Source organism: Bos indicus x Bos taurus, chromosome 8 (assembly GCF_003369695.1).
Source record: "Bos indicus x Bos taurus breed Angus x Brahman F1 hybrid chromosome 8, Bos_hybrid_MaternalHap_v2.0, whole genome shotgun sequence".
NCBI classification, from domain to species: Eukaryota; Metazoa; Chordata; class Mammalia; order Artiodactyla; family Bovidae; genus Bos; species Bos indicus x Bos taurus.
Window position 1 is genome coordinate 69,203,683 of NC_040083.1, and position 51,814 is coordinate 69,255,496.

General features: G+C 53.3%; 2 protein-coding genes across 4 annotated transcripts; both read left to right on the plus strand.

Moving 5' to 3' along the window:
- Window positions 1–324: 324 nt before the first annotated feature.
- On the plus strand, window positions 325–3,330 carry SFTPC (surfactant protein C). Of its 2 annotated transcripts, XM_027549845.1 has the most exons (6): window positions 325–482; window positions 1,212–1,370; window positions 1,960–2,082; window positions 2,321–2,431; window positions 2,779–2,926; window positions 3,126–3,330. In XM_027549845.1, exons 1-5 carry the CDS (start codon window positions 378–380, stop codon window positions 2,914–2,916), a joined length of 636 nt encoding a protein of 211 aa, XP_027405646.1. In that variant the 5' UTR covers window positions 325–377; the 3' UTR covers window positions 2,917–2,926; window positions 3,126–3,330. The 2 variants fall into 2 exon arrangements, with proteins under 2 accessions (XP_027405646.1, XP_027405647.1); XM_027549846.1 differs by lacking the exon at window positions 1,960–2,082 and having other exon boundaries at window positions 363–482.
- Window positions 3,331–4,175: 845 nt separating this feature from the next.
- BMP1 (bone morphogenetic protein 1) lies at window positions 4,176–51,480 on the plus strand. Of its 2 annotated transcripts, XM_027549841.1 has the most exons (20): window positions 4,189–4,342; window positions 12,519–12,632; window positions 15,655–15,825; window positions 16,012–16,129; window positions 16,432–16,610; window positions 17,339–17,444; window positions 19,100–19,224; window positions 19,770–19,885; window positions 30,770–30,872; window positions 32,599–32,715; window positions 32,963–33,108; window positions 33,219–33,414; window positions 35,078–35,203; window positions 36,037–36,197; window positions 36,825–37,005; window positions 40,943–41,068; window positions 45,608–45,735; window positions 46,079–46,292; window positions 48,304–48,554; window positions 50,733–51,480. In XM_027549841.1, exons 1-20 carry the CDS (start codon window positions 4,189–4,191, stop codon window positions 50,865–50,867), a joined length of 2,967 nt encoding a protein of 988 aa, XP_027405642.1. In that variant the 3' UTR covers window positions 50,868–51,480. The 2 variants fall into 2 exon arrangements, with proteins under 2 accessions (XP_027405644.1, XP_027405642.1); XM_027549843.1 differs by lacking the exons at window positions 40,943–41,068; window positions 45,608–45,735; window positions 46,079–46,292; window positions 48,304–48,554; window positions 50,733–51,480 and adding an exon at window positions 40,263–40,623 and having other exon boundaries at window positions 4,176–4,342.
- The last annotated feature ends 334 nt before the right edge of the window (window positions 51,481–51,814 follow it).

Genomic DNA, 51,814 nt, shown 5'->3' on the forward strand with positions numbered 1-51,814 from the left:
AAGTCTGGGGGCAAATCTGTTGGGAAGTGTGCTGGACCCATTGAGTCTGGCCCTTGGTTGCTGAAGAGGTTCAGCCTGGCAGAAGAACAGGAAAAGCCATAAGATGGCAGGGGCAGGTGCCAGCAAGAATGGTAGGCACGCCAGGAAGACACCCACGGTGAGAGGTGTAGATTTCTCAAGGGCAAGGTTGCTCAGCTCACCCAGCTTTGCTTTCCCTGGGGCCAACAGGACTCACGCGCCAGGGCCAAGGGCCCTTAGGCGCTCTTGCAGCTGGCTTATCCGGCCCTTGGCTCTGAAGGGCCAGGAACAAACAGGCTTCAAAGCTGAGGGCTTGGTTGGCAGACAGGGACTGGGTCTTTTACCTCTGTCCTGTGTCCATGCTGGCACATATAAGACCCTCGTCGTACTCAGAGATGAGGAGGGAAGGTGTCTACAGCAAGATGGATGTGGGCAGCAAAGAGGTCTTGATGGAGAGCCCGCCGGTGAGTCTGATCGTGTGTACATGTATGTGTGTGTGTGTACATGTGCAAGAGTGTATCTGTGTACGATGGGCTCTACCTCCTCCAACCTCTCTGGGCCTGTTTCCTCACCCAAATTCATTCACTCAACTAACCTAGGACTGTGCTAAATTAAGACAGGGACACCAACCACTATGACAGAGACTCGGAGTGGCAGACTCAGCAGCCACTAATTCCCATACAAGGGGCTGCGAGCCATCAAAGGGGTCCGTGGAAAAGACTGTAGAGAGCACGGGAAAGGAGCCACTATGCAGGAAGTCACAGGAAGCTTTGCAGAAAAACTAACATTTGAGCTGGCTCCAGAGGAACAAGCTGGAGCTCACCAGGTGGAGAAGGAGGAAGGCATTGCTGGAAGAAGGGATCATACGCCTAAAAGCATGGATTTGGAGGGGAACTGGAGGGTATGGGTGTGGCTGGGATGTCAGAGGTGTGCAGGAAACAGCAGGAAGTGAGACTGGTGAAACAGGCTCTCTTGGATCTGTTCAAGCTAGACCTCACTTCTAAGCATCTATGAGTTTGTTGGAATCCAGGCCCCCTCCTCCAGGAAGCCTCTAACCGGCTCAGCCCTCTTCTACACGTCCATGGCATTGGTTGTTCAGTCCTGGGAGAGAGTGGGAGGGTGTCTCAGTTGTGCAGGGAGAAGGGGCATCTTCATGACCTCATACCTGTCTCCCCGCCTGCCCCACATGTCAGGACTACACAGCAGTCCCTGGGGGCCGGCTCCTCATCCCTTGCTGTCCCGTGAACATCAAACGCCTTCTCATCGTGGTCGTGGTTGTGGTCCTTGTTGTCGTGGTGATCGTAGGGGCCCTGCTCATGGGCCTTCACATGAGCCAGAAACATACAGAGATGGTGAGTAGGCTTGGGATGGGGTGGGCAGTGGATACAGGGCAGGTCAGATAGAGGCCCTGGGATGGGGTGGGCAGAGAGCAAATTGCCCACGGGGAATGAGGCGAGGAGGCAAGTGACACCTCAGGGAAGGACAGAGGGAAACAGGGTGGCAAACTTAGCCTGGGCTTTTTCACCAGCCCCCACCCCACAGTTGAACAATCTGTTTCCTCCAGTGCCTGGTTTCCCTGGGCCTCTCTGAGCTCCCAGGAAAGAAAGAATTGCATTTGAGTAAAGAACACTGGGGCTTCCCAGGTGTGCTAGTGGTAAAGAACCCGCCTGCCAATGCAGGAGACATAAGAGATGCAGGTTCCATCTCTTACGGGTCGGGAAGATCCCCTGGAGGAGGGCATGGCAACCCACTCCAGTAATCTTGCCTGGAGAATCCCATAGACAGAGGAGCCTGGAGGGTTACAGTCCATAGGGTCTCAAAGAGTTGGACATGACTGAAGTGACTGAGCATAGCACAGCACAAAGGGAACTGAGGGTGGGTATGAGCTGCTGGGATGAGTGGGGAAAGAGGAATGCCAGGCAGCACGATGCCCTCCTCTAGGTTCTAGAGATGAGCATCACAGGCCCAGAAGCACAGCAACGCCTGGCCCTGAGTGAGCGTGTGGGAACCACTGCCACTTTCTCCATTGGCTCCACTGGCACTGTGGTTTATGACTACCAGCGGGTGGGTATGCTCGGACCTCTTGACCCCAAGGCTAGGGAACCAGTGATAATTCTGTGCTAGACCTCTTCAGGTTTGGCCTTCCTACAGGTTCATCTCTCCCCACCCCCAGCGCTTTTGCTAAGCCCCAGATTCCAGTATGACTCCTTCCAGTGCCCAACCTAGAGGGGGATGGCCTAGAGTTGGGAGTGAGCTAGGCAGCACCTTACTAACTGACCCTCTTGTATGTCCCCATGCCCAGCTCCTGATTGCCTACAAGCCAGCCCCCGGAACCTGCTGCTACATCATGAAGATGGCTCCGCAGAACATCCCAAGTCTCGAGGCTCTCACCAGAAAATTGCAGAACTTCCAGGTGGGTGTATGGGTAAGAGGGAGTGGGTTGGCTTTTCCCAGGGCTGCTGGCAGGAGCATTTTAGATGATGATTTTGTCACCTGTAAAACGCTGCTCCTCGTGGACTGCCAGGTGAATGTCCTCCCTGGATTCCCCTGCACTGAACCTTTCCTAGCCAAGTTCCCCATCCCCACCCTGCAGCCAAGCTGCTGGCTTAGCTGAGCCCACATACCCCCTGGGGGCTCTGATTCTAGCACAACACCTTCTTTACACAGAGAGACTGCCTGGCACACCTGAGGTCCCACGATAAGGACCACAGGTGAGACAGAAACTCAGTTCCCAGGCTCCAAACCAGATGCTCTTTCCAGGCCAAGCCCCAAGTGCCTTCCTCGAAGCTGGGCCAGGAGCAGGGCCATGACGCCGGCTCAGCATTCTCTGGGGACCTGGCCTTCCTGGGCAGGACCGTGAGCACCCTGTGTGGCGAGGTGCCCCTGTACTACACCTAGGACTGGTCAGGTGAGCAGGTGTGACCTCCAGGGCACGGGAACAGACGCAGCCCGGGACGGTTTGGGCCACCTCTTCATGTCAGCTGACCAGGCACTGGGGGACCCAACAAGATGGGGTCACCTACAGAGCTCCAGGGAGGGAGGGTTTCACAAACATCCCCTCCAGTCCTTCTCCCTCACATAATAAACAGTGTTTCTTCGCTTCCCAGGGCCTCAGGAAGCCCCAGAGGGACAGCGGAGATCCAGGAGCAAAGGGTCTTGTGCAGACTGGCAGGAAGCAGATCCTGTCGACACCACTGGGACTGGCCCTGCAGAAATGGGACTGTGGGAGGAGGTGGGCAGAGGAGAAGCAGCTCCTAGGGCCCAAGGGGGCTCCTACCACCAAAGATTAAAGCATCCTGATTGCAAAACGAAGGGTGTACCTCGTCTGTCCTCTCACAGCCCGGCTCTTGGTGGGGGCCGGCCAGGGGAAGGCTAGAGCCTTGGGGGCGCCAAGCCGGCTTTCCCGTTCTCCCCCGATCCCAGGGTGAGGAGACTGGGGAGCAATCCGCGGGCTCCAGGCGCCCTCCAGTGGCGTCTCCCGAGGGAGGGAGCGAGACGGAGACGGCGAGAGACCGAAGGACCGAACTAGAGGGACAGGGACCGAGATGGGCGAGAGCGAGGGTCCGAGAACCGGAGACAGCGAGAGCCGCAGGCGGGGAAACGCAATCCGAGACAAGGGGGGCTAGAGCGGGGCGGAGGCTGCACGATCGACCCGACGGCGTGTCCGGAGGCCCAGGAGGGGGCTCGGGCCGGACACCCCGGGGACCGGCGCCCCCTCCCCGGCCCCGCCGCCTCGCGCCCCGCGCCGCCCGAGCCCCCTCCAGGCTGGCCGGCTCCGTGCCCTCCCCGCCTCCGGCTGGCGTGCGTCCCGGCCCGGCCGATCGCCGTCCCGGCCCCGAGGGGGGCCGAGCTCCGGGCGAAAACCCGCCCTCCAGCGAGCTCATTTCCCTAAAGAGGGGGAGAGGGAGGGAGGGAGAGAAGGAAAGAGACGGAAAGAAGGGAAGGGAGAGCGGAGAAGCCGGGCCGGAGAGGGGGCGGGAGACAGGAAGGAGGGAGGGCGAGCAGAGGGAAGGGGAAGAGGTAGGGAGAGCTCGGGGGGAGAGCGGGCGGCCGGGAGCGCCCTCCCCTCGCCGCCAGTCCTCCGCTTCCCCTCTCGCCCGCTCCCGCGTCCGGGTGCGACCCGCCGCCGCCGCTGCCGCCGCCGCCGCCGCCGCCGCCGCGCCCGCCAGCATGCCCGGCGTGGCCCGCCCGCCGCTGCCGCTGCTGCTCTGGCTGCTGCTGCTCGCGCGCCCCGGCCGGCCGCTCGACTTGGCCGATTACACCTATGACCTGGGGGAGGAGGACGACGCAGAGCCCCTCAACTACAAAGATCCCTGCAAGGCGGGTAGGTGCCCCCGACTCCGCCGGCCGGTCCCCGGGGCGCCAGGGCCGGGCGCGGGCGGCCCGGGGCCCGGAGGGAGGCGCCGGCTGCTTGAGGGTTCGGGGGAGGACAGTCCGGTGTGGGAAGCTGGGAGCTGCCTGGTTGGCAATGCAGTGGGGAACAAAAGAAAGAGGGAGAGAGTGGAGGGGGGAAGTTTGGGGGAATTGTAGGGACTGAAGTTTTGCTGCGATTGGTGTGAGCTGCCCAGTGGCTACCTCTGGTGTGACCCCAGGAGGGTTCCTCCCGGGATACCGGGAGGAAACCTGTGGCCAAGGAGGCTTTTCCTTCTACTGGAAACTTTTCCGGCCAAACTCCTGTGTGTGTGTATGTGTGTGTGTGTGTGTGTGTGTGTGTGCACGCAGTTTTCCCTTCTGCCAGATCCGGGGCTCCAGCACACTGGTGTTTTCCATCCTGTCTGTCTGGGCTGCCCTAGGGGCTACACATCTGTCCGGCTGGGTTCAGGGAGGCCTCAGTCTCCAAGCAGGTCTCCTGAGACCTACCCCCACCCCCCACCCACCCAGTCCAAGTGGAAGAAAGTTTTTTTCAAGGGATCCTCTGAGATCATGCCCCCTGGGGATCCCATTTCCCCACCAGCAGCAGCAGTTTACTGAGACCTCAGAGACAGCTGTCAAAAGTCAGAGAAGCCAGCTCAGGACTGGGACTGACTTCTGTCCCCCTGTGCCAGAGGCCCCTGCCAAGGCCAAGTGGTGGTGGAAAGGGGGAAAAACGGAACTTAGGTACTGTATATCAGCTCTCTCCATCCTGCAGACACTGGAGGTTAATTAGCCCAGGTCAGGGCCCCAGAGGGTGTGTGTGTGTGTGTGTTCTTTGTCCATGAAGACCTGGTGTAACCCCTTCACTCCTGCTGGGCCCAGAGGGATTCCCCCCCTCCCCCCTACCAGAGTGACCAGATGGTCTTGCACTCCAGCCATTTGCCTGATCGGATGACCCTGAACAGGCTGCCATGGACAAGAGAACACACAGGGCATAAGATATCAGAAACTTTCCTCGACTTCCAGCCTCTGATTTCAGACTGTCTCCAAATAGCCAGGGCCAGGGGAATGACTCGGGGTGCTTGGAATTCTAGACATACCTGTGGGTGGCACGGGGGACAGGGGGTCAGGTTGCTCTGGTTCTGACCCAGGGGACCCCTCTTCGGGTGATGGAGCAGAGCAAACTACAGGCATAAGGGACCTTCCAGTGGGAGCAGGAGAAGCCGAAGCCGAAATCCTTCCTCCTCCACCCGTGCTGGGCTGTGAGCAAACCAGACGTTAGCCTCCATCTTTCTCACTGGGCTTGGGGTGGACATAAGGCTAAGTGGCCAGAGTGTGGGCTTTGCAGGCAGGCAGACATAGCTCTCAATCCTGGACCCACAACTCATTAGCTGTAGCATCTTGGGAACAGTAATTATCATCTCTGGACTTTGCTTTTCTCACCTGTAAAATGGAACTGATAATACATTTCTCGGTAGAGTTGGTGGTGAAGATTAAATGTGAGAACACATATAAAATGTGTATTAGAGCTTAACACTCAGGAAGCACTAAATAAACATTGGTGGCTTACCCCATGTTTTCTGTGCCTCACACACTTACTTTTTTTTTTTTTTTTTCCTGAGAAAATGGGCTTGGTTTTCAGGAAAAGAGAATAGCTTCCTAACCCCGTCCTGTGTCATTTTCATTCAACTGGCCTGCATTTGGGCTTCCCTGGTGTCTCAGACAATAAAGAATCCACCTGCAATGCAGGAGACCTGAGTTCAGTCCCTGGGTGGGGAAGATCCCCTGGAGACAGGAATGGCTACCCCTCCAGTACTCTTGCCTGGAGAATTCCATTACAGAAAGGTCCCAGGCCATGGTCTTGATGTTGTGAGAGAAAGAATTATAAGCCAGGCTCCCTGCCCTCAAAGAGCTTACAGTCCAAAGGGGGCACAAGACATCTGTGGATGAACCAACTGCACAAACCAAGATATCTTATGTGCCACCTTGGAGGGAAGCCCTTAAATGCTCAAGGAACCTCTTGCCCCATGGTAGTGGTGCTGGCAGAGAAACAGTGATCACAGCATGCCGGGAAGGCTTGGGAAATCTTCATGGAGAAAGAGAGCTGGACAAGGCCTTAAAGAATAGGAAGGAAGCCAGGCTGATGTATTTCACTACCAGTTGGAAATTGGAGCGATTTTTTGGAGCAGGGAAGGTTCAGGGCTCCATCCCAGTCTCAGATTTCATGCTGGCTGGGTGGGGCTAGCTGAGTTGGAACTTCAAACGAAGGCTTTGGAGCAAGTTCTCCACTAGGGTGAAGTGAGGCTTGTGGGGAGCTGGGCCAGACCTAGGGGTGGCCAGGAGAGCCTGACAAGGCCAAGACTTGGGGTTGGAGCGGGCTTCCCTCCTTAGTGTGACTGGTACAGCCCTTCCTCCCTCCTGCCTGACTCCTAAGACCCCATATCAGCACCCTCGGGCCTCAGGTCCCCAGATTCTTCCCTCTGTTTGTGTTAACTTCTCCTGCCTGCCGTCACCTCTTGCCCCAGCTGAGCCCTGACCTCCAGATGCTGGTGGCAGATGGTGTCTGACTTGACTTCCTTTGAATGCACCTGGCTGTACCTGCTTGATGCTCTCCAGCTCCCTTCTCTTCCTTCTCCTTCTTCTGACTGTCAGAGTTGGGGTTACTGTTGGCAGTAAGGACAGAATTAAGACCCTTGAGACCCTGGAGAGGTTCTGGCAAGACCAGAGCAAAGGGCAGGAAGCCAAAATAGCCTGTGTGTGCTCAGAGCCGTTTCCACCAAGCCCTCTTTTTCTCTCCCAGGGAGATTGCGACTCAGCCCTCATTTTTTGTATGTTGGGATGCCAAACCATCAAGGAAATCGTTTCCCAAGATTCCCAGTTCCTTCTGCTCCAGATGACTCAGGGCTCTGGGAGAGACCATAGAGGCAAGAATTGGGACGCAGCTGCTCCATTCAGCAGAGAAGCCCACAGGATGCTCCTGAGCCAGCAAGGACCTTAATTCTGCCTCAGTTGGCAGCTCAGAGATATGCTATGGGGAGGCCAGGTGGTCTAGTAGCTCACCATCCTTATCCCAGGGGCTTTGTAACCCAGATTTGGACTTCACAGGGCCTCAGAGGAGTAGATTATAGGCTCTGGAGGTTGAGAAGCAATTCCTTCTCCTGCCAGACCACTTCCCCCCTCCAGACACGCTGCATGAGTCACCCACCCACCTATACCCCTGCTCCATGAGTCACCTTCTCTTTTCGGTGCCCCAAGGAAGGAGGAAAAGTCTTATAATCTTCCTGGACTCGGGATGAATGGGGAAACATTGGGACTCCCCTGGAAGAAGAAGCTCCAGAAATTCTAGTTTCTCCAGGGATTTTGGGAAAAGATATTGGGGGAGGAGGGGATGCAGTAGAGTGCATCACTCCTCAGGCCACTAAAGACCTCCTAAGGATAGCCAAGGGATTCAGCTACTCTCCCTTTCTCCTCTCCTCTCTCCATTTCTAAAGGTGCCCCTCTCCTTCAGTGAGGGGGTGTAGCCTGTGAAATGGGGTGTGCACATACAGTTCTTTGTGTATTTGAAAACACTGGGACTTGCACAGGGAAGCAGTTAGTGTGTTTTTACACGTCTGTGGGTGTGTCCCTGCTCTATGGGCAAGTCTATTCAACTGTGCGTGTGGGTACTCCTGAGTACATGTGTATGTGCTCATATGCCCCTGTGTGTAAATGTATGGCTGTGATTAAGTACATGCAAACACTTGCAGGGGGGCTTCCGAGTGACACTAGTGGTAAAGAATCTGTCTGCAATGCAGGAGACCCTGGGTTTGATCCCTGGGTGGGGAAGATCCCCTGGAGGAGGAAATAGCAACCCACTCCAGTATTCTTGCCTGGGAAAATTCCAAGGACGGAGGAGCCTGGTGGGCTACTATCCATGGCACCACAAAAAGTCAGACATGACTGAGTGACTAAACACACACACAGACAGTTGCAGGAGCTTAAGCATGTCCTCCCCCAGCTAGAAGCTTGCTAGAAGCCTGCATTTGTGTGATGGGTGGGACCTGTGTAGGACGCCTGGTACACATGGTTCTGTATCACACCAGCCAGGCTCCTCTCCGTCCTTCCAAAAGGGGAGGCGACTGTGGAGTCCCAAGGCCAACCGAAGGATGTGCTCAAGGGATGCAGCTTGATGTCTTTCATATCCTGCTTGAGGTCAGGGGACTGGCTATGGAGCATTCATAAATGCCCCTGGCTGATTTATAGCCTGAAAACAAAACAAAACGTTTGATTCCATGTTGAAAACAACTACTACTCTGACCTTGACCCTTCCTTCTGGGTGAGGAGGGGCTTCCTGGACTCTCCAGAATCCAGTTTCCCTAACTGCCCTGGAGGGCACTGCGCATGGTCAGGGCCTTCAGCTCCCGGCCATAAGGGTCTCCTGCCCACCCCATCAACCCTCCCGCCTTGGTTCCTTCGCATTCTTCAGTCATGACATTCACACCACTGGCCGCTGCTGACAGTGAGTGCTCCACTTCTAGACTAGCCCAGGGCCTCTAGCCTAGCCCAGGACTGGTCCTGCCTTCTGCTCAGCTAGCCCTCCATACTGCCTTGCTCCCACAGGCCAGCACAGTTCTGTGGCCTCTGTACTTGGAATGAAATGTTCTGCTTCTCAGGGGTTTCAATGAGCCCAGAGGCCTGTGTGGGTGAAAACTGTATGGCCTTGAAAGTAGAGAGCTGACCTTGAGACCATGGGGCTCTTATTGGGGTGATATTAACAGTGGCCATTTAGTGGGTGCTTACTATGCTCCAGGCTTTGTGCTGGATGCTCTCTTTACATGCTTTATTTTGTGCAGTTATCCTGGGAGACAGATTCTTTTATTAGCTCCTTTTTTATGTAGGGGAAAATTGAGATTTAGAAGAGTTTTTGTGACTTGTCAGTGAGAGGGTAGTCACGCAGATTCAAAGCAGATCTGTCTGACTCCAAAGACCTTGTTCTTCGCTGCTGTGTCCGAAGATGAGTTTAAATATCCAGTCACATTGTATCCTTGTGATGCCTATGGTTGTGGCTGTGTGAGCTTGAGGGTACAGTGTCCGTGTAGAGGTGCAAAGAGAGCAGAGGTGTAGGGGCATTCATGTGGCACTGGGTGCCTGTGTAGACTTTAGCACATAGGACCCGCCACCACCTCCGTGGGGTGTGTCTCCCATCCCATGTCCTTGCTCAGACCACAGCTGAGAAGCACCTTGTATTGCTGTCCCATCAGTTGCTGAGCCAAGGCCACCAAGATGTTTTCAGTAAGAAAATCTTTCCCATGTGGAGGAAGAAGTTCTGGGCCACTTACCAGTTGGTGACCTTGGCCAAGTCGTTTCCCGTCTCACATTCAAGTGTTCTGATCTCTCAAGTCAGGGCTGGCGTGAGCGCACGTGCTAAGTCACTTCAGTCATGTGCGACTCTTTGCAACCCCATGGACTGTAGCCGGCCAGCCTCCTCTATCCATGGGAATTTCCAGGCAAGAATACTGAAGTGGGTTGCCATGCCCTCCTTCATGGGATCTTCCCAAGCCAGGAGTCAAACCTGGCTCTTGCATTGCAGGCAGATTCTTTACCACTCAGCCACCGTTTACCAGCCCACTCAAGTCAGGGAGGAGGGCTCAAATCTAACCACTAGGTTATTTCTCCAAGAGTTTGTAATGGGATGCTCCTTGGCAAGTGTATGGCTGGAGTTTGGCTTATTGGGAATATCCCTGGCGGGCCAGGATTAATGAATTCATTAATGTGAGAGCACTTTGTCAACAGGAAAGCACAGGCAAATTTCAACAGATATTTACATAAGGTGTCATTATTGCTACTATTACTGGCTTAAAGGGTTTGGAACTTGCTGTTGGTTTGTGTGTGTTGGAGCTTCTGCATGTGTTTTAGGACTGTCTGTGATGTGTATATTTTTTGGTGGATGTGTGTTTCTGAATGAGTATTTTTGTGTATATGTATTTAGAATATGGGCCTTCCCTGGTGGCTCATTAGAAAAGAATCTGCTTGCCAATGCAGGAGGTGGGAGTTTGATCCCTGGGTTGGGAAGATCCCCTGGAGAAGGAAATGGCAACCCATGTCAGTATTCTTGCCTGGGAAATCCCATGGACAGAGGAGCCTGGCGGGCTGCGGTCCATGGGGTCGCAAATGAGTCAGACATGACTTAGCAACTAAACAAACAATTTAGAATGTGGGTTCTACAAGCTGACGAACTCGAGTGCAGTGAGCACTGGACTGGGAATTGGGAGGCCTGAGGTATAAATCCAGCCTTGGTAGTGACTAGCAGCATGATCTCCATTAAATCATTGCCCTTCTGGGCCTCAGTTTCTGCATCTATAAAATGGGACACTGGCCTAGACAACTGATAAAGTCATTCCACATTCTGCCCATCCAGTTCCAGGTCACACCTGTCGAAGAGTGAGTGTCTGTTGGCACATGTTTGCAAGCCCGAAGTATGTCAGCATGACACTTGACTTGAACAAATGTATATCGAGTGCCTGCCACTACCAGAAGGGGTGGTGTGGGTGCTGCTCGTGTGTGCAGGAATGTCTGTGTGACTTTTGGAGCTCTGTTTTGGATGGCACAGGTGTGGATGTTACCATGAGTCTGGCGGAACACTGACCCCTGTGTATGATGCTGTGGTGATGACTAGAGGGGTGTGTATGTGTGTGTCCACCCAGTGGGCCAGCTGGTGAGGAAAAACCTGTGTGCAAGGCCTCAAGGTTAGAACAGTTTGTGTAATGCTGCTCTCCAGGCCTCTGTAGCACTGGGGATGAGAAGCAGATGTCGCTGTGGGTGGGTCTGCGGGAGGCTGCTCTCTGCTCCACCTCCAGTGCCGCCTCCTGCCTCCCATACCGCAGCCCAGCGTGGAAGCTTGCATCTGAGCACCTTCCAAAGGGTTCAGCTCCCCCTGTATTTTTCAGAAAGCAGACTGTTCAGTCCATCCCTCTAGAAACCTCATGAAAAGATGTTCAACATCACTCATTATTAGAGAAACACAAATCAAAACCACAATAAGGTGTCATCTCACTCCAGTCAGCATGGCCATCGTCAAAAAGTCTACAAACAATAAATGCTGGAGAGGGTGTGAAGAAAAGGGAACCCTTCTACACTGTTGGTGGGAATGCATACTGGTACTGCCACTACGGAGAACAGTGTGGAGATTCCTTAAAATAAGTTGGGAATAGAACTGCCATATGACAAAGCAATCCCACTGCTGGCTGGGCATACACCCCTCAGGAAACCTCTCCCACAGCACCAGAAATCAAAACGCTGTGGGGTGGGGGACTCTTTTCCCCCAGATCTTTCTCCCTCCCGAGAGGGGACTTGAGACTCAGACTGGAATCACTGTTAAACCTTTTCCTCTGAGCCCATCAGGTGTCCTGACTTCCCTACCACACTTTCCTGCTCCCATTTTTATTCATAGGGTCCCCCTCAGTGTAATTGAAATGGCAATTGTTAAGCGAATTCCATATGCCCAACACAATGCCAAGGTTATGGACCCCCAAAGTAGACACTCTGTCCTCTTAACGCCTTTGATTTTGTTGGGAATACCCATCCCCTCCTGGAATTCTCCAGCTCTGTTTTTGTTTACTTGTATATCTTTAAGGTCAGTTTCCTACAAGCGAGTGGGGACCACTTCTGTCTTGCTCAACAGTAGAGTAGCACCTGGCCCACAGTAGGTGCTTACTGTGTGCTCAGACTCTTTGTGACCCCACGGACTATAGCCCACCAGGCTCCTTTGCCTGTGGATTCTCCAGGCAAGAATATTGGAGTGGGTTGCCATTTCCTCCTCCAGGGGATTTTCCTGACCCAGGGATCCAACCCCCATCTACATCTTCTGCTTTGCCGGTGAATTCTTTACTGTTGAGACATTACTAGGCATTTGCTAAAGAATGATGGAATACATGAAATGACCCTGTCTTTGAGGAGTCTGGTGAGGCTGAGCATCAGCTTTGATGAGATTTCAACTGAAAAATGAGCTTGAGTTTCCCAAAAGATCCGCAAAGCTGGCCCCCCACTACTCTTCTTCCTTAGAAGGCATTTGAGGATTACAGTTGCAGTGAGGGCTGGGGCAGTGGCCACGGGTCAGGCAGTCAGTGCTGCACAGGGCGACTGACTGTCCTTGCCTCTTCTCTCTCCAGCTGCCTTCCTTGGGGACATCGCCCTGGACGAGGAGGACTTGAGGGCCTTCCAAGTGCAGCAGGCTGCGGACCTCAGACAGCGTGCAACCCGCAGGTCTTCCATCAAAGCTGCAGGTACACTGGGTACAGGCCAGCCCTCCTCTGTCCCAGAAACGGGTTCCAGAATTGGAGAAACAGGGAATGCCTCTGTTCTCAGCCAGGCCCTCCCAGGACAGAGGTGGTGAACTTGAATCCAGCATAAGGGCTTGTCTTCTCCTAGTGTATCTTTATCCCTTCCCCAGTACCGTGGCAAGTGTAGACATACCCAAAGCTAAGCACCCATGTTGTTTTTGCTTACAGTTTATGAAGTACTTTCAAAAAGTACTTTTTTCTAACTTGACTGTCCCCAACCACCTTCAAAGGTAGGTCAGGACAACTCCCACTTTACAGACACAGATCTTCCTCACCTTATGGTTGGGCTGAAAGTGTGAAAAAGTCAAAGTGTGTTAGTTGCTCAGTCATGTCCAACTCTTTGTGATCCCATGGACTGCAGCCCCGCCAGGCTCTTCTGTCCATGGAATTCTCCAGGCAAGAATACTGGAGTGGGTAGACATTCCCTCCTCTGGGGGATCTTCCCAACCCAGGGATCAGACCTGAGTCTCCTGCATTGCTGGCAGATTCTTTACTATCTGAGCCAAGATGGGGTACATCCTGATAAACCCATCATAAATTGAAAATAGGTGAAGTTGAAAATGCTTTTAATACACCAAATCTACTGAACATCATAGCTCAGCCTAGCCTATCTTAAAGGTGCTCAGGACACTTACATACACCTATTATTGGGCAAAATCATCTTAACACAAAGCCTATTTTATAATAAAATGATGTATCCCTCATGTAATTATTGAATACTGTCCTGAAAGTAAAAATAGAATGATGGTCTGCGTACAGAATGGTTGCAAATGTGTGGGTTGTTTCCCAGCACGATGGTGTGGCTGGTGGGGAGCTGCAGCTTGCTGCCACTGCCCAGCATCTCAGGAGAGGATACTGCCTATCACTAGCTCAGGAAACTTAAAAAACAAACTTTGAAGTGTAGTTTCTCCTGAGTGTGGATCACATTCGTCCCATCATAAAGTCAAAACACTGTAAGTCAAACCATCGTAAATCAGAGACTGTCTGTACAGAAACCAAGAGTCACAGAGGTGAGGTGGCTTACTCAAGATCCCAGAGCTAGTCAGTGGCGGAACTGGGACAGGAACCCAAGCCTTCACACTCTAAATCCCAAGTTCTTTGCTCAACCCCACAATCCCTCCTGGCCTCTCCTCCTGCTCCCATTTTGCAAGCCTCTACGCATCCTTCATGGCCTATCTCAAGAGCTTCTCTGATCTTCCTGATCAGAGAATCTTCCCTGATCGTCTCCCAGGCATGACCAGGCCACCAGTTGCTGTGCTCTCTCTGCTCTGGGCTTACACTATTAGCATCTCACAAGTCAAATCACACTGCAATGACTTGTTTATACTTCTCTCTCCCCAGCTGGACTTGAAGCTCTTCAAGGTCAGCGGTGGGTCCAAGCACCTCCCAGCCAGCCTGGCACTTGTGAATGGGGGAGGGGAGGGTGGGGTCGAGGCCCTGGGCTCTTTTAGTTCTGTCCAGCCTTCTCACTGCTCTGCACCGTGGTCCTGCTCACAGATAACCCTCCCCTTGCCAAAGTGGGGGATTCTCAGTGGGGCCTGTTCTGGGCATACTCTGGTGGTGCTGGGTAGTTGTCCAGTCTGCATGAGGGAGGATCTTCGCTGGGCAGTCCATGGAGTAAAGGTCAAACTATGCCAGTGAGCAGCTGGCACTGGAGGGTGACCTGGTAGCCTGATAACTGGCAAGGCTTATTTGACCTTAGTGGGGGGACTAGGAGACATGGGATAAGGGGAAAGACAAGGGGAAAGCTGAATGGAAATTTGGGTCACCTGGACCTGCCACTTACCATCCGACTTTGGACAAGTCCTAGGCTTTAGTTTCCTTATCTGTCAAATGTAGGTAGTGACACTTGCCCAGTCCAGCATGAGAGCTACTGTGTCAAATGAGGACCTGTACTTGGGAATTCTTAAAGAAGACATTAAGTTCTGTATGCTCCACAATTATGAAAGTTCCCTGGTAGCTCAGGCAGTAAAGAATCTGCCTGCAATGCATGAGACTCTGGTTTGATCCCTGGGTCGGGAAGATCCCCTGGAGGAGGGCACAGCAACCCACTCCAGTATTCTTGCCTGGAGAATTCCATGGATAGAGGAGCCTAGTGGGCTATAGTCTACGGGGTCATATAGAGTCAGACATGATTGAGCGACTAACACTTTCATTAGCTGAGCAGGAATGTTTCCTAGTCTCAGGTTCCCTGTAGGTCCAGGGAAATGAGTACACCTCTGTTCTCTTATTTACTTGTAGTCTATTCTTATTGTTCATGGCAGTTACAGTTTATAGTTATAAGGTTATAACTATAACCTTATAGTTAGTTTCCCTAAAGTCACTGCAAACACTGAATTAGTGAATTCTGAGCCATTACTCCTAGGAGAAATACAAGGTTAAGTTCCTACAAGCTTCTGGTCACATTTTCATCAACTTGTTAACACATAACCAAGTCATATATGTGTTTCTATTTAAAGACATCTTATTTGCTATGTCATTGATTTATTAACACTGAACTCATGGTCAACAGCACTGTAAGTCAAGCCTGAATGAAGATTATCTAACACAGGTATTTTCCCTATATACATCCCAGCCCTCTTGCACTTGGGAGTTAGGGAGAGGGTCATTTTAGACAGTGAAATCACCAAGAAAAGGCATAAAAATGCAAAAAAAAAAAAAAAAACACAAAAAAAGTGGCGCTAACTAAATTATGAAGAAGATACTTACCTACAGAATGAGCTGAAATAGGGAGGCAGCCTGTCCTCTTGTTCAGGCTCAGCCCAGGTCATATACATTGGGTGACTCAAATTTCTCACTGCTCTGCATCACAGCCAGTGACCATGAAAGAGCTGATGGTCTTGGTTTGGGGGGTTTACAAATTTTAGGGAGTGGGCAGGTACAGAACCCCTAGACAATGAGGATCGGTTGTCATTTGCTTCCTCCTGCCCTTCATGCCCTTGCTACCAATGGCTTCCTTTTTTAGTTTCAGGAAACTCCTCTACCCTCAACAGCCAGAACACTAGTATGAAGCCTCAGAGGAGAAGCCGTGGGAGATGGAAAAGCCGGTCCCGGAGCCGGCGGGCAGCAACGTCCAGACCAGAGCGGGTGTGGCCTGATGGAGTCATCCCCTTTGTCATTGGGGGCAACTTCACTGGTGAGCATGATGTTGGGGGCTGTGGGGGCGGTTGGGGGTAGAGGCCCCCCCCCCCGCCCCAGCAGCCTCACACGCGGTGGTGTGAGTGGTGCCTTCTGCCTGTCTGATGAATGGCTGACTCTTTAGCGGAGGGTGGAGGTGAGCCCCCTGGACATTGTGACAGCCTGGCCTCCTTTGTCCCCGCAGGCAGCCAGAGGGCAGTCTTCCGGCAGGCCATGAGGCACTGGGAGAAGCACACCTGTGTCACCTTCTTAGAGCGCACGGACGAGGACAGCTATATAGTGTTCACCTACCGACCCTGCGGGTGAGCAGGGGCCCCTGGGCGCTGTACCCTCGGCCATCGCCCCAGCCCGTGTTCGGTCCTGGGTACTGCAGCCGTCCCCCCGGGCACGGCCCTGGGTCATGTGTCCCCTCCTGCCATGGGAGCATCTCCCCAGGAGCTGCCCCAGATGTGGCTCAGACCCCAGCACACAACCCGGGCATCCCGCGCTCGGGCCCCTCCTCCACCCCTCTGCTCCTTGACCCCCCTGGCAGCCACGCCCGGCCCCTGAGTGGATGCACTCCCCCAGCTCGGGACCGCCCCCCTGAGCTGGCCCCGCCCTCCAGGTGCTGCTCCTACGTGGGCCGCCGTGGCGGGGGCCCCCAGGCCATCTCCATTGGCAAGAACTGTGACAAGTTTGGCATCGTGGTCCACGAGCTGGGTCACGTCATCGGCTTCTGGCACGAGCACACACGACCCGACCGAGACCGCCACGTCTCCATCGTGCGCGAGAACATCCAGCCAGGTACAGACCTCTCTGCCTGCCCTTCCAGGGTCTCTGGTCAGGGTGGGAGCTGCTCCCTTAAGCCATCACCTTTGCTCAACGTGGTATTACAGTCCCAGCCCTGCCTGGGGTCCAAACGCTTCCCCTGAAGCATCTTTTCTGGGTCAGTGGCAGCTCAGGGACCTCAAATCCATTGTCAGATGGAGGCCCGGACAGGTCTAGGTCCTGCACACAGGGCTGCCTGGAGCAGCCAGAACCCACCTGGCCTTCAGGGTGGGGGTTGGGGAGGGGTCGGCCCTGTCTCCATGCTGCCTCAGCCTTTCTCTTCACTTTTACCCAGTCTTCAGCTCTCTGCCTATTCTGTCCTCTAAAGGGTTTTTTCTCTCTCCTTTCTCCCTACTATGCTCTCTCTTCCCTCCCTTCCTGCTTCCTCCCTCTCCTCCCCTCTTCACTGCTCTCATCTCCCCAGTGGTTCTAGAAATGGGCGCCTCCTTCCTATCGTCCCTTGAGTCATTTCTCCAGCACATCCTCACCCCACCTACACCCTGCTGGACAGACTCTTCTAGAGACCCGCCTCTCCCCCTGGCTTCCCTGGGCCACTGCTGGACCCCCAGGTAGGGGGTCACCTCTCAAGAGCAGGGAGGACCCCATCCCCAACCCTAAAGAGGTAGCGCTGCAACCCCCACAGACCTGCCCCCGCCCGCCCCCGCCCCCTCCCCTCCCACACTCCCTTCTCCTGGTCTTCACAGGGCAGGAGTATAACTTCCTGAAGATGGAGGTCCAGGAGGTGGAGTCCCTGGGGGAGACCTATGATTTTGACAGTATCATGCACTATGCCCGGAACACATTCTCCAGGTGAGAGATGGGGGCCCCCCTCTTCTGGGGCAGCCCAACCCTGCCCTCTGTAGACCTCCCACTTTGCACTAGCCTGCCCCACTGGGGTCATCAGTGAGGACAAGAGTGGGCCCCTGGGTGGCTGAGGCCCTGGAGCAGAGGACCCATGGGTGCTGCCTGCCCTGCTGCTCTCTTCCACGGTGGGTCGGTGGCAGGACTGGGACTCCCAGGGCCTAGGTTCCTCACCTAGTACTGGGCACAGTGGCCGCAGGAGGGTGAAACCCAGCTGCTGCCCAGGCACGTGGGATGCCAAGGCCCCGGAGCTGTATCAGCCCAAGGGAGCTGAGTTTTTCCCTCAACCATCCGCCAAAGGGGGCACATTTTTCTGGTGGGTCTGCCTTTTTGTAATTGATCTGTACAAAGGCTGGCTTCTGTCCTGGATCAGCCCCGCTCCCTAGTTCATGAGCACATATACACCTACTCTTTATCCTGAGCCCAGGCTTCCTGGTGGCTCAGACAGTAAAGAATCCGCCTGCAGTGGGAAAGACCTGGGTTTGATCCCTGGGTTGGGAAGATCCCCTGGAGAAGGGAATGGTAACCAACTCCAGTATTCTTGCCTGGAGAATCCCATGGACAGAGGAGCCTGATGGTATACAGTTCAGGGGATGTTGCAAAGGGTCAGACAGGACTGAATGACTAAGCATAGGTTCCCAGAAACCACAGGCAGAACCCCCAGCAGTCTTGGCCCAGCCTCCCCATCCCAGCTTCTCCTTAGCAGAGTATGGGACTCTGCCCCTCCCCCTCCTCAGGCTTTCCCTCACCCGCCACGCCTGGCCTTTCCCATGCCTGGCTCTGCCCTCTTCCTCCATCTCTGTTCTCCCAGACACTGGCCCTTCCCCTCTCCTCAGTCGCTCCTTCTAGACCCTCTCTTCCTGCCTCCAGACCTGAGGGAATAGACCAAGGAAGGGTGGTGAGGTCACCCCAGCCCCCACCCACAGACCACCCATTTCCCACCAATCCTACCCCATCTCCTGCTGAGGTCCAGCCAGCTGGGTGTGAGTCAGGGGCCCTGGGGAGGTGGAGGGCTGCCTGCTCTGCCTGCATTCTGATCTTCCCAGATGGAAACACCCGGGACCCAGCAGGCAGGAACTGGGGGGACAGGAGACACGATGGGTCAGGAGCTGGAGGGGCTGTTTTGGGGTCTGGTCTGGCCACAGTGGAACCTGCCCTTTGGCCTTGTGCCAGGTGCCATCAGGAAGAAAGAAGGGCTGGCCCTGGGTAGTCCTGGGAGGGGTGTCGGCAGGGCTGATACAGCACAAGGGGCCTCAGAAGCAGGGCTGAGACACGGCTGACTAGGGGGTCTGAGGTCTCCCAGGGTTGGGAGGTGGGCCAGACAGAGCCAGGGCACGGGTGGGTCCCCAGGGCCTCCTAGGTCTGTGTTCTCAACCTCCCAAGTGTTCCTGGGGCTCCCCCAGGCCCTGTGGCGTGGCTGCCACGGAGCAGGGTGGCAGCTGGTCAGTGGGCAGTGTAATGACAGGGTGAGATGTCTCCACCCGTCCCTGACCCTGCTGAGGAATGTCTGGGCTCTGGCAGGGTCATGACCTTGGGTGCATGCAGGCGAGCCACCCTCCTTCCGTTTGATTCTCACCCGGGCCTGGGCTTCTCCTCCTCCCCAGGGGCATCTTCCTGGACACCATCGTTCCCAAGTATGAGGTGAATGGGGTGAAGCCCCCCATTGGCCAGAGGACACGACTCAGCAAGGGGGACATTGCCCAGGCACGCAAGCTCTACAAGTGCCCAGGTCAGGGCAGGGGTGGGGACGGGACAGAGTTGGGTGGAGGGCAGGCCCTGGGGCCAAGAAGGTTGAAGCTGTGAGACTTAGAAAAGTTAGAGGCAGCCTGGTTTCTGAGGAGGGGGCACCCAGGTAGGAGCAGTGTTCAAGTTACAGAGCCAAACTGGGGCTCGGTTCTAATGGGGAGATGCTGAGCCACCCACCTTCTGAGGGTCTCTGAGAGTGAGGGGCAGTGGGAGTAGAAAAAGCCAAGGGTTGGGGGGCGGGGGCGTGCAAAGCAATTCCCAGGAAGTGAGACAGAATGAGGCCCTCCCAAGGAGCTTGACCTTAACTCTGGAAGCCTTGTTGCCTTGACAACAGGGCATCCCTGGCACTAGATAGAAAAAGAGGAGAAGGAGGTGGATCTTAAAGGGACAGAACCATCCCAGACTCTTTGCTCTGCTCAACCAGTCTGCTGTCCCCCAAAGGGCACCAGGGCCCAGGATGAGAAGCCAGAAGGTTGGGGGGACTGGGCAGCTGCAGCAAGCAATCTGATCATTTCCTTTCCTTGACAGCCTGTGGAGAGACCCTGCAGGACAGTACAGGCAACTTCTCCTCCCCCGAGTACCCCAATGGCTACTCTGCCCACATGCACTGTGTATGGCGCATCTCGGTCACACCTGGGGAGAAGGTAACTGAGCATCACTTCCTCTGCCAGGACCCCCGAGTAGGAGAGCTGAGTCCTTGTGGCTGTGAATGACCTGCCTGGGAAATGTACTCATTCACCCCACAGGAGGATGGGAAAGTGTGAAAGTCGCTCAGTCGTGTCCAATTCTTTGTGATCCCATGGGCTGTAGCCCGCCAGGCTTCTCTGTCCATGGAATTCTCCAGGCCAGAATAATGGAGTGGGTGGCCATTCCCTGCTCCAGGGGATCTTTCCAACCTAGGGACTGAGCCCATGTCTCCCGCATTGCTGCTGCTGCTGCTAAGTCACTTCAGTCGTGTCCAACTCTGTGCGACCCCATAGACAGCAGCCCACCAGGCTCCCCTATCCCTAGGATTCTCCAGGCAAGAACACTGGAGTGGGTTGCCATTTCCTTCTCCAATGCATGAAAGTGAAAAGTGAAAGTGAAGTTGCTCAGTCATGTCTGACCCTCAGCAATCCCATGGACTTCAGCCTTCCAGGCTCCTCTGTCCATGGGATTTTCCAGGCAAGAGTACTGGAGTGGGGTGCCATTGCCTTCTCCGTATTGCAGGTGGATTCTTTATCATCTGAGCCACTAGGGAAGCCCAGGAGGATGGGAGGCTTCTACTGATAGTTGTATACAAACGCTAACTCATGAAGAGCATTTATTATGTGCTACGCATTTTTCTACTTGCTTCTCAGATCCATTCACAGGCTTTTCACGTGGAGTCTGGATCTCTCACCCACCCTTGGGTCTTCCATGTCCTTCATATTTTTATTGCACCCACAGCTTTTCAGGGTTTATATCCCTTGATTGGAACTTGGTACTTAATGTTCTAGTGCAACCTTGAGCTGGGTTAGATTTTATTATCAGTCACATTGCTTATTCCAACAGGTTTCAAGATCATTTTGAATCAGAATTCTACCATCTACCAGGTAGCCATTCTCACTCTGTCATGAGCTCATTGGATATGCATGTCTTCTGGGTCTTCTAAACTCAACCTTTGATCAAAATGTTGAACAGGATATGAATCAAAGCAGATCCCAAGATCTCCCTCTGAATTGACATTGCCCCAGTAATCTGCAGGCTTCAGGCAGAGCTATTCCACTAACGATGACTACTTTAAGAGTCATTACCAGTCAGCCACAGGTCACCACTGGGTTGACCAACCACAGTAGGAGCCATTTCTGAGACCAGGCCTGTGTCATCTTTATGTCTTTGGCATAGGAAGTGATTAATAAATACCAAGTAAGTGGGTGGATTGCCTTAGCAAACATAAGTACTATTTCACCGGTTGGTAAAGCCCCTTTTTAAAAGGAAGTAAGATTTGTCTAATGTGTCTTATTTCCAGTGAACCCAAACTGGCTCCTAGCAATCAAGTGTTTCTTTTCTAAATGGTCACAGGCTATCTATTTTAAATGGTCACAGACCATCTGTTGAATTGGGGATTAACATTGAACTCCATGGTTTGCAATTCCCAGAATTAAACTCCAAACTCTCCTCCCCAAACACTCATGCGTACGTTCTCGCACACACCCCTTTTGAAAACTGGAAAGATTCTGTTCTGACTTCTCAAGATTACAGACACTGATCACATCTGCAAGTTATTTGAATGTCCTCTGATGTCATTTTTGAGTCTAGAGACAAAAGCCAATTTAAATAGGCGCTTGCTGACTCTCCTCCTATATTATTGAGCTTCTCTTTCCTTTTCAAATGATGTTTATTTTTTGTAATTTGAAGATCATCCTTTTTTACAACAAACTTTCATTGAGAGTTGAGTAATTCCCTATCTCTCTCGCTTAGCTTTCTACGTCGTCCCTCAACAGTGAACCTACCCCTTCCTTGTTCTTCTCCTTGTTCTGAATCTAACTTAAAAATTGTGGTCCTTTTTGCTGTCTTGTACTGACCTTGCCCTGGATTCTTTCATTCCTCTACTGAGGAATTTGGAAATTTCACCACAGATAATAACAACATGTAATGACTACTGAGCACTAATGATTGGCCAGGCACGTGTTAAATTCTTTGTGTTATGTCTTTTAGTTAGCCCCACAACGTTAAAGGCTGGGTGCTAATGTTAGCCTTATTATTATTATTATTTTTTTGGCTGCACTATGCAGCCTGTGGGATCTTAGTTCCCTGACCAGGGATCGAACTGACCCCTTGGAGTAAAAGCACAGAGACCTAACCACCTGACTGCCAGGGAATTCCTGTTGGCTTCATTTTGTATATGAGAAAGCAAACTTAGAAAAACTAACTTGCCCAGGATCTCGTAGAACCTAGATTATGATATCCGAGTCTGCGATTGTAGTACTGTGTGTATTCCAAAGCCTATTCCGTTCTTTCAACAACTACTTAAGTGCCCTTCTGCAACAGTGTTGTCTGGCCACTTTGTGCCTGGCGCTGGGCCTGGCACCAGGGATGGACAGGTGCCCGAGATAGTCCCTGGCCCTGAGGAGCACTGAGGAGGGTAGAGCTTCCTTTCTTTCCTGTTTAGGAGGTTTGCTTTGTCAGAAGGCATAGGACAACTTTGTCAGGACCCACTTCTTCCCTTCTTGCTCTGCACTGACATGGGCTGGCCCTAGTCTCTAGAGCAGTGGTTCCCAACCTTTTTGGCACCAGGGACTGGTTTCATGGAAGACAGTGTTTCCACGGACTGGGGTGGGAGGGATGGTTTCAGGATGATTCAAGTGCACTGCGTTTATTGTGCTAATGATAGTATTTGCAGCCACTCCCTGGCGCTAGCATCACTGTCTCAGATCATCAGGCATTAGATTCTCATAAGAAGCGTGCAACCTCTATCCCTCGCGTGCGTAGTTCACAATAGGGTTCATTCTTCTGTGAGAATTTAATGCCATGGCTGAACTGACAGGAGATAAAGCTCAAGGAGTAATGTGAGCAATGTGGAGTAGCTATAAATACAGATGAAACTTCACTCACTTGCCTGCTGTTCACCTCCTACAATATAGCCCAGTTGCTAACAGGCCATGGACTGGCAATTAGGGTGGGGACCCCTGCTCTAGCGGACATATGGCCTTGCCTTAGAAAAACCTTGTATGCCTTCAGCCTGCTCCCTCCATATCTCCCACAAGACTCACCATCCTTTTTCAGCAGTGTGCCCAGAGCTCCTGGGAGTAGGCTAGAGATTAAAAAAAAAATTCAGATTAACCAAGGCACGATTGGAGAATTCCATGAACAGAGGAGCCTGGCAGGCTACAGTCCATGGGGTCACAAAAAGTCAGACACAACTGAGTTACTAACACACACACACACAAAACATACCCATGGTCCTGGTTGAAGCCATAGAATTATAACTGAATGAAAGATGGAACTGTAGGGGACAGAAACATTTAAAAGCTGGGGAGAATAGAAGAAGATGGCATCATAAAATTGTCACAGCCACTCCCTGTGGCCAATTATGTGCAAAGTATTGGCATTCTATATGCATGATCTCGTTATTCCTCACAGCAGTGTCATGATGTAGGTACTGCTATCCCTGCTGGAGAGAGGAGGGTCTCGAGGCTCAAAGGGCAGTAGACCTGGCCAAGTTTGCTCCGGTAGCAGTGGTGGAACCAGCACTCAATTCTAGGACTATCTAACTCCAAAGTCTACTCTTTCAACAGTAAACCTTAAATAAATCTAACGGCATTAGCGAATGGACTTTGACATCTGTTTGGCTCCTGAGAGGTTGTTTTTCACTTGCCTCCCAGTTCTCAGCTTATTGCCAGCAATGCACGTGATATGTGAATCTTATCTTGTACAATCACGCAAGTCTCGGTGATGTCAGATGAAAGAGTCACTTTGGAGGACTTCTCTGAGGATCCCTAAGCCTTGACGCTGCAAGTGATTAGCAGCTGCCCTGAAGAGTATTTACAGTGTTTCCCAGGCAACAAAGGGAACTCCTTTATGAGCAGGAGAGTGGTTTCAGGACACCACAGTCAATTGTTGTAGAGCAGCCAAGAAGATAAGAGTATACAATGTTTTTTGGATTTGGCGTATCCACCCTCCTTCCCATCCCTACTTTCCGACATCCTGACTCTTCCTCAAGGTCCAGCCCAAATTCTGCCTCCTCTGTAAGGCCTTCCCTGACCCCTACTTCCCATTCCCCAACTGGGCAGAGATGACCCATCTCCTCCCTGCTCTGCAAGGCCTGGGCTGAGTCCACTCCTAAGTCTCTCTTCTTGGGCACTGAAGGGCATGGGGCTCTGAGGATGGAGGGAAAGTTGATGCTCTTTCTTTGTACAGCTGTTGGGCAGAATTGATTGGTAGGCCTGGGGAGGCCACAGGGACTAGAGGTTAATGGCATAAGTTTAAGAGCCAGAGTTGAAGCCTAGGTTTGACTCTCAGCTGTGTTCTTTTTTTAATATATATATCCGTTGTTGTTCAGTCGCTAAGTCATGCCCAGCTCTTTGCGACCCCATGAACCGCAGCATGCCAGGCTTCCCTGTCCTTCACTATCTCCTGGAGTTTTCTCAAACTGATGTCCATTGAGCCAGTGATGCCATCCTGCCATCTCATCCTCTGTCGCCCCTTCTCTTCCTGCCCTCGGTCTTTCCCAGCATCAGGGTCTTTTCCAGTGAGTTGGCTCTTCACATCAGGGGGCCAAAGTATTGGAGCTTCTGCTTCATCAGTCCTTCCGATGAATGTTCAAGGTTGATTTCCTTTAGGATGACTGGTTTGATCTTTCTGTCCAAGGGACTCTCAAGCAGCTTCTTTAGCACTGCAATTCTAAAATTAATATATATGTTAATTTTTATTTATTTGGCTGTGCCTGGTCTTAGTTTCGGCATGTGGGATCTAGTTCCCCAACCAGAAATCGAACCCAGGCACTCTGCTTTGGGAACACAGTGTCTTAGCCACTGGACCATCAGGAAAGTCCCTCAGCTGTGCTCATTACTGGATGTATGATGTTGGGGAAGTTGCTTACGCTCTCTGAGCCTTTGTTTCCCCATCTGTAAAATGGGCCTGGTGATAGTACCTCCCTCATGGGGTTGATACAAGGGTTAAACAAGTTAATGTACATAAAGTGCTTATAGGGCACTGCCTAAACATAGCAGGAATTCAGTGTTAGCTGCTAGTATCATTCTGTGTGTGTGTGTGTGTATGTGCTCAGTCATGTCTGACTTTTGTGACCCCATGGACTAGCCTGCCAAGCTCCTTTGTCCCTGAAATTTTCCAAGCAAGAATACTGGAGTGAGTTGCCATTTCCTACTCCAGGAGATCTTCCTGACCCAGGGATCAAACCCATCCCTCCTGCTTTGGCAGGTGGATTCTTTACCACTGCGCCACCTGGGAAGCAAGTATCATTCTATAGTCCTGATCTATTAATGAATAAGCCCTAGTCAACGTCCCTGGGTGCCTCAATTGCCTCCCTCTATTTTCCTGGATGCTGGTGTGGACCATATTGTGACCCAAATATCAGACTATCTAAACTCAACTCTAGGAGTGAAATCCACATATATTGAGTGGCATACACTGCCATATGGACGTGTGACATGTATGTTTGACCCTGGTGTCAGACAAGGTCTTAAATTTTACATGTAATAATTCAATTCCCTTAAACTCTATGAGGCAGGTACTATTACCATTTGTTGTTGTCATTGTTGTTTAGTCACTAAGTCCTGTCCAATTCCTTTGTGACCCCATGGACTGTAGCCCACCAGGCTCCTCCATCCATGGGATTTCCTAGGCAAGTATACTGGGGTGGGTTGCTATTTCTTCCTCCAGGGGAATCTTCCTGACCCATGGATCGAACCCACGTCTTCTGCATTGGCAGGTGGATTCTTTACTGCTGAGCCACCAGGGAAGCTCACTATTACCATTACCATCTCACAAATAAGGAAACAGAGGAGTTCAGTGATGAGCCCGAGATCTGCCTGAGGCCAGCCGACTGGTCTCCGAGGATTGATGTGTTCTCCCAGCTCCTCCTTGAGACCACCCAACACGAATGAGGAATACTTCCCACACGCAGGGTTCACCTGGGGACTCTGCACCCCTATCACATTTTCCCCACGACTCCCCAGTGGAATCCTTATGATCGCCTCCATTTTTCAGACAAAGACAGTGAGGCCCAAAGTCAGGCTCCAAGCCAGAATCACCAGCTAGGAAGTGGCAGAGCTGGCCAGGTTTTCCTTGGCAAAGGGCAGTGCCCCTGCCACCAGAGCACTGCTGTTTCCACACGACAGAAGTCGTTACAAGTCTTAATTAGACACCTCCGGTCTCAATATAGCCACAGCTGCACCTCCCTGTGAGATGCGCCTGACTGCCAGCCCAGGTCTCTTCCTCCTACTTGTGGTGACCTCTGCTTCCTCTTGCCCGTGGAAGGTCTTGGGTGGGCCCTGTAGGGGTCTGCCAGCCGGACGCGGTTTCTTTTTGGGGGGCCTGAATGCATCCATCCTGGACAGAGTCACGGTTGTTTCCGGGGAAGAAGGGAAAGTGGCTGCTATTCTCCGTGCAGCTGCTGAGCGGACTTGATTGGCAGGCTCAGAGAAGCCACGTGGAATAGTGGTTAAGAGAGTAAGTTTAGGAGCCAAGAAGCCCTCACTTGGCCCTCTGCATTCCTTCTTCCATCCAGCCACTCTTTTTTTATTTTTTAAAAGATTTATTTATTTTCTTTGTTGCCGTGGTGGGTCTTCGTTGCTGCACAAGGGCTTTCTCTAGTTGCAGAGCGTGGGCTTTTCATTGTGGTGGCTTCTCTTGCTGCGGAGCACGGGCTTCAGTAGACGTGGCTCTCAGGCTTAGTTGCTCTGTTGCATGTGGACTCTTCCCAGACCAGGGATCGAACCCATGTCCCTGCGTTGGCAGGCGGATTCTTAACCACTGGACCACCAGGGAAGCCCCATCCAGCAACTCTTTAAAAGATATTTTTGTTGTGTGCTAGGTATAAAGATAACATATGCATGTTATTAAAATTTTGAGCAATATAGAAATGCCTAAGGTAAAAAATGAACTTTCTCCCCTTGATTATCCTCTGAATGCCACTCCTCAGAGATGACTAAGCATTGGTAACACTTGGGATGTCCTCCTTTTAGTGTGTGTGTGGTCTTCTGTAACTTGCCTTTCACTCAACGATAAATCGTGGTCATCGGTCTATGTCTGCACATATATTATCTACCTCAATCACTTTTGAGGCTGCTTGGCATCCCATCATCTCATTTTAATTATTTAATCACCCCCTGCAGGTCTCTTTTTAAATATAATTTTATTTTTATTTATTTTTGACTGTGCTGGGTCTTCATCGCTGCACACGGACTTTTCTCTAACTACAGCGAGTGGGGGCTGCTCTCTAGCTGCCATGCATAGGCTTCTCATTGCAGTGATTTCTCTCGTTGCAGGGCATGGGCTCGAGGTGTGCAGGCTTCAGTCTTGTGGCATGTGGACTCCGTAGTTGTGGTTCCCCGGCTCTAGAGCACAGGCAGAGTAGTTGTGGGTTCCTCAGCTTGTGGGATCCTCCCAGACCAGGGATTGAACCCATGTTTCCTGCATTGGCAGGAGGATTCTTTATGACTGAGCCACCAGGGAAGCCCACCCTGCAGGTTACTTGATGGATGCTGATCTAAGTTTTTCCAACCTTTTATTACTACCAAAATAAACACCTTGAAATTTATATCTTTATACACTTAGGCAAGTTTCTCTGTAGAACAAATTCTAGAAGGCAAAATTCTGGTCAAGAAATATTTACTAAGCAACAACTATGTGCCATGCACTGAGGATTCCATAATGAATGAAACTTCCTCTGTGGTCACATTTGATCATTTTCTGAAAAGATAAAATATTGGGTAATAAGACGCTGGCTCTAGAGCAAGAGCTGGAACAGATTTTCAACTTCAGTTTTTCAAAATGTCAGGACTTGTCTTTTTATCATAATGATACTCCCGATGATGATTAATTATCATCATCAAGAGTAATATAGTGTGCTTTTGAAGGGTTCCCTGGTAGCCTGGTTAGGGTTCCAGGCTCTCACTGCCATGGCCCAGGTTCAATTTCTGGTCAGAGAACTGAGATCCTGCAAGCTGTATGTGTGAATTCAGTCGTGTCCAACTCTTCGTGACCCCATGGACTGTAGCCCACCAGGCTCCTCTGTCCGTGGAATTTTCCAGGCAAGAATATTGGAGTGGATTGCCATAGTCTCCTCCAGGGGATCTTCCCAGGGATTTAACCCATGTCTCTTATATCCTCTGCATTGGCAGGAAGGTTCTTTACCACTAGCACCACCTGGGAAGCCTGTGCAGTGTGTCCAAAAAAAAAAAAACAACCAAAAAAAAGAGTAATATAGTGTACTTTTCAAAACATGATCTCACTTGATTACCTCTTGTAATCCCACTTGATTACATCAAAGCAGCAAAATTAATGAAAGCCTCCCCAACACAAACATATTTAAACTTAGGTATGAATCAAAAGAAAAGATAAAAGGTGGACCATGGATTCTAAGCTAGGTCAGGATGACATGTGGGGGTGAAAAGCAGTGAAAATATGATGGACTCAGTAGATTGAAGGTTGTAGTGAATTGGAAGGATTGGGCTGTATGCACAGAGGGAGTGAGTGAGGAAAGATTGGACCACATGGACGGAGAATGGGGTCCTTGGGTTTGAGATTGTGGACGTTAACAAGATTTAGGGCATGATGTGTTGGCTGGAAAGGGGCAGAGAGAGGGTGGGAGAGGAGGGCAGGGAATGCAGAGGTCAGGAAATGGCAAGGATCATGCAAGTCAATGGTGAAATCATGAGGAGTTCTGACGGGGTTGGTGCTAAAGTGACCATAAGCCAGGAGCTCTTCCTTGACCAGTGGAAGCATTGACCTTGGCTGCAGACAGCAGCTGCCGGCGCCTGCTGTGGGATCTTTTTCATTCCAGCCTCTACTCTGTGTTAGCCGCTCAGTCATGTCTGACTCTTTGCAACCCCATGGACTGTAGCCACCAGGCTCCTCTGTCCATGGAATTTCCCAGGCAAGAATACTGCAGTGGGTTGCATTCCCTTCTCTAGGGGATCTTCCTGACCTTCCTGACCCAGGGATCGAAACTGGGTCTCCTGCATTGCAAGCAGATTCTTTATCATCTCAGCCATCCTGGAAGGTATGGGATCTTTTTCATTCCAGCCTCCACTCTGTCTGCCTCTAACATTGCAGGGAGCCAGAGGGGAGACGGACTCCCTTGTCCCTTTCTCCTCCAGCAGGGAATCTAGTTCACACCTAACAGGTGGGCCCCTTGGAGCTTCGCATGCTCACTGCACACGCCTTGCAGATGGGCAGGGGGGCATTCTCTGGAGTCCCTGCTTGTTGGACTCAGAAAGTACAGCAAGCTTCAGGGCTCGCTCCAGAAGCTACTAAGCAAGAAAGTGTGCTTCTCTACCTGTTCATGAGCCCACCTACTGGGGAGACTCGGTACTTACCAAGGTGTTAGAGGTCCCTCCAGTATTGGGTGAACATTTGATGAGTTCAAAGGCAGAAATGAGTTTATGTGCAGAAGGTGCTTAGGGCAGTGCCTATACCCATGAAGGGCTGTGTCAGGGTGAGATGTCTTTCCTCATTTTACGTACTAGGTAACTGAGGTTCAGAGAGGTCAAGTGATTTACCCAAGGACTCACAGCAGGAAATGCAGAGATGAGATTCAAACCGAGGCTCAAATGACTGGGGCCTGAGTTTTTCACTCAGTGATCTTTTTAACATAATGCTTTTTTTAATGATTTATTTGGCTGCCTCAGGTCTCAGTTCCCGCAGGTAGGATCTTTCACTGTAGCACACAGACTCTCTAGTTGTGGCTTGCAGGCTCAATTGTTGTGGCACACGGGCTCAGTCCCTCTGAGGCATGTGGGATCTTAGTTCCCCTGCCAGGGATAGAACCTGCGTCCCCTTTCATTGCAGGGAGGATTTTTAACCACTGGACCCCAGGGAAGGCCCTCATTAGGTGATCTTTTTATGCATGTCTTATTCTTCTAAGTCCTAATTTCCTTGATAGAGATGTGTGTGTGTGTGTGTGTATACTCAACTACACTGTATCATTGAGTATCTTAAACCCATTCACGGGAGGCATACAGACCTGATGTTCTCCTCAGTGGTCAGCATGACCCCCGCTCAGGACCAGCATTTAGTAAATATGTGATGATAGGTGACCTCTGCTCTTCCTCTCTGGACCCTGCATTCCCATTCAGACCCCCCCAGTGCCCAAATACTGTCTTGGGCCCTTCCTATCACCAAGGAGACCTCTTCCCTCTAAAGATGTTGTAATTTATATTATTTAAGTTGACCACGAGAAGAGCTAGGTTTGTGTAACCCTAAGCAACGGCTCCTTAACTAAGGAGATCAGTAAAATGAGACCCTGGGTTTCAAACATATATTCAGTGAGGTCGTGCATTTTAAGTGAGGCCTGGCCCGGGATGTCTGGGAAGAATGCTGACTAGAACTGGCAGATGGCTGGGGAGGAGGGACATTTCTGTGCCAGGAGCTCCTTTTTGGAACTCTTAACTATTTTTTTTAAATTTATTTTTGGCTTCGCTGGGGTCTTTGTTGCTGAGCACTGGCTTTCTCTCTCGTCATGGCAAGCAGGGGCTACTCTGTTGCGATGCCCAGGCTTCTCACTGCAGTGGCTTCTCTTGTTGCAGAGCACAGGCTTTAGGGTGTGAAGACTTCAGTGGTTGCAGCATGCAGACTCAGTAATTGTGGTGCACGAGTTTTTGTTGCTCTGTGGGGTGTGGGATCTTCCCAGACCAGGGATTGAACCCATGTCCCCTGCATTGGCAGGCAGATTCTTTAATCACTGGACCATCAGGGAAGTTCTTTTAACTATTTATAACCCATGGCAGATGGCCTTACAAGGCAGGCAGCGGTCATGGGACTGATGGGTGAGGTCAGCGAAGCATGGGCAGCAGTGTAACCTTCTTCCTCCCCCATTTTCCCAGATCATTCTGAACTTCACGTCCATGGACCTGTACCGTAGCCGCCTGTGCTGGTATGACTACGTGGAGGTCCGAGATGGCTTCTGGAGGAAGGCGCCCCTTCGAGGTACGGGCCCCAGCCTTGCCTTGCCCACTCCACAGTCAAATCCTTGGTGTAATTATTCACATCACAGCCTGCATCCTCCCTGACACCAATACCTGGCCAAGGGCAGCACCATGGCATGGAAGCCAGGAGTGCTGGTGTAGTCAGTGCTGCCAGCTCCATCGTGAAGTGTGTGACTTTGGGCAAGTCCCTTCCCTAGTCTGGACCTTGTGGAGACCTTGGTATGGGCTTCTGGGCTTCTCGCAGATGGTGGCTTATCAGTGTACATGGTGGGGAGTCACACCAGGTAACAGAGGGAGATGGACGGGCCCATCTTCTCAGCTCCAGGCTCTCTTGCTCATCTGGGCAATGTTAGAGGCTCTGTTTCTTGTTTGTGAGATGTGGCCTGAGGGTGCCCACGATGTAGCCTGGTGCATCACAGAGGCCTGCATTCCTGGCACAATGGCCCAAACTTGTTTGTACAGGATACTTTGTCTTGGGGTGGGGTGGTGGGGGTGGGGGAGTGGGTAAGTGGGGGGATGGCTGGGTCAGAACCACAGGACAGAAGATCCTGTAATGGACATAGAGCCTGAGAGGGTACCTGAATTTTCCTTCTCCGATCTGGACCTGTTCCTAAGTGGCTCAGGACTGCTCATTAGCTTAAGAACCTCTGCCCCATAGCTTGTGCCTGAAGCAGGCTGACAAGTCCTCACTAACCATCTCTTCCCCCCTCCCCCTAGTTTGTTTCTGATGTTGGCCTATTTCTTATTAGTCACCCAAAGCAGCTGTCTTTATGATACTTCCTGCTACGAAAGTGTGAATGTTTCCAAGATTGCAGTTTCTTTTTCACAACTTGCATTCCTAGGGCAGCACCCTCCGTCCCCTGCCAAAAGTTGGGAAAACACCCATCTTACTAGGAACACACAAATCATCCCAAGTTGATTCTCGGCTACAAAGGATTTCACAGATGGCCAACCTCACCCACTTACGTGGATTCTTGTCAGGTTTCACGTCAAATAAAACATTTTCTGCCCAGTTCCTGGATTCAGGGGTTTATTTGGGCTCCTATGGCACCCCCCGCATTTGAGCAAATGACATTTTGTCATAGCCAAAGAAAGCTGTGTTTGCTTTTGGTTATTGCTTGTTAGCATGGATAGCAAGTAAGAAAAGATAGGTAACGATGATAATGCTCTTTTTAAAAAGTGTCAATAAATAAAACACAGGTATCCTTGGTTATGGGCTTCCCTGGTAACTCAGCAGTAAAGAATCCGCCTATAGTGCTGGAGATGTGGGTTCGATCCCTGGGTTCGGAAGATCCCCTGGAGAAGGGAATGGCACCCCACTCTAGTATTCTTGCCTAGAGAATCCCATGGACAGAGGAGCCTGGCAGGGATATACTATAGTCCATGGGATCGCAAAGAGTCGGACATGACTTAGTGACCAAACAACAGCACCATTGGTTATGGTGAGGAATCTCTTTCCTCCTAGACACAGATTCCTTCCTATCCTTTCCCTCAAGTGCATGAAATCTTCTAGAGTGGCCTCTGGCTCTTCAAGGCCATACTGGACCTTGGATCAGATACAGGCCAACTGGAGTGTGTGCGGTCTTGAGAATGTGCGTCAAGGGCAGACCAGGGTCTAGCACCCGCCCGTGGAGATGGGGCGGGCTCCCTGGAGTTGCAGCCCTGGGGAGAGAAGGGAGGAGGCCTCACTGGAGCCTCACTGCCTTCTGTCCGCCCCATCTGTGCAGGCCGCTTCTGTGGGGGCAAACTCCCCGAGCCCATCGTCTCCACCGACAGCCGCCTCTGGGTTGAATTCCGCAGCAGCAGCAACTGGGTCGGGAAGGGCTTCTTCGCGGTCTATGAAGGTACTGAGGCAAGGGGAGAGGGGAGTTGGAAGTGGGGTCCCTGGACACCCTAGAGCCCCTCCCTCCTGGCACCCACGGGTGAGGCCAAGGCCCCTTGAGGGAGGAAGCAGAGATCTCAATGGGATTGGCCGGGGCCTGGGACCCTGAGAGGCTGGGGGATATGGGTGGGACTGGAAGAAGGAAAGAGGAGCTCAGAGCATTCTGACCAATACTCCCCTCTTCCCCACCTTGTCCCTTGTCCCCAAAGCCATCTGCGGGGGAGATGTGAAAAAGGACAATGGCCACATCCAATCGCCCAATTACCCAGATGACTACCGGCCCAGCAAGGTCTGCGTCTGGCGGATCCAGGTGTCCGAGGGCTTCCACGTGGGCCTCACCTTCCAGTCCTTTGAGGTGGGTCAGGGACCCCCCCAGGACGGGGCCCACCTCCTGAGGGCTTCCAGGGCCTGGGTCTGGGCCGCCAGGGCTCCTCTTGCCGATGAGCCCCCCACTGCCTCCTCCAGATCGAGCGCCACGACAGCTGCGCCTACGACTACCTGGAGGTGCGGGACGGGCACAGCGAGAGCAGCACCCTCATCGGGCGCTACTGTGGCTACGAGAAGCCCGACGACATCAAGAGCACGTCCAGCCGCCTCTGGCTCAAGTTCGTCTCCGACGGGTCCATTAACAAGGCTGGCTTTGCTGTCAACTTTTTCAAAGGTGCCTCCTTCCCCGCTGCCCCACCAGGCCCACCCATGTGGCCAACCCATCCTCTCTGGTCCTTCTTTTTCTTAATTTTATTTGCTTGTGGTAAAAACACTTAGTATGAGAGCTACACTCAGAACACAACTGAGTGTACAATTCAGCACAGGTATGGTGCTGTCCAGCTCTATCAGCTTGACTGAAACTTTTTTAAAAAATGATTTTAAATTTATTTTTTGGCTGCACTGCATGGCATGGCAGATCTTAAGTTCCCCATCCAGGGATTGAACCCAACCCATGCCCCCTCCAGCAGAAACTTGGAGTCTTAACCACTGGATAAGTGTTATCACTCAGTCATGTCTGACTCTGTGACCCCATGGACTGTATAGTCTGCCAGGCTCCTCTCTCCGTGGAATTCTCCAGGCAAGCATACTGGAGTGGGTTGCCATGCCCTTCCCCAGGGGATCTTCCCAACCCAGGGATTGAACCCAAATCTCTTGCACTGCAGGCGGATTCTTTACCATCTGAGCCACTGGACCACCAGGGAAGTCCCTTGACTGAAAATTTATGCCTTCTGAGTTGTGACTCCCCACCCCTCAGCCCCTGGCACCCACCATTCCACTCTTTAATTTTATGAATGTGACTGTTTTTGATACCTCATGTGAATGGAATCATGTACATTTTAACTTTCTGTGACTGGCTTATTTTAACACCATGTCCCAAAGGTTCACCTGTGTTGTCGTGTATGGCAGAATTTCCCTCTTTTTTAAGGCTGAATAGTATTCCAGTGTGTGTCCAGATCAGATTTCCTGAGCCTGATCCATCAGTGGACACCTTAGCTATTGTGAATTGTGCTGCTGTGGCTTCATCCCCACCTCATTCATTCACTCAACACACTCCTAGAGATGTGTAGACCCTGGTGCCCTGTCCTTGAAGTTATGTCCTAACCGGGCAGGAAAGGTCCCAGTGAATAACTGCATATAATACCTGGTTGAGTAAATGCCACGCCTAGGTAAAAGTAGCCAATGCGTGGTAGGTGCTTGACTGAGAGTTGACATAATTGAAGAGTTGCTTTAAAGTCCACACGTTTGTGCAGAAGGGATATTGGTGAGAGGCGGAGGCAGGAAGTGCCATAGCAGCTCAGGGAGGAGGCAAGACAGTGTGGACTTTTTATCAGTGTGATTCTGGGCATTGAGGGCATTCTGCCCAAACTTCCTTTCCTTGTCTTAAGCTGGGGACAGCAACAGCCCCTCCATCACAAGCTTCATGTAGGGATTGAAGGAGAGATGCAAGAATAGTACTCAGCCAGGGACGGCGCAGGAGAGACACCAGTGAATGAAGGTGGCCACCAGCCCAGCTAGTGTGGTCAGAAGGAAGGCTCCATGGGCTCCATCTGTCCCTTCCTTCAGGGCTCTGCCTTTAGGGCTGTCTTCAGCTGGATGCCCTTGGGACCAAGTGGGGTTCTGAGCAGCCGTGGAAGGCTGGGTGGGGCAGGGAAGCCCTTGTCTTCGGAGCTGAGTGGACAAAGGAAGGTCACAACTGACTTCTTCCCCTTAGAATGGCTAAGAGTGGCCTCAGCAGCCTGAGGGATCCTGGGCTTGGCTCTCAAGCAGAGAGCAGGAGGAAGAGGGCCCCAGGTCCCAGACTGGGAGTCACTGACACCCTTGCTTTCTGACCGCAGAGGTGGACGAGTGCTCTCGGCCCAACCGCGGGGGCTGTGAGCAGCGGTGTCTCAACACCCTGGGTAGCTACAAGTGCAGCTGTGACCCTGGGTACGAGCTGGCCCCCGACAAGCGCCGCTGTGAGGGTGAGTGCCCCCAGACCACCCAGGACCCTGTGCCCTATCCCCTTCCAAACCCTCCAGCCCGGGTCTCATGCCCTTCGGACAGACCTTTTTCTGGAAAAACTAGGATTCTCTGGCACTTTGGTCACCACTGGTTGATGAGGAATACGTTGTATATTTCAGTCCCCCAGAACACACTGTGACCAGGTGTGATGTACTTCAGTTTTGTTTTGTTTTCATTCTTGTTCTTCTTTTAAATGCTGATCTTGATTGATTTCATCACCCACCAGAAGGTGGTGATCCACCATTTGGCAATTCTCGGATGGGCACTGAGTTTCGGTCTCTCATTATAAATGTTCCCAGGAGGCTAGTGAAACCCTATCTGGCTAACTGACTCCAGCTCAGCCTGATCTTGCTGCCGGCTTCTCTCTGCTCACCTCTGAGCAGCTCCTTCTCCCTGCCTCCTGGTCCCCACCCCCCAGCCCTCCCTGCTATCCTTCCAGTCCTCCCTGTCTTCCCCGCCCACTGCCAGTCCCCTCTACCTCCCTGCCAGCACTTTCTGCCCGCCTGCACTGCCTTTCTGGAGCCTACCCACAGCCCAAGCAAGTGCCTGGCCTGTTCTCTCACAGAGAAAATAGAAATGACCACACAACTCCTCAACTCCCTCTACTCTGAAGACACCCCCTCACCCTGCCTCCTCCCCCTCTACCCTAGAGAGACTAGACACAAGCCCCCACTTTGGGCTGGGGGAATCCACAAATCTTTCTCTCCTCCTTCATGCACCCCAGCCCATGTTCATGCCCTTTCTCTAGAGCCGAGACTCCTGGGGGGTAACACTGCCTTCCTTGTGCCCCCAGCTGCCTGTGGTGGATTCCTCACCAAGCTCAATGGCTCCATCACCAGCCCGGGCTGGCCCAAGGAGTACCCCCCTAACAAAAACTGCATCTGGCAGCTGGTGGCACCCACCCAGTACCGCATTTCCCTGCAGTTCGACTTCTTTGAGACCGAGGGCAATGACGTAAGTGCCCACCCCAGGGGCTGAGGAGGCTCAGAGAGGTCCGAGGTGTGGGAGCTCGGCTCAGTGCCTGCTTCCTACCCTCTGAAAGAAACACTCCAGGAATGTAGAGATGGAGAGCCCCTCAGGGAAGCAGTGGGGCTCAGGGAGGAGGGCCCTGAAGGCCATGGAGCATGTGGCATGTGGGAATGAAGGACATGGAGTCCGGATGCCTTTGGAGAGAGATGGGGCTAGGGGGCTTGTGTGGGGAGCACAGGAGGAACTGACGAGGTGGGAGTGGCACCATTTTTTAATTACTAGATGTGACAAAAGAGATGTGGGCTTCCCAGGTGGCACTAGTGGTAAAGAACCTGCCTACCCATCCAGGAGACACAAGAGATGTGGGTTTGATCCTTGAGTTGGGAAGATCCTCTGGAGGAGGGTATGGCAACCCGCTCCAGTATTCTTGCCTGGGAAATCCCATGGACAGAGGAGCCTGGCTGGCTACAGTCTGTGGGGCAAAGAGTCAGACATGACTGAGCACATACATAGCAACGGTGAAAGGACCCACAGAACAAGGAGCCTCCCTAGGTGGGGGTGGTCAGGAGGGGCTTCCTGGAGGAGGTGGCCTGGAGCTGTGCTGTCCCACAGGTGTGCAAGTACGACTTTGTGGAGGTGCGCAGTGGACTCACGGCCGACTCCAAGCTGCACGGCAAGTTCTGTGGCTCCGAGAAGCCTGAGGTCATCACCTCCCAGTACAACAACATGCGTGTGGAGTTCAAGTCCGACAATACGGTCTCCAAAAAGGGCTTCAAGGCCCACTTCTTCTCAGGTAACCCTGGACTGCCCCGCTTCAGGCCCCGCCTCCCCTTCTTACTGCTGCTGCACCCCCTGCACTCCCCAGCCCCTCCGGTGCCAGGCGGCACGGTCTGTCCCCTGCTCCCCCCACTAGCCCTCCACCACCAGGCCAGCCCCTTCCTGCCTGAACTCCTCTATTCCTGAGCCCTCAGAGCAGTATGGGAGCCACGCTGAGGCCAGACAGTACGTAGACCTGCAGAAAGGAAGGGAGAGGGCGCTCTAGGGCTTAGGAACCCTAACAGAGGGCAAGCCCTGGGAACAGGGAGCACAGTGAGGTGGACACTGCCCCAGGCAGAGGAGGAGGGTGTTTGTGTTGGACTGTGGGGCAGATTGTCTGGCAGTGGTTGGATCTTTAATCAGACCCTGCATGTGCCAAGTGGGGTCATACTGGGGGCTTCACAAGAGATGAGGAGCCCCTCCAGTCAACCCCAAAGCCTCCCCACTACCCCAAGGCCCACGGTGGGGAGATTCAGATCCAATCAGCACTTGTCTGTTGAGAGCTGCTGCATGTAAGGCTAGGGGTCAGTCCTTTTGATGGCCTCATCTCTGGGCAGACTCAATGGTAGTCAGAGCACCGGCCCAGCCTCTCCAAGCAGACCTCCAGGGGTCCCCAGACACCTCTCCCCTGCTTTAATAACCCCCAGTCCTTCACCCAGGGCTAGGCTGGGAGGAGGCTGGTAGTTTTCTGGAGGCAGTAGGACCTGGGGCACCGACAGCGTTTAGGGTGGTAGAGAGTGTGGGGGGCTGGGGGGCGTGGACTGGCTGGAGTGGCCCAGGGGTCCTTAGCACACCTAGTGGGCCAGGCATGGGTGGCAGAAAGGCCAGAAGCCCCCGGCCGGGTCCCTGCCGCCTTCCTTCTCCCCTCCTCTGCCCAGAGTCCTGCATCCTTGAGCCCCTGTGGCTGCCCTGCACCCCCGCCTACCCCACTGGATGCCATGCACTGCCCCTGTGCACTGGTTCCCCGCTTGGCACTGCCAGCCACCCTGCTCTGCATACAGTGTCCCCAGCCCTGGCCCCACTGCTGGCTGAGACCACCCCGCGATGCAAATCCCTCTCTTCCCTGGGGACATCCCCAGAACTCCTCAAGGTGCTCACCAGAGGGCCGAGGGGATGTAACATCTATACTCAGGGGTGGGCTCGGTGCCAGAGAAACCATTACCTGCTTACTCTTGTCTCTTCCTGCCCTTCTGTTGCTCTAGTCTTGGGGGGTGGTGGGGGGTGACCAGTACTGCATCTGTCAGACCTAGAGCCCAGGGCTCTCCACCCATGATTGCTGCCCTGCCCTGGCACACCACTGTGTGCACCCCACCCTCAGCCCTGCATAGATGCACGCACACACACACACTTGCACGCACACATGCAGTGCCCTTTTGCACAAGAAACCTGCAGAGGACCCTCGCCACTGGGCATCAAGGTTCAGCCCTCAGGGCGCCCTGGGGCACCTGACTCTGGCCCCCCAGGAGAGGGGCTGTTTGGACTTTGGGACACCCAGCAAGGAGACCATAAGGCAAGAAGAAGAGAGAGCCTGAAGACCTTCAGTGTGACCCCAGCCACCTTCCGGGGCATTTGGCACTGGAGGGTGAGTGCCATCTCCTTGTCCCGGCCTGTGTCCACCCCCGCTCCTGCCCTTCTTGCAACCTGCATTCTTGGCTCCCAGGAGAGGCCATCCCCACCACCACCGTGCCAGAGCCCTGCCCCAGGCACTGCAGCAGGCCCTCCTCGGGGCTCGCGGCTCGCGGCTCTCACTGCTGCACTCAGCCACACTCCCCCACTCAGTTTTTCACTGGGCAAGTATCTCTATGACCCCTGCAATGTGCCAGGCATCATACTTGGTATTTAGGGGAAATACGAGGAAGGTTTGAGGGTCAATTTCAGGAAAATCTTTGCTCATTCCATGTAGCTGCAACCCCTGAAGCTCCCAGCATAGGGTCACCAGTGTGTTCCTCAGTGAACTCCCAGGATGGGCTGTAGGGTACTCACCACCCCCACGTTTTCACAGGGCTTGTGCAAAGGCAGCTTCCACAGGGCCCTCGCTCAAGGCCCCCATGGTTCTCTAACTTAGGAGACCTGGGGAAGGACTTGGCGACTCCACCTCTTGACCTTGGGTTTTTCTGGATCCTTCTTGGCCTGAGAGGGGATTGGATAAGCAAGGCCACCTGCAAGTCCATGCTCCAGCCCTCAGGCCCTTCTCCCAAGGGAGACCAAGGACAGGGCTCCTGTTGTCACAGACCTCGCCTGGCCATGTGAGTGCCAGCAGGCATCTTTCTAGCTTGGGGTTCATCTCTGGAATCCTTGTGTTCATCTCACAACCCCCTTCCCTGAATGTCTGCCTCCATGCCAGGCACCCAGTGCCCAGAATGACTGCGGAGAGACTGGAGAACATGTGTGTGTGACGTACTGCATGCCTGTGACCACGTGTCTCTCTGTGTATTAGTTTCTGTGTTCATGGGAGTGTGCATGTTCAGACCCACCCGAGCCGGAGCAGCTAATGTGTGCGCCCTCTGCAGGTCGCTGATCAGCCCGGGGTCTCTGCATTCGAGTGTGTCTCCGTTTGTACCCACGTGCAGGGCCCTGAGGGCAGCTGTGACCCCTGTGTTTGCACCTGTGTGTGCTTCCTCACATGTGAGGAGTGAGCAACCAGCGTCTGTTTGCGTGTGCACATGTGCACAGGTGGCTGATGGCCGATGTGTGTGCGTGTGGTGTCTGTGTGAGAGGGGCTGGTATGTATCCTGTGCACATGTGTGTGTGTGTGTGTGTCCCTGTGGGTGGGTGTCTGTGCTGCCGGATCGGGAGGACAGTGCAGGGTGAGGGATCCTGTGTCTGTTGCTGTGTTGATGTGAGTGTGCGTCTGTCTGTAACACACTCTGTAGCTACAGCACCAGGAGGACAGAGCCAAGCTCTGGATCAGGCCCCTTCCCATGGACCGCTCCCCTCTGCCAGACTTCAGTCTCCTTCCCCAGCGTGCGGCCTCTTCCTCACACCCAGGCCTGTCCCTGCCGCAGGCTTCCTCCCACCCGTCCCCTGTTGCTGTGCCTCCCCCTACCCCGCTGCCCCTCCGTGGCCTGGCTGCGCCGGACATGGCCGTCCTGCATGTGTGTCCCGCTGCCCCCCGCCCCCTGCCCTGCCCGTGGACCCCCGCCTCGGAGCCAGGCCTGGTTTTCACTGCTCTCCCTCCCTGGCCCCCGCCCTCCACCCCCCTGGTCCCTTTTCTCCTTCTCTCTCTCGTTTCAGAAAAGAGGCCAGCTCTGCAGCCCCCCCGGGGACGCCCCCACCAGCTCAAATTCCGAGTGCAGAAAAGAAACCGGACCCCCCAGTGAGGCCGGCCTGGCCTCCCGGACTCTTTGTTACTCAGGAACCTCACCTTGGACGGAACGGGCTGGGGGCTTTGCGGCCGCCCACCCCCACCTCCGCTCGGCCTTGCCGGCCCACCTCCCTCTGGCCGGACAGAACTGGTGCTCTCCTCGCCCCCACCCCCCTCACATGGACAGGGGCCCCTCCTTGCCCCCCGCCCCCTCCCATTTTGATGGTGTCTGTGACATTTCCTGTTGTGAAGTAAAAGAGGGACCCCTGCGTCCTGCTCCTTTCTCTTGCAGTCTGCTTGTCCATGTGTCTGTTTTTCCACTTGTCCGTCTGTCCAGTAAGCAGGTAATGGTAGAGGGTGCCCATGCTGGTCAGCTCCAGACCCCAACCCTCCCTCCGTCCATTTCAACTTTCTCTCTGCACAGCTGGGCCCCCTCAGCTGGCTCTGCATGAGGCAGTGCCCCGGACCCCCACCATCGCCTTGACCTCCGCTCCCTGCCCTGCCTCCCCCAGGGTGGGGAGGACGCCCGGCCAGGCCCCCCACTTCCCTTGGGGTGCCACTGCCCTTGGCCCGTGCACAGACCCGTCCTCCCTTGCTTGCTCCCCTGCAGACAAGGACGAGTGCTCCAAGGACAACGGCGGCTGCCAGCAGGACTGCGTCAACACCTTCGGCAGCTACGAGTGCCAGTGTCGCAGCGGCTTCGTCCTCCACGACAACAAGCACGACTGCAAGGAAGGTAAGTGGCCCCAGTGCCCCGGCCAGCTGGCAGCCTGAGAACCAGGACTGCAGAAAGGGCTCAGAGACGCCATCTCCCTCGGCCTCTGGACTCGGGAAGCTGAGTGACCTCTGAGGTCACCTCTTTCGCCTTCCACGCTCCTCCCTCCACCAGCAACATCCAAGCCACACACACTTATGGAGGGGAGGGGCTTGCGGCTCCCCCCAGGCCCTGTCGTCAAGCTGATCTGGTAACTAGCGCTCGTTCAAATCCATGTTCAGGTGTGTCTCTTCGTTCCAGCCTCCCTCTGTCTGGGGGGAGGTGAGCTGGGACCGTGCTGAAGAGCTGGGCTCTGGAGCCAGGTACCTGGCCCAGCCCCACCTCTTAGCCAGCTGTGGGCCCTGAGCCGCTGACTCCCTCCCTCCACACCTGGATTTGCTTGTAGGTGCTGCCTGCTTGGGCAGCGACACTGTGACGTGCTCCGAGAAGTGCCTGGCTCATAGCAAGCACAATCACATGTGTCACCATTATTGGTCACATGCTCTGACCCCTGGGGACACCTAGAACAGGGCTGCTGCCTCCCTGACATTGAGGCTCTGCAGAAGCTCAAAAACAGTTCTTGTGTCCTCTCCCATATCACGTGATACCTCCTCTTTGTACACAATACAACCCTGGCCTGCTCCCTGTGGTCAATACCACTGTGGACCATGCCAGCTGGCGATGCATGGTCCCCAGCTACACAACGCAGACTCGCCTTTGACCTTGAGTGTCTGTGTGCCCTTGGGCCAGTCCCTTCACCCCTCTGAGTTCAACTGTCTCACCCATGAGATGGCCCTAAGCTTTCAAGCCCTTGCTTTGAGCACTTAGCACAGGGCCTGGCAGATGCCTCTTCCACACGGTCACTGTGTGGACAACCAAGGTGCCAGTAAATAAACTGCCAACTAGAATAAACATAGCTGAAGCACCAAGTGGATGCTCCAGGGCTTTTCAGCCCATCACTTCAGTCTCCCAGATACGGAGTTCCACTGACTCACAGAGCCCCCACATCGTTTAGCTAGGGGGAGGACCTTCTTCTGATGCTGTTTCTGAACTGCATGCCATCTCTGTGCTCTCTATGAAAATGAAGGTTTTGCTAAGGAACCTTCCACACCAGCGTCAACAAGAGAGCAGGAGCAGGTGTAAAATTCCTGGGAGGGTAGCCTGTGTGTGGCTCTGAGTCACTGGAGAAGCCCACATGGTTCCTTACTCAGTCAGTTCAGTCGCTCAGTCGTGTCCGACTCCTTGCGACCCCATGAATCGCAGCACGCCAGGCCTCCCTGTCCCTCACCAACTCCCAGAGTTCACCCAAACCCACGTCCATCGAGTCGATGATGCCATCCAGCCATCTCATCCTCTGTCATCCCCTTCTCCTCCTGCCCCCAATCCCTCCCAGCATCAGAGTCTTTTCCAATGAGTCAACTCTTCGCATGAGGTGGCCAAAGTATTGGAGCTTCAGCTTTAGCATCATTCCCTCCAAAGAACACCCAGGGCTGATCTCCTTCAGAATGGACTGGTTAGATCTCCTTGCAGTCCAAGGGACTCTCAAGAGTCTTCTCCAACACCACAGTTCAAAAGCATCAATTCTTCAGTGCTCAGCTTTCTTCACAGTCCAACTCTCACATCCATACATGACCACAGGAAAAACCATAGCCTTGACTAGATGGACCTTTGTTGGCAAAGTAATGTCTCTGCTTTTCAATATGCTATGTAGGTTGGTCATAACTTGTCTTCCAAGGAGTAAGCGTCTTTTAATTTCATGGCTGCAATCACCATCTGCAGTGATTTTGGAGCCCCCAAAAATAAAGTCTGACACTGTTTCCACTGTTTCCCCATCTATTTGCCATGAAGTGATGGAACCGGATGCTATGATCTTCGTTTTCTGAATGTTGAGTTTTAAGCCAACTTTTTCACTCTCCTCTTTCAGCTTCATCAAGAGGCTTTTTAGTTCCTCTTCACTTTCTGCCATAAGGGTAGTGTCATCTGCATATCTGAGGTTATTGATATTTCTCCCGGCAATCTTGATTCCAGCTTGTGCTTCTTCCAGCCCAGCGTTTCTCATGATGTACTCTGCATATAAGTTAAATAAGCAGGGTGACAATATACAGCCTTGACATACTCCTTTTCCTATTTGGAACCAATCTATTGTTCCATGTCCAGTTCTAACTGTTGCTTCCTGACCTGCATATAGGTTTCTCAAGAGGCAGGTCAGGTGGTCTGGTATTCCCATCTCTTTCAGAATTTTCCACAGTTTATTGTGATCCACACAGTCAAAGGCTTTGGCATAGTCAATAAAGCAGAAATAGATGTTTTTCTGGAACTCTCTTGCTTTTTTGATCATCCAGCAGATGTTGGCAATTTGATCTCTGGTTCCTCTGCCTTTTCTAAAACCAGCTTGAGCATCTGGAAGTTCACGGTTCACGTATTACTGAAGCCTGGCTTGGAGAATTTTGAGCATTACTTTACTAGCGTGTGAGATGAGTGCAATTGTGTGGTAGTTTGAGCATTCTTTGGCATTGCCTTTCTTTGGGATTGGAATGAAAACTGACCTTTTCCAGTCCTGTGGCCACTGCTGAGTTTTCCAAATTTGCTGGCATATTGAGTGCAGCACTTTCACAGCATCATCTTTCAGGATTTGAAATAGCTCAACTGGAATTCCATCACCTCCACTAGCTTTGTTCGTAGTGATGCTTTCTAAGGCCCACTTGACTTTCACATTCCAGGATGTCTGGCTCTAGGTGAGTGATCATACCAAGTGATGGGCTAGTAACAAATCAGTATTTCCTAACCCCCTGCAGAGGGTGCAGCACTGTACAAAGTTCTGTGGGGAATTAAAGATGGGGACCCCTCTGCTCTTGAGGAGACTGCTGTCTAGCTGGGAAGAGAAGCAGGTGTGGAAATAAATTAGAGGGCGGGGAATACCAGTAAAAGTGGGGAGACAGTGAGTGTGGACAAGGAAAGCTGAAGGTGAGTAATAGAAGCAGCTCGTAGCTCAAACATGGAGACCAGCGGCTCTGCACAGCCCCGAGGGCCCTGCTCCTCCCTGGACCCTGGTGACCTTGCATTCATCCTGTGAGCCTCTGACTATAGGTGCAGCTGTGTGGGCTGCACGCCACCCACCCCTTTTTCCTTCTCATCCCAGCAGTGCACTGGCTTTTCCTCAGAGGGACCTGTCAGATTGGATGATAACGAATAAAGAGCATCAGCGTTTCAGTTGGAGTTGTGAGGCTGTGCTTTTCCGAGGCAGAAAGCATGGATCAAGGAGTCATGAGCAGTGAGAACGTGACATAGCACGTTTTCTTGAAGAAAAGGGAGATAGGAGGGATGGTAGTCAGAAGGGAGTGTTGTTTTAGGATGCGCAAAGTGTAGGAAGGTTCGTGGGCTGGACGAGCTGGCAGAGAGAGCGAGCGTGGGTAACTGGTGATACAGAGGTCCCCAGATGGTGGGCAGCAGTGAGCTCCAGCTCGTGAAGGAAAATCTAGTCCTGCCTAAGGGGAGGGACACCTTCTCTGAGATGAGGCAGGAGGTAAGGTGAGTGGAGAGGTGAGTTTGCAGGTAGGGGTCGGGAAGTTGAAGTTGTTCATATTTGCAGACTCTGCCTTTCCCCAAGAGGCAAGAGGTGAGGTGGTCTGCTGGGAGGGGGAGCTGGGAGTTGAGGAGAGGGCCAAAAGTTTGGAGCCGTAGCTGAGGAGGTGAGAGATGGAGCTGGTAAAGGGTAAGTCCAAAGAATACCAAGCAGTGGGGGCCCAGCCACACTTAGAGACCACGAATGGGGTTTTCCAAGATGGTACAGTTCAAGCATGGCCATTGGTGAGCAATCGGGGTGATGGGCCATGTGGTCCAGCTGATAGAGAAGCAAGGTAAGTAACCCAAGGACGAAGTATTGGGAGAAATCAGAAGGATCAACACCGTGGAGGTCTCTAAAGTTGACAAGATGTTAAGGGAAATGGGGGAGGGGGATGTGCTGGCGCTGAGTGCCCTGGAAGAAGGAGAGGTGGCCACCAGCACCAAGAATTTGTGGGTGACGGCAGAGCCTTGTGGGAAGGAAGTGAGAACTCATAGATCTGAGAAGGTCAGGAGAGGCCAGCATGCGGGTGGACCATCCATGTGTTTGCTGACATCACCTAGGATGGTGGCAGGAGTGGAGTGGAGAGAACTGAGTCAGGTGCCAAAGTCTTCTGTGAATATGGAAGCGTGGCAGGAGATCAGAGGATGCTAGCTTCGCAGGGGGCAGAGGAGGTGTGGCCAGATGGCCTCAAAGGTCCATGGGGTACCTGGGAGGGCTGCTTCCATAGATGCTGCCAGGCGAGGGCCAGCTTGGAACCAAGCAGCCAGATATCCCCAGGCTGGATGGCTGAATAGAAAACAAGCTGTGTGAGCCTTCAACTCATTTCTAAGTAGAAGATAAGAGAAGCAAGAAAGGAGCAGGTGGGACGGAAGAAATGTCTTCCTTCCTTTCTTCATAGGGGCCATTAGAACCCAGGGGTCCCCACTGATCCCCTTCCCTGCCTCACCTCCCCACAGCGGGCTGTGACCACAAGGTGACATCCAGCAGCGGCACCATCACCAGTCCCAACTGGCCTGACAAGTACCCCAGCAAGAAGGAGTGTACCTGGGCCATCTCTAGCACCCCTGGGCACCGGGTCAAGCTGGTAAGGTGCCACTCCCAGGCCTGCTCCTCCATGCCATCTACCCATCACCTACTTCCCATCAGCTCCAAAGCCTCACGTCACTCAGAGCACCTTAGGCTGGTGACTGGCTGAGCCCACAGGGCCGGCATCCCTATGGGAACTGCAAGTCTGGCCTGGACAGAGGCCCTTTCCCCAGCATCATGTTGGGGTATACCTGCCATTGCCCCATTCCTAGGTCCTCCCTCTCCCCATCCACCAGCAGTGGCCACTGTCCTAAACTGGGGTCCAGAGGTCTTGGTTTATTGCCCACGTCTCCTGCCCTTGGCCATATTCCTGATTCTCTGTTCTCCCTCACACCCTCCAGACTTTCATGGAGATGGACATCGAGTCCCAGCCTGAGTGTGCCTACGACCACCTGGAGGTGTATGACGGGCGTGACTCCAAGGCCCCCGTCCTGGGCCGCTTCTGCGGGAGCAAGAAGCCCGAGCCTGTCCTGGCCACTGGCAACCGCATGTTCCTGCGCTTCTACTCTGACAACTCCGTGCAGAGGAAGGGCTTCCAGGCATCCCACTCCACAGGTGAGCCCACTGCAGGCCAGGTGCCCTCATGCAGTCATTTGTCCTGGAGGCATCTGCTGATTCTGGTCTCAAATGCAGACCAGGGTCTTGGATGGTGGGTTTACAAATAGCTCCTGAAGATGGACAGACCCAGCCCCTGGCCACGTGGGGAGACAGCATGTCCTGAAGGCTACTAAGCTGATTTCTGCCTCAGGACCTTTGCACCAGCAGTTTTCTGGCTTGAAACACCTAAAATCATCTTCCCTTGAATCATTTCTCTATCTCATTATTTGAGACTCAGCTCAAATGCCTCCTCAGTATAGAGACCATCCCTGCCCATCTAATATAAAGCAATGCCCTCTTCTTTTTTTTTTATATCATTCAGCTTTATTTTCACCAACGTGCTTATTTTCACCAACTGGAATTATCTTATATATTTGTTTACTTGCTTATTATCTACTCTCCTTGCCCCTCTAGAAGTAAACCTTCACAGAGCAGGAACTTTCTGTCTTGGCCCTGCTGTCTTTGTAGCAACTAGACTAGTTCTTGGCCCCAGTAGGTGCTCAAAAAATATTTACTGAATATTTTTTAAAATATTACTGAAAGCAAAGTAAGCCTCTGGGCAAAGGAGGGGAAGTTCTGATTTGGGGTATGAAGGTCAGAAAACAGGCCAGTAACAACAAGGAATAGAGAACCCAGAGATGGGGAGGGAATCTACGGAGTCCCTAGTGGCAGGACACTTGAGTGTGCAGTAGCCCACCCACATCCCACCCCCCAAATCCACTCATTCATTCATCCTACAGACATTCATTAACATGCAGCATGTATGTGGCAGCATCCTGAGTGTGGGTCATAAAATGAACGAAGCAGACAAACCTCAGTCCTTGAGGGACTTACTCTGCATCTGCTCGTTCATGTATTCAACAACTTTTTATGGAGCCCTGGCCCCCTGCAGGGGACTCAGAGGGGCATGGGGAAATGAATCAGCCATGAGCCCTTCACCTTGCCCACCTGGGAACCCACAGCCTGGGGGTGAGACGGGACCCAGACAGATAATTCCAACAGAAGACAAAACACGATCAGGGCCTTGCTCTGGGTGTGAGATGATGGGTCATTGCAGGCAGGGAAGGAGCCCAAGCACAGCCACAACTCCAGATAGCTCTGGGTGTACACAAGTGAATGCAGATCATGTAGTGTGGCTAGAGCAATGGGCATGTGATGACAGCAGTGAACTGGGGATGGTATGGCTACAGAGAAAGGCTATAGCCTGGTCCTGCGAGGCCTGGGATGTCAGGCCAGCCGTGGCCTCTGGGGGCTTGGCAGGCTTCTTGGAGTCTTAAGCTACCTGTTGGGGAGGTCCCAAAACTGATGGATCCACAGCCTCCCCTCCTTCCTTTCAGCTCAGGCCACGCCCACCTACTTCCCTCCCTCCCCTCAACCCCCACCGTGAGCCCAGGTGTCCCGGAGGCCAGAGGACGTTCAGAGAAGGTGTGGTGTACACGGATGGCCTTGCCCTCGTCTGCCCCTCCCAGCACAGGGTCACACACTGGAGGCCCGGAACTCCATATGGCTCTCAGAGTTGCTATGTTTGGCCCACATTGTGTTTTTTAAAAACCTGAGCCAACATTTAAAAATTAGGAGTTTTCACATAAAACCCAGATGGACATCTTCTCACTTAAGAACGGGAGCTCTGGCGTCACAGAGCCCGCATTCTTCCATGACAGCTATCAGCTGGAGCAAATTAGCAACGTTCTCTTTCAACAAGTGCATCCTCCCTGGGGCCTCCACGGAGAACGGCCTTTCACCCGCTGCGTCCCTGGGCCTCCGTGGGCATCTCTCCAGAGAAAGAGCAGCAGAGCACTAGTTCCAGGCCAAGTCCTGGGCTGGATCCAAACCCACCTATCTCTAGCCATGTGGCACTGTCCCAGGGCCTCCATCCGGCCAGGAGGGCTGCACGTGGGGAGGGACAGTGCCTGGGCCACGACTGTGCTCCGGGGCGGCAGCTGACCTTGTGTCCCCCTCCTCCCTCTAGAGTGTGGTGGCCAGGTTCGGGCAGAGGTGAAGACCAAGGACCTTTACTCCCACGCCCAGTTTGGCGACAACAACTACCCGGGGGGAGTGGACTGTGAGTGGGTCATCGTAGCCGAGGAAGGCTATGGTGTGGAGCTGGTGTTCCAGACCTTCGAGGTGGAAGAGGAGACCGACTGTGGCTATGACTACATGGAGCTCTTCGACGGTTATGACAGCACTGCCCCCAGGCTGGGACGCTACTGTGGCTCAGGGGTGAGGCCCCCACACTCCTCACACCTCTCACCCCAGTGCAGGGACCCAGTGCCTCTGTAGACATGTGCAGCAGCCCCTGCCTGGCACTTTGCAGGAGCCAGAGGTCCAGGCTGGTGGGTCTCCCAGCTCACAAAGGCCCACCCGGCCCTGGGCCATCCCCACCCAGGAAACAAGGTTGTTTCTGGCTGACACTGAGGTTCCTGCACCCTCTGGGATAGACCCTACCCTGACCCAAGCCTGCTCAGCACCACTTCAGTTGGGTCTCCAAGGCAGTTTGCATTGGAGTTCCCTCTGCCCCCTCATTCCCTTGCCCTGGTCCAGAGGCAGCTGAGCAGGGCCCAGAATGAGGGCAGAGGCTGGGGCAAGAGCCAGGGCCCAGGGCTGAGCTGAGCCGCGCTGGGCAGTTATCCTGGCCGAGCCATAACAATACCCTCATCTCTTCCGCTGCCAGTTTCTCTTCTTGGTGACAGGCCAGCTGGTCCCAAAGCATATTGGTGCTGCTGTCCAAGCAGACACTGAGCATCATTTCTTGGTCCATAAAATGGTACTTTCAGAGGCAGTGGGCAAGAATTTGCTTGATAGGGTTTTAACTAAGGTCACAGGAAAACCACAGAGGTGGATTTATTTTCCTCCAGGCAGAGCCTGTGAATTCTTTGGTGGTGGTTTTTTTTTTTTTTTTTTTTCTGTTCTTTTTTAATCCTCGCTTCCTTCAGAGAATGCCATCTTCCTCTTCCCATTCTACATACCCACACACACTTTGGCACATGTACTCACACTCATATGTACACTCAGACATGCCCTCCTGCCTATCACTTCCTGCTCCCCTGCCTCTCATGGCCGTGCTCTAGGACAGCCTGGGTGCCCCAGAAAGGGTTAATCTTCCCAGGAGCTGCAGCAGCTGCTGGACCCAGCATTGGCTAGTGCAGTCTCCCTTTAGGAGCAGAGCTTCAGCCTTTGTCAACTGGCAAAGGATTGGGGGGACAGAATTGGGGGGATGGGGACATGGAGCACACAGCCCCCTTGCCAGCTGGGCTCAGCTGCTCTGGATCCCTGGGCTACCAAGCGAGTGCCCCCCTCACCACTTTGCCCTTTGCATCTCCCTTGACCTGACACCTTCGGGTGAGTCACACACCAAATTGGGTGTCCCCAGGTGGCTTCTTGCAGAGACTGCCATCAGGCTGGAGCCAGCAGGAGGGGACTGGGGAAGGAACCCAGTTCCGTCAAGGCTTCCTGGCATGGTTGCTGGAAATATCCCCAAGGTTCTCGGAAATGATCCTTTCCATGCCTCGAGGGCCAGGGCCTCCGTGTGCTGATGCTCCATGGGCAGCTGCTACTCTGAGCGCTGCACACAGAGGCGAGGAGGGGCTTGCAGGAGCCTCAGAAGGGGCATCACCTGGAGCCCACCATGGCCTGCATCTGAGGAGGGGAGGAGGATAGAGGCCAAGTCCAGATCTGGGGGATCCAGCTGTCCAGTCTTCTCCAAGACACAGGCGGATTGCAAGAAGGCAGCTGACAAATTACTCCCTTTGCAAATCCCTTTGCAAAACTCTGACACATCCATCCTCTTATTTGTCTCCCCCGCCCCTGCCACCTCCACCCACCTTTCTAGACTTGGAGAGCAGAGAGCATTTGCTCCTTCCTGTTTGCTTTTGAGGGGAGTGAGGCCCAGAGAGGGTCAGTGCATTGCCTGAGACATCACAGCTAACTAGTTAGGCACTGGGTACAGAATGGAAGTGTGACTCTGAACTTAAGACCAGCCCCCTGTACCTCCCCTACTCCAGCATGCATGCTAAGTCACTTCAGTCATGTCTGACTCTTTGTAATGCCATGGACTGTAGCCTGCCAGGCTCCTCTGTCCATGGGAGTCTCCAGGCAAGAATGCTGCAGTGGGTTGCCATGCCTTCCTCCGGGGAGCCTCCCAACCCAGAGATCATACCCATGTCTCCTGCATTGGCGTGCAGATTCTTTACCACCAGAGCCTGCTGGGAAGCCCTCCCCCTACTCCAAATGCCCCATTAAACTCCAGCTCACAAGAGTCCTCCTCCTGCTTCAAGGCACTGGGGGAACCTGGCGGGAGTCTGGAGCCACCCGCCTCCTTATAGCAGGAGAACTTGGGGAGGGAAACAGCAGTCCCGGCCCCCGGTCCTCAGCCTCATGCCCACCTCTTTCCTCTAACAGCCTCCTGAGGAGGTGTACTCGGCAGGCGACTCTGTTCTGGTGAAATTCCACTCGGATGACACCATCACCAAAAAAGGCTTCCACCTGCGGTACACCAGCACGAAGTTCCAGGACACTCTACACAGCAGAAAGTGACCGCTGCCCTCACACGGCAGGGATGGGAGACCTGCTGCCCTCGGTCACCTGAGCCGGACAGCGGGGGGCGGGCAGAAAGTGGGTACCCCGTCTCTGTCCCCCCTGGTGCCAGGACCTGCGGGCTGATGGTCCTGGTGAAGCTGTCCTTGGGAGGTGGGGCACTGGACTCCCACATGAGCTGCTGCCCCTCGATCCCTTCCTCCCTCACCCCCAACCCTGGGAGTGAGGGGCCAGGGCCAGGGTGCCAGAGCTTGCCCTGAGACACTTGAAGTGGCCATTCCTCTCTGGGGCCCAGCCCAGTGTGTGAGGACCCGCCCACCTTCCCCACCCATCTCCAAGCACCCTATTGTGTATAGCCAGTGGCATATCTTCATTGTAATGTATGTTTCCCACCCCTCCCCCTCCCCCTCCCCGGATTTGGTTTTGTTGGAAGCCCCCACCTCCCCGTTTCCTGGGGCGCGAATTTCCGTGCTTGTCCCACAGGAGCCACATGCGGCGGCAGGAGGATGAAGGGGAGGGGGTGGGGGCATCAAGACAGGGCTTCTCTCAGGCCCAGCGGCTGGTCAGCCACACCAGGGCACCCCAGCCAATAAACCGAAAGTGTTACAGCCAGTGTCCTGTGCCAGAGGCTGTCTGGGATGTGGGGATGGCGGTGGAGGGGGGTGGTGAGGGCGCACATCTTCCAGATGTGAGTCTGGGGCCGGCGGATAGCCAGGACACCTGGCCTCGCCGGCTGCCCTTCCTGCCTTGATTCCAGGGCCCCTGAGAGTGTGATTTCACACTGGGGCACACACAGATACAGATGCCTTGCACACTTGAGCCTGTAGACGCCCCCGTACCTCATAACTCTCCCACACAACCCAAGGGGCAGAACAGAATGTTCTGTAAAGCGGCTGTACAATGGGAAGGAAGGAGGTATGTCAATGGGATGATGGCGTGTGTCTGTC

Excerpts from the sequence above, each read along its gene's own strand:
- SFTPC (XM_027549845.1), top strand. The coding sequence starts at position 378 with ATGCTGGCACATATAAGACCCTCGTCGTACTCAGAGATGAGGAGGGAA. Across the intron at positions 2,083-2,320 it reads TGGTTTATGACTACCAGCGG|CTCCTGATTGCCTACAAGCC; the intron begins GTGGGTATGCTC and ends CCCCATGCCCAG. Across the intron at positions 2,432-2,778 it reads GAAAATTGCAGAACTTCCAG|GCCAAGCCCCAAGTGCCTTC; the intron begins GTGGGTGTATGG and ends TGCTCTTTCCAG.
- BMP1 (XM_027549841.1), top strand. The coding sequence starts at position 4,189 with ATGCCCGGCGTGGCCCGCCCGCCGCTGCCGCTGCTGCTCTGGCTGCTG. Across the intron at positions 16,611-17,338 it reads GCGCGAGAACATCCAGCCAG|GGCAGGAGTATAACTTCCTG; the intron begins GTACAGACCTCT and ends TGGTCTTCACAG. Across the intron at positions 35,204-36,036 it reads CGACAAGCGCCGCTGTGAGG|CTGCCTGTGGTGGATTCCTC; the intron begins GTGAGTGCCCCC and ends TTGTGCCCCCAG.